The sequence below is a fragment of the Euprymna scolopes genome, chromosome 3 (assembly GCF_053919585.1).
Source record: "Euprymna scolopes isolate OS-2025 chromosome 3, ASM5391958v1, whole genome shotgun sequence".
Classification (NCBI taxonomy): Eukaryota; Metazoa; Mollusca; class Cephalopoda; order Sepiida; family Sepiolidae; genus Euprymna; species Euprymna scolopes.
In genome coordinates this window covers 118,031,576-118,103,664 of record NC_136484.1, presented here as the reverse complement: position 1 = coordinate 118,103,664, position 72,089 = coordinate 118,031,576, and positions in this window count along the sequence as shown.

Sequence of the window (72,089 nt, the reverse complement as noted above, 5' to 3'; positions counted from 1 at the left end):
GTATGTGTGTGCGTGTGTGTGTGTGTATGTGTGGTCACGAATAGGCTCCTATATGGTTGACGATTTTAAAAACTGATTACATAAAATGATAGAAGATGTATCGAGGATCAGGAATGGGTATGTTTCATCTGTCAGAACGGTGGTTCATAAAAATTGTGGGGTCTGCGTTCGCGCCTGGCTCCCAAAGTATGGAAATAAAAATGAAAAAATAAAAAGGTTTACAAGGGATTTTGATATAGATGTACATAAGAATACTTTGATAAGTATATTTCAACTTAATTAGGGATGGTATAATAAAATTGTGGTGTCTGCGTTCGCGCCTGTACTCCATGGAAATGTGTCGAATAAATTCACCTAATAAATTCACGTTCTTATTAAAGGGAGAGCCAAAAAAGTCGGAACTTTAGACAATTCTCGACACAAATTTTACATAACTCTGTTTTTCCTTCTCCACTTGCACGTGAGACTCTTTCGAAAATAGATAAATAGATAAATAATAAAAAATAAGAACGTTACTTGTTATCGTGTCAAAAGAAGGACACATCCTGCTCACGTGATTACGTGTCTTTTTAAAAACAGTTACATAACCTTTTTATTTGTATTTATATATCGGTTTAAGCTTTTTTTTTTTTGTCAGTGTACTAGAAGAAATTCAGTTGATTACAACCCTTTCTGTGTGTTCTTTACATTACCATAGTACAACCCTGAATCCGACGGCGCAATACTGCACCGTTCAATACTGTAAAACTGAAACCAAGCTGTTCTGCTTAAAAAATGCGCCATTTTCTTCTTAATCATATTTATATCGATTCTTTGCTTTAAAAAACTAAAGCAATTACGTGTTTACTTTTTTAATATCCCATTTTGCTGTTTTGGATTATTTTAATAAAGTAAAGCTGCATTATTTTTCTAAACTGTTTTTGTTTCTATGTTTTTCGATATTTCGACGATATTATTTAGTAAGAGTGTTTAGCAGAAAAGCTAACAAACGACTATCCGAAAAAATAAATATACAAGAAATAAATGTTACCATAGTCAATAAAAGTTCAGTTCATGTTTTTTGTTGTTTTGAAATAGTTTTTAATTGTCTTTACTTGAAATAATTTCAGCGAACCGAAATTAAAACGAAATTTGAGGCGATAACTGCTTAAATGAATTTTTATATGAATTACACATGCCATAATCGAATATTCCTCAAGCACAAAATAACAGAAAACATTAAAATATGTGTATAAATATTCCTTACGTTGACGGAACTCTCTTAAACTGTTAACACAGAATGCTCAGGTGACCCTCCTTCATATTGAAAACGGGGCTCTCCATTTCAAAATGGCTGCCAATTTGATTTTTTTAAACCGCTTCGTGATTTAAAAAAAAAAATTTTACAAACTACTTAAAATACAAACCAATGAACTTTTCTACCATAAAAGTATCTTTTATTGACTATGGTAACATTTATTTCTTGTATATTTATATTATTATATGTATAACATTTTTTCTTTGTAAGGAAACATCATTTTGTTGGTCACTCTTGGCTACGAATGGAAACAAAGTTGATATAAAAAAAATATATTTTCGCGAAATACTTTCAATATATTTTGCTTAGGGTAATATATTTGAGTAACAAAACCTATCTCTTTACAACCCCTACTTTTCATAACCTATCATACTTTCATCAATCACAGTCCATTTTCTGTAGGCTGTTTTGGAACCCAGTCAACGACGGGTACTTCTGCTAGTATACATATATATATATATATATATGTGTGTGTGTGTGTGTGTGTGTGTGTGTGTGTGTGTGTGTGTGTGTGTGTGTGTACTGTGGCATTTTTCCAAGTTTAAAACAAGAATTTTTATTGTACATTGTTCTTCTAAATTGCCTTCACGTCAAGATTGCATTTTTGAAATTCACCAGTGTGACAATCAGGCGTTTGTAGAGTGAAGGTTTTGTTTCCCTTTATTTTACTACTGATTATGTATAATGATGAACTTTTTATTAATTTTCTAACTATGTTCTAAAGTCTGTTTTTTTTTATCGATTGCGTTGTTCTACTCTTTTTCGCCGATTCCGTTACTGATGAGGTTGTCCGAGTATCGACATAGGTCGCATTCCATATTAGCGACTTTCCGTTTGCAAAGGGATACGCCCTTCTTTCTACTGAATGGGTGCTTGTTATTTTTTAGAACTGATATAAATTGCCATAAGATGATGCCCCCCACACACACACTAAATATAACCTTATGTCACATCTTTCTTTGGGGTGGATGAAGGGAAGTAAAATTGTGTACGAATGACAAAAACAAGTCTTTCCTGTCTAAAGTAATTTTTATTTTTATCCCCTCCAGGGTACTCTTTTAAGGGGTGCTCTGCATATGCACTCCCACACATAAAACAGCCACCATGTTTCTAATTTGGAGAGAAAAGTACAGATTTTTACAAACATTTATTTAAGAAAATCAGAATTCTATTGTTATGGATAGTCAAAATGTACTATAATTTCCCGGCATATCAACTCTAATAGCACAAAGCATGCAGTGGCAAGATAGGTGTAGGTGTAGGATATAACATTTGGATTTAAATACGACACACAAAATAAAAGAGTCCGTAAACGCTTAAGATATGCAGGGTGCAACAGAAATATCTCACAGTCGCGCTCGTGCAGTTTCTGAGCAATCATTAATTTGTATGGATGGAATTGCATATAAGTGTGTAGAATTCTTCTGGCTGTTCGATCAGACAATCCCAAGGTCAAAAGATGTTTGCGAGCTAAACGTGTAGGAGATTGTGCAACAGAAGGTCTCACAGCTCGAAGAGTCTGGCGTTCGATCGCTTCGAGGCTTTCCAGGTGGCTTTCTTTCAAGTGCTGAGCCTGTAGCTCTGAAATTTGCAACTCATTGCTGTATTGATTTTCTATCTGGAACAACATCATGCCTGCCTTACTTGTAATAAGCTCAGAAAACTTTCTGTGTTGCAGTTACAAATTCAGCATTCTTAAAAAAAAAACATGTCTATAGTAAAAGAACTATGTGAATCCGCCCAAACCATATTGTTTGAGGAGGAAAACTGAAACAAAAAGTGGCAAAACAGCTAAAAAAAACAAACCTTTGTTTGTACATATAATTTTTGTTTTTTGTTAAATCGTAAATAATTGTTTTTGCAGAATAAAGCCAACACATCCGCTGGGGAGACTTTAAGTAAATAAACTCCATGGTAAGAATGAGGTATTATGGTGATTATGTCTTAGTGTAGGGAAACTTAATAAAGTCTTTCAAAGACCTAGCTAGTAATTAATAATGACCCTCGAATCCCCACTTCCCCCTACTGGCCTTGTGCCTAAGTACTTTGGACCCCAAATGAGGCTATGGCAGTAGATAATGCCAGGGCCGGGGCCAAACACTAAACAAAAAAATAAAATATAAAAAAATAATTAAAAAATAAACATCATTGGTATTCGCATAAGTTCACTAGCAACATTTGTTTAAAATGTATGTGGTGGGGTACTTCTGTTGCACTCTCTATAAACAGAAATAAACAGTGAGTGCCGAGAAGGCAGAAAAGATGAAGAGAAAATAGTCGGAAAATAGTACTTTATGAATATATATATTCTCTTATTTTGTTCTTTTAGTTCCCAAATTCCATGAGCGATGTTTCTGACAAAGGTGAGAGAATTGCTGTTTTCTGAGTCGAAATCTATTCATCTAAAGCTTATCATTACCTTTTTTTTACCTTAGTAATCTTTTTAGCCCCTTATATCAAGTGGCTTCATGCCATGTCTGGATCTATTTCCATAAATTTTGTTACATTAAAGTAATATTTTTTAACTCCTTACATCAAGAGGCCATGAAATATTATATCAGTCAGAGTCTTCCGTACTTGTCTCAATATCTTGCCATACTTGTAGCTATTTTATTAAGTGTTTAATTGGATACCGAATTGTAATATAAAAGTTACGTTTTGGGAACATTTTATATTCTTTAAGTTATATGTAAGTAAATTGTTTATGAATTTGGTAGCTTAGATCTTTAATTTATTAATAATCATCGAAATAGTTCCAGAAAACTAATATTTATCATTCAAGAAATCTTAAATTTTAAAGTTCACTGAATGTTTGTTTCTATTTCAAAATGGGTAAAATCAAAAGTGTTTACATATGCGACATCAGATTACTCACGAAACATTGCTGGTGGAAGATCTCATTTTTAATACGTGTTAACGCTGATAAGCACGGACAAATTAGCTTAGTGCCTTATTAAATAGATAATATAATAATAAATTTAGGTGTTTTTAATGGGAAAAGACGGGTTTTTTACCTTAGCAAAACTATTTAATTTTCCATTAATCTATCTGTTCTTAATTGGACGATCTAATTTTTATAGGCGATCACCTAGTACAAACGGGAATAGGCGTATTGCTATACACATATCATACTAATTATACATATTTTAAGAATTAATCTTTGAGAATTTTATGTGGTTTCATTTACAGACAAATCTGGCATCAACGTCTAGTATAATTAGATTTGATATTGATAAAAAGTGATTAATTCAATCTGTCTTATTTTAGAACTAGCATTAAAAAACAACATATTGTGTATGCATGTGTGTGAATGTATAATGCAAACGCATATACAGTTGCGTGATGCATCGTCTTTTCATTGATATTGTGGTTAGGTATTCTTGCCATCTGTACACGCTGCACCTGTAGAAGTATCAAAACTTCCTTAAGTCCAACCCTTTCTTCGATGTGTTAGAAACGTTGGCACAAGTGGTAGTATCAGAGATACCAGCTAACAGGGCTTTGGTGAAAATTCATGAGTTGGCATCAGAAGTAAAACAAAAGAAGATGCAACCTAGAAAACGAAAACCACAAAATTGCACGTCGGCTACCTTTTCCCCCTCGTATCCACTTCAAAAGTGAATAGTGTCGCCATTGACTGCAATTACACAAAATAGTCCAAAAGCATCACAGATGATGGATAAGAAACATGAGCTCCACTGGATGGCGGCGAAGGAAACTAGGACCTATAAGAGATTTATCGCCACCCAAATTCCAGCGAAGACCAATAGCCATTGCCAGCGAGAAGTTAACAGCAAACGACTGTTGCGATAATGCAAATTGATTTGCAAAAGTTATCGAAAGATGTGAAGTGTACTTGGAATCTGAGGGGCTCCTTGCTACCCAGATACCAAGGAACAGCATCCGTTGTTATCAGTGCGTAATATTTTATGATGACATGTGTGAGAACTTCTAATAAAATAAAAATTATAGTAAGATAAAAAAAAAACTCATAAAAGAACATAGCATGGATCAGGAAAACATACAATACAATACCTCTAACATAGCGATTTGAGTGCTCAAATATATTTTAATATTATACAAAATTATCAACTTTATAGTAAAAGCAGTTATTTACTTTAAAATCAAACCTAATATATATATATATATATATATATATATATATATATATATATATATATTGAGTAAGATAATTTATAATTAAAATTAAAAATTAAAAATCTGTTTCTCAAGGAAGAACAAACAAAATCAATAAATTGTACGATCGTTTCGGAAACGATGTTTGTATTGTGATAGACAATGAGTCTTGGACAATAATTTTATGATATAGTTTTTTGAAACAAAAGGCAGATGTATCTTTTAATGGTTCATCTCTTAAAAGTCGTACGAATCATTTACCAAATGAATGCATCGGCGATGATTCGTACGACTTTTAGGAGATGAACCATTAAAAGATACATCTGCCTTACTTAAAAAATGCTAGGTTTATTTTTGGTGTCTTTAAAAATACCCACCCAATATTTTTGCTGATGAGGAGACTTTGTTTCAAAAAACTATATCATAAAATTATTGTCCAAGACTCACTGTCTATCACAATGAAAACATCGTTTCCGAAACGATCGTACAATTTATTGATTTTGTTTGTTCTTCCTTATGAAACAGATTTTTAATTTTTAATTTTAATTATAAATTATCAATCATCTCACTCAATATTAAAATAGCAGTAGGACATATATGCCTATCGAGCTTATTATATATCTACATTATAACAAGCACTGTTTTTTTTTTATTTTATTTTAATTGTATTAATGAATTTACTAATACATTAAAATATACTCTGCTCTTTAGACTCTCTCTTTCTCTCTCTCTCTCTCTCTCTCTCTATATATATATATATATATATATATATATATATATATATATGAAATGAAAATTACAATTGAATTTACAAAAATGATCCAAGATGGTAAAATTAAAGTAAATTATAAATATTAAAGAATTAATATTTATAAAATTATCTCAGCCAGATATAAAAGCTCGATAATACCAAATAGGAAATAGAGCTTATAATATGAGCAAACAGTTAATGAAATATGTTAAAAACACTTTGAAATGAGTTAAAAACATATTTAATCTGAAAAGGAAACACTAGATAAATGGATGCAAAATCCGATCCCGCATTTTGCTAATTCCTACCCTCTGATGAGAAGGAGAGTATTTCTTCGAAACTCCGCGAATTAAGGACTATCCATTTATCTAGTGTTTCCTTTTCAGATTAAATATGTTTTAACTCATTTAAAAGTGTTTTTTAACATATTTCATTAACTGTTTGCTCATATATATATATATATATATATATATATATATATATATATATATATATATTACATAGTAGAACGCCAGCATGAAAAGTAATATGGTTAAGATTAAGCTTCGAAAAGTAAAAGGACTGGTTGTTAAACCTGGAACAAAAACGACAAGGTATTCTAGTAAAAAATATATAATAACTTTACAACTTAAACTCTTGCAGCATTAAGCATTTTTTTTTAATTCAATTTTACATTATATATAAATTCATAATGCTGGAATATTTGAAGTTATAAATTCATTATATTTTTTATAGAACATCTTTTCCTCTTCTATTTCAGTTTAAACTAATAGTCCTTTTACTTTTTTAAGTTTAATCTAAACGATATTACATTTCATGCTCACATGTTTTTTTATATAATCCATGATTTTTCCAGGCTTCGCTTTGTAATAATATTTTCTTTTTTGTGTTTAATATCATACGCTTCTCAATAATGCAAAAAATATTATTACCAACTTCTTAAATTGACTAAATAAATTAAAGACGTAATTACGTAAATATAAAAAGGTACAAAAAAGAGAAACAGAATTAACAGGCGACGTCGTGGGCGAAATATTAATCGCCCTAGCACAGTAAAGAGCATACATTTGTTAACTCTCTCTCTATAACCAAAATAGATGGCATGCGAGCGACATCCCCGCTATGAATAATGAAGGTGTCGACGACAAAAAGTTGCTATAGTAACTAACAGCCAATCAGAAGCAATCGTTTCTAAAACGCCAATATTGAAAAAGCTGCTATGGTAATCACCAGCTAATCAGTAGAAACCGTCTCTTACGTGCCGTACTAATTCTAAGGACTTTTGAACACCGATTATCGATACTTATCGGATGAATCCTGTACGAAACAAGTTGTCCGAAAGACACATAAATGAATTGTTTATAGATATGAAAGCTCGTGTAGAAATATGCACACTTTTAAAAATTACTGCTAATCGTAGTCGGTACAAATGATTGCCACAGACAGTAGACTTCAGGTTTTACATTATAGTTTTTCTTCTCTTAGATGCATGTCTTAACGAGTATTGAGGGTGCAAGTCTCCCAGTAGTTTTTAAACGCGCCTCTAGATGTAACATGAATCGGTGTGTTAATGCCATTAAGCCTTATATATATATATATATATATATATATATATATATATATATATATATATATATATATATATTTATTTTCAAATAGTAATCTACGGACATGCATGTTTCAAGGTTGCTACCTCTCAGCTGCGATCTCAACTGTGTGTCTCCAGAGAATCGAATCCCAGACCATGTCTATTATAGGTCAGTGCATTTACCCGTTACGCCACGAAATCCAAGAAAATTTTACCGTTTATTTTTATCATTTATAAACTTACGTAAATTTCTTTAAACGATAAATACGGTTAAGTATCGTCTTCGCTTCGATACTCGTTTTACTTAGATAATCGCCCATTTTATTATTATTATCATTATATATATATATATATATATATATATATATATATATATATATATATATATATATATATAATTATCTTTTTTTACTATAATAATTAAATACCTACGGAAAGACGGGGGGGGGGAATAGATAGGTATTGAAGCAAAGGAGAGATTGACACCATCATACAATGTATGATAATGACTGAAATAGCTAACGCAAATGATGGACAGATTTCGGAGATGACGCGAAGGTGGCTCAAGGCATCCAAAATAGGGGTCATACGATTATATTCAAATTACCTCCCCTTTTCTCGTATGTTTTACTCAATATAAAGGCTTATACTTAAATCTTTGAAGTACACAATGAAAGAGTTGATCCCGGTTATCGATTGGGAACCACTAGAATTCTATACACGACTGGCTGACACATTAAGAATAATCTAAACAAATATACACGTTAACGTAACTCTGACTTTAAGTTGAAATTAAATAGCCGCAAAAAACAACTAAAATAAAGAATGTTATATTAATTGCTATTTTATGGAGAACAAAATAACAGGCAAAAAGACAGACAGACAGATAGACAGACAGACAAGCGATTAAAATATTTATTATTTCCTTTTTTATATGTCCTTTATCTGTAGACACCAAACGGATAAGACGTATAATCAGATAGACTACTTATTCATTTAAATGTTATTTTATCATAAATGATTTATAAATTATTGATTTAAATAATTGTCTGGATATCCGTCCACCTGTAAGTTGATTGTAGATTAATAGAAAACATAAAAAGGAAATAATAAATAATTTAATCACGTTTCTGTCCGTCTGTGTGGTCGCCTGTCACATTTTTCCCCATAAAACATTTTTTCTTTGGTCAAAAGAGTTTTCAGTCTTATTTACAATTGTTTCTAATAAATCTACATGAAATAAAAATGATCAACGCGGGTGAACTTTCGTTCTTTTTCAACGAGTTAATCAACTGCGTTCGCCTATATATTTTTTCTATCTAATTATGATTGCATTTTTTGTTATTTTTTTTTTTTGTTGTTGTTTTTGGTGTTTTTTTGGGTTTTTTTTTTTTTTTTTTACAATTGCACTTAATGACCGATATTGTCGCCTCTGGCGTTGTCCAAGATGAACAGTTTGGGTTAAGATGACACTAAGCTTGTCTCGTCTTTCTAGTTGTTGATTAATGTTTTTATCTGAAACTAAAAAGAACTGGTATTTAAAAGAATACAACTGGTTTTGCTTCTCAATATGCGCATCAAGGGTCACTTCTCTTGTTTGCACAGACCTATTGCACTTGTAAACACAAAAATGTGCAGGTGTTTCTTTTATAAAAGAAGACATTCAAATTTGCCACTTAAAAAAATACCAATATTTTACGTTTGAAAAAAAATTTCAAAATATCGTGTTTATCTTTTTTTCTTTTGAAGTGTATGCAACACTTTACATGCTCCTCTCACTCCTAACCAATTTGGTTGTATTATATAGTTCGTTTGTAGCTAAGAATTTCGGAATTTATGGATAAACATTGATTATTTGGGTTATTTGGATTATACGGAGCTACTTCCTTTTAAAAACTTTCAGCCGCATATTACACTGGATTTTTATAGTAAGTTGATAGGAAAAACATGCTCTGGACGCAGTATGAAACAGAGTCGTGAGATACTTTTATTTGCCAGCTGAATAACATATAAGATGATGAAAGATGGCAAACTGGTTGTTCGCTTAGCTTTAAGAAATTTTTGTTATATTCTTGTCTCCATCGACAATCGTATTCGGTCTGAAACTAGTTATAGCAAATACAGGGTGTCCAACAGAGCACTAAAAAGGTTTTGAAATTAAATAGATTCGTTATTTTTGATGATATCTTTCTGTAATTTTAACATAATCTGATTAACACATTGCGAATTCTTTTAAAAAATGCAAAATTCAAAGAATCTTTATTTATGAAAAATAATCTCTTCTAAATGTTGCCAATTTTCAGCTTCGCATATTTGTGCTCTTCTCAAAAAATTATTCATGACAGATTGTAGAATCTCTAGATTGCGATTTAACTCCCTTATTTTGTTCCTGATGCTTTTATTTAATTCTTTCATGGTTTCGGGTTTGTTAACATAGCCTTTTTCTTAAAGATATCCACACAAGAAAAAGTCTGGGCTAGTCAAGTCTAGGGAACGTTGTGGCCATTTGACATTGTCATAGCAAGAGATAATGTTGTCGTCAAAGCATTGCTTGAAAAGCTCCATGGTGTCTCACGCCATATGTGCTGTTGCTTCATCTTGTTAGAACTATAATCCGAGGCTATTTTGAATTTGTAGACGCAGGCAATCTGTAATCATAGTTCGGTATCTCTCTCCAGTAACAGTGACAGTATTTTCGTCTTGATCTTCAAAAACAAAAAAATAAGGTCACTTTATGAGAAAAGACTTTTAAACTGTGCAGAATATTGTGTAGTGAGCTTCAACATACCCCAAGTTATATGAAACGTCGTTGAATCGATGTTTTAGGATGCTACTCCAGGCTCTCTCGCACTCTGTCCTTACCTATTTTTATTTGTGATGACGTTTCGAGGTCTGTCACCTCGCTGAAGATCAAGTACAGCTCCTTGGTCTTCAAATCTGCGCACAATGTTTCGAATGGTGTTGTGACTTGGGCTATCTCTTACATGAAAATGTCGTCGATAAGCTCTTTGATTCAAAACAATTGACCCCTGATTTTGGCAAAACAATTTCACAACTTGCGTACGTTGTTCAATGCTATACTTATCTTTAATTTATTTACAAAATATTACGTGTAAAATATCTGAAATAAAGAAGTATATAATCATTAATAATCAAATGACAAAGATTTCCAACCGTTCAGTGACATGTTGGACATCCAATATTAATCACAACTGCATTTTGTCTCATATTATGCTTTTCTTATGCTTGCAGTATGTCTTGGTTATTGACATTTTTGCCTGATCCCGCGCATCGACCCTCCATAACCTTCTACTTCCCATGGCTATGTATTAGGTTTGAATGCGTTTAATTTCTTACTAATTTACTAAAAGTTAAAACTTAGTATGGATATAAATACATCCGGGTTCCTTGCCATAAGAATACGATTGACAGGTGTAAGATATTAATGCGGATAGGTATTCAGCCTGGGAAAGATGCTGAAAAATACACTGAAAGACTTAAGCTTTTTTTTTTCCTTTGAATATTGTAACGCTGGGTATAAGGCAGCCAAACCAGCTGCCAACATTGCCCTGCTTTTTATTGAAACCAACCGAGAGCTCTCTTTAGTATCCTCGTTGTTCCCTTAAGTGAAATTGTCTGGATCTCTTTTGCACTTGGTTCACCAGGAATATTAGTTAGGTATGATTTCAGGTTCTTCTTCATAAGTCCTGTGGCACCTATAACAATTAGTATGATTTATATCTCTCTAAGATTCCAGTTTATTTTCATATCATACATTGGACCTTGATATTTGGTCTGTTTCTCCCTTTTAGCTCTGTTCAGATTTCATCATAAGGAACACTCACTTCAACGAAGGTTGAAACTCTCTCTGACTTATTCAATCGGTATATAACCAGCTGTGTTTATGACCAATCGTTCATTAAGACGACCTGTTAAATTGTATTACTCGATATTTTGTAGGCAACAACAGTCAGTCAGTTCAAACCAATACATTTTTTCTGAGACATATCAAAAACCAAAAACATCAAAAATCAGTCAGCATATCCGACATCAATTATATTGCGATTAGTCGATCTTGAAAAATATGTCGATAATACTCTTTGTAAACAAAAATATATCGCATTTTTTTTATAGATTTCGTGAGGCAGTTGTCACGCGATATAAACCCTTGCTCACGCGATATAAAACCTAGCTCCCAAATATACTTTTACGCTTAATTTTGGGAAAATAATACATCTAATGCATTGTCAGTCCGACGGCAAATAACAGCAGGTGGGGGGTTACTTTAGACGATTATGTATTACTGTAGAACCTCGGGATACGGCATTAATCCGTTCCGGGGGTGGGATAGTTAGGTGAAATCGCCGTATAGCGGTGCATTAGCAAAATTTTATAGAGTACTAGCATGGGTACCCGGCGTTGCCCGGGGCGACATAAAGTTCCGTTTTGAACACACCTACTATACTAAGGATATTAACCATTTCCATCGTGGGTAATGTCGATACCCCCCACACACATAAACAACAATTTCAAAAATAAAAGAACAGATAAAAACATGTAAATGTAATCGCCCAAGAAAAGAAGTACGTGATACCCTCTTCACCAGGTGAGATTCTTACAATAGTAAAAATGCATGTACTTATGGGCGTCAGAAATGGCTTCCGTTAAAAATATGCGAAGGGAATGCGGTATTATATCGGAGCACACTTACACATTTCCTTTACCCTATCTCCTCCCTCTTTGCCGTCGATGGCCGTTAAACAGTCGATCAAAGTAAAAGATTCCTAGGGAAATATGCTTATCTCGAGAAGGTTCTTCCACCGGCAATGAATAGCCGTAAAAAAATAAAATAAAGATATTAAGTTTTCTTGAAAAAAAAACAGAATTTTTTCATGTACTTTCATCTAGCTGTATATACGCTTTTCGTAAACATGTTTTTACGTATTTTCTCCCCCCCCCAAAAAAAAAGAACTTGACTGAACAAAATGTCTTTAAAAAAAAATTGTACTTACACCTAAGAATTTACGGTGAAAACTAGTAAACCTTTTATCTTTTCTTGAAGGAAAAAAAACCCCAAATTTTAACACATACATATATATATATATATTTATACATATATATATGTTTATAGATATTTATGCATATATATATTTATACATAAATATATATTTATACATACATATATATATATTTATACATATAGATATATATTTATACATATATGTATATTTATACAATTTCTATATCAATATACTTTCTATATCAATTAAAGAATTTCAGTAAATTATCGATACCAGTAAAATGAATTTGACCATCCTAGCAAACCAGCTGAAATGAAAAGTTGCATGCAAGGAAAATGTGATATAATTAATTATTTCAACAAAAGGAAAGAATTTCAGACAATATTAAACAATAATAAAAAAAAAAGTTATTGCACGCTAGATTTATGCTTTGTGTGCATTTAAAAAAAGTATTTATTTCTTCGATTACTAAAGCTGTGTAACCGAATAAAAAATAAATTAATCGAACGAAAAGTAACAATTGGTATTATTTTACTTTAAGGCCCGTTTCACGTCCGTATATAACAAAATATTTTTTTGTAGATTTCGGTGTGCTAAAAACGAATCTGAAAACTGTTTCCGTCGCAAAAAAGAAAAATAGTTTTCATGATATGAAGAAATTACTTTTACGGAACATGGGCGATCACTTTTCCATGTAAATTTAACTTAAAATGAGTACCCACTTTCTGGCCATCTGAGAGAGAGAGAGGGCATATTTTTTTTGTGTTTATTGTTTAAAAAAGTTGTTTTTTTTTTGTTTGATTTCTTTTGCATTGTATTAACCCCTGAGCTCTGGGACTATTTTCCATTTCACAACCTAGCCTGCGTTTACTCTACGCGAGAGCATAGCGAAGACTGTTAAATGTGCACTCGCGTACCAAAATGCCTTGTCACAGTGTAGTATTGGCGTAAAATTTAAATTAGACGAAAAACACGTAGTTTTCCAAATATTAAACCATGTAATTCTGTATGTTATCACGGGTGGCCATTATTGTTGTCTTTCATTTGATGCTGAAATTAAGACGGCTGGCATCATCGTTTATGAGGAGTGTTGCTTATTAGATTAGCCAATCAAAACTGTTCCTAGTGTCCATACACATTTTTGCTTTTATAGATATATAGATAGATATATTAAAAATTAGTAACAAAATACAGGAGTGTTTATAATGCACAATTTAATATATAAAATTATATAATCAGATAACATTTTAAATAACACCGTAATGCGGAGCAAAAAAAGAACATAACCAGCGTCCGGAAAAAACATCGTAACCTAAAAACAACGTATCCTAGGGCCACCGTATAACTAGGTTCTCCTGTATTTGGATTATTTGGAATACGTTTTTAATCTTAATTGTTATTTTCTCAACGTTTCGGCCGATAGAACCTTTGACCTTCTTCAAGTGTATCTTATCGAACCCAAGGAACTTTCTTTCGAACATGCAACTATGCACAGAATTTCGAACTGAACTCTTTATTAAATCCACAGAAGGTAGTATGTTCTCGTTCTATCAGCCATGATGGAGTAGAAGATTGAACCTTCAACTTCCAGATTAACCATAGCACCTTTATCCGTTGCGGTACTTCTCTAAGATTTCTCGTGTTCAACTAGCATGTTCTTCTTCTTCACATAATTGAGTAAACATTCTTAGTATCACCCACATTGAGGATTGAACCTTCAACCACCAGAAGAGTATCAGAAAGAATTGAATTTTATTTAGTACTTTATCTGTTACGCTAGGAGTCTTTGCGAATTATTATAATGCTAGCGAGACCTGTGGAAATTTTACAGTGGACTCTTTTATGTGTAATATATTTATGTTGGCATTTTGTTGATGTTCATTGTAAATGGAGACGCCCTGATATTATTGTAGTCTTTTATTAAAACTACAAAATATTTATCTAAGATAGCAGGAACACCCGTCGTAGCCCGGTCGTAAAATACGTTTAAATATGATATTTTAATTCATGCAGATTTTGTATATATTATTATAAAGTCAATTTTCTATCGATTCTTTTACATTATTTCAAAAATAAAAAATATATATCCATATGATCTGGTGCATCAGCTTCAATCGAAACCGAAACCAAAACTTTATATATATATATATATATATATATATATATATATATATATATATATATATATATATAACTTGGGTTCCTTCAGCTATAATCGAAACCAAAACAAAAACTTATGAAAAATTCTTGGTAAAATTATATATTACAAGAAATGGAAGGTCATAACAATTAAATGATAGTCACTCGGAAGAAAAAAGATGTACAAAAGGATGTAAGCGTGACACACAAAATAACACACACATATAACATATATGGATAACAATAGAAAAATTAATTATATAATGTTATAAATTGATTTTTTCAATTTTTGATGCTACAATATTTTAAGTTATGAAGTTATTATATTTTTTACTAGAATATCTTGTCCTTTTTTTCTAGTTTTAACAACTAGTCCTTTACTTTTCCATGTTTAAGTTTAACCATATTACTTTTCATGTTCGCATTTTTCTGTTATAATCCGCGATTTTTCCAGGTTTCCAATAAATTCACTTGTTCTTTGTTTAATTTTAGTCTTATATTTTTGCCCCCATAAACACATATGCAATAACAATGTACGGCACTCGTCTGCTTTCAATAAAATCCCCCAATTTTCTCCCTTTCATGATTTCATTCCCTCTGTTTCACTTCTTATTTATGTTTTCGCGACAGCATCGAATTAGTAGCAACAGCAGTCGCTGAAGCGACGTGGTTGCTATGAAAACCAGTCCTAAAAAGTGTCGCTCACCTCAATACATATTTTTACGATTTTCAACACTAGTAAATTCATCATAACTTTTGTTTTACTGAACGAAAATTGAAATTGTTTTTCACAATATTGGGAGAAGGTGATCTATAAACTGTAATAATATTTCATAACATTGGGAGGTGATCTATGAACTGTAATAATTGTTTGAAATTTATTCGAAAAATGAGTGAGCATTTAAAGTAGTTTTAAATGACTAAACGTGCCACTTAACCATATATTCAAACGCAGTGTTTGAATGATACGCGATTGTTTCTGTTTCTTGTTGGTAATATAGATGTAAATGAGTAGAGCAAATATTGGATTCTTGATCCGATTCTTGGAGATTTCAACTGTTTAAAAGTTATCAACAGTAATTCTATACAAGAACGATTGGCAAAAATATAGAATCTGAAGAATTTAAAGCGCGTAGATAAGTCAATTTGCATTGCAAACCCTGTAAGACATTCACGGTAAACACTCGATTAACTACAACCAATATCAGCAATTTCCCTTACTCTCTATCTGTGCCTAAAACGAAAAGAAAATTCAATGAGCAGAGCTTTTTTCCAAGAACTGCCTATTTATGGAACAATACACAATACTAAGCTAACTATAATACGGTCATTTTAAAGTCCAACGTAAACAAGTTCTTGATGAGCCTCTTCTCCTAAATTAACTCAGCCAATTTTCAACATCACTGATCATCACGCTACCTAATAACTTTTATCCTTCCGTGGCCCGGACCTTGATAAGCGGAGACTATAAGATTAAAAAATAAAAATCTGAGAGAATATACTCCGACGAAATTACTGCACTTACCGTAAATATAGCAGACGAATTCATTTAGCAGTAAAATCCCACCACTTCACTCTAAAAGTTACCAGATGCCGAGTAAGTTTCTGCACTAATAACTTCTTTCCTCGAACCGCTTGCTTTTGGAATTATCTACCTACTCCTTGTTTCTTTAATTGTAACAACAGGAAGAAATTATCACGTAACGTGAGCTAACATTTTGTTGCAAAACTTCCTACTTAAGGTGCCCCTTATGAAGCCAATTTTATCAAAATGTAAACGGATGTAAAACAAAAACAAACAAAAAACAGGATTCGACAAAAACAATTCTACTAGAGCAAGATATGGGGAAACCCACAATACTACAACAGGAATGCCGACTCGCGAAGAAAATGAAAGAAGTGTTTCAGTAAATTGGAAAAGGGACAGAAAAGGAAATTAAAGAAGAACGTTCAATACAACCGTAAGAAAAATGTCAAACTGGGAACACCAGGTCACGGTGGAATACACGCATATTAGTTTTTAAAAATTCACGATATTATATGAAACACTAATTTAAAATTCCAGAAACTGTATCTTCGAAACGAAGTACCAGAATTGGATACCAAAGAGAGAATCACATTGATACAATAAAGATACCGAAAAGTGAACTACTCCCAATAACTATAGACCAATCTCGATCGTTATCTCGTCTCACCGGGATCGTTCTCTTTCTCTTTTTTATCGCCCCCCGCCCCACATGCCGCTGACGTCACTTTGCGTGCATTTACACACGCGTATCCGCGCTACGTAACACAGTTATGTAACAGTTTATGCATTTTCGAATAATCTCAAAGGAGAATAAATACAGTTGTATTTTTTTAGTATTATTATTTATTGTGTGGTCACAAGATTTTGTAGGTAACGCTAAACATAGCGAGTTTTATCACCACCACCGAGAGAGTAGGCCACTGAACATAACAGCGTAACGTCACTTCCTGATAAACTTGTAGGTACAGATAATTTCCGGCATTCAACCACGCGGTCACACTAACAGGCATAAAAAATATGGCTGTGTTAACGATTGCCTATGTATGAACAAAAGAGAAAGAACAATTCTCCATTTGGATAATAATTATTATAACCGCACATTAGGATAATTTTAATCTAACAAAATATAGTAAGTGAACTCGTTTTTGAACTTTAATTTTTATCGGAGAAAGTCGAATATTTCATTTTATTTATTTATTTTTTATTGCAAAACAAACAATTTTTATATAATATTTTCCAGTCCGTTCTTTTAATAATAAATAAAACTTTTCACTGAGCATTTCCAAATATGTTAAAGTTAGCATTTTTCACGATCGGTGAATTTTCAATACTTTAGCACCGGGGTGATTTCTATTTCTATGAAATATATTTAAAGGTTCAAGTTTTTGTTTCAACTGTAAATAATTTACATGACGGGTTTGTTTTACTATATACATAGATTCGAAAAAGTTGTCAAAAAACAAATGTATAACAAATAAATGTTATCAAAGGCAAGATAAGATATTTTTCTACCAAACTGGATAAATTTTTAGTATTTTTATTTAATGTAAAGTGTTTATTCGGCTCGAAAACCATACAGTGTTTACCGATGTATTTGAAAAATACAAATGGCGGCATACTTGTTTGGAAAAACGAGTTTAAACAAAAAAAGTATACAAAATACTGTTAGAAACTCGCGCAATATATGTTACTGTGACATAGGCGGACATATATTCGGTGGGTTTCTAACAGTAGTTTGCATAATTTGTTTGTTTGAACTCATTTTCCCAAACTTACCGAGTTCAATAACGAGCATACCGACATTTTTCTTTTTAAAATATATCGATAAACACTGTACGATTTTTGAAGTGATTACACGTTTTAAAGTGAGTAAAACAACTAAAAACCTTTCCAGATAGGTAGAAGAGTAACTTATCTTGCCTTTGATAACATTTATTTGGTATATATTTGTTTTTGAAAACTTTTTCGAATCTATGTATACAGTAATACAAACCTAAAGTTTAATTTAACTTGAACATACTATTTAAAATACACGTGCATACACTGCACAAGCACCCTTATTATTAGCATAATAATAATAGTAATAATAATAATAAAAAACTGGTGTAGATGACATCGACTGGTACCACACCAACTTGTTGTGAAAGGTCAGGGAGAATGGAAAGACTGAGGTGGGAGAGTACTAACCGAATCTCCACTGGAAGTGTGCAGTTCAAATCTGGTACCTTGGGAAGACATTCTGTCAACCAACCCCCAGGAAACGCCAATGGGCGATGCCAACGAGAAATCAGTGACAACATGCAATCAAGTGGTCAAGAAGTGGAGAACACTGGAAATCTGGGGAGACTTGTTGTCATTTGGTCTCCAGGGAACACCGCAGGTTACTGCCAGTGAGCGATGACTGATGATGGCCTGGGAGACAACTAATACGCTACACATTTTGATGAAAAAAATGGGGAAAAAATGGACATAGAAGAACAGAAAACAAAAACGTTAAATATAATGTATGTATTTAAAGTAATAGTTATTTAAATATTTCAACATATAATCTTGTGGGCAAAATCCAGCCTCCCAATAAGTGGCACTCTGGATAGGAACAAAAATAACCTCAGTCATGAAAGATTTCTCCTTCACCGACCGAGGACAGAAAAGGTAAAGGGTAGCATCAAAACAGATACAACACTGTGATCTTGTTCCAAAGGCCAAAAAATATTTGTGCTTAATGTTTCTTTAATTGTTTGTTCCCTAAATTCATAATTCAGTTTTATCAGTATTAAATTGTATATGGCTTTAAAATTATTTAATTTTACATAGATAATGTTTATATTTTATATTGAATAAAGTTCAGTTTAAATATTAATCGAACTGTATTACTTTTTTCTTTTTAAAAATGTTTTATTGTTCTTTTACAATTGGCCCTCATATAGTACTGACAGTCTGACAAATCTTACCTACATTGCTTGCAGACATTTTTTAGTTAACAGGCCTTCTTCTTACTCTCGGTGGCCGTGGTTTTATTCAGTGACAGCGAACAAAAGTACTTGATTCGTCCTCCAATGGCGTCGTGGTTAAGTTTTGCAACTTAAAAGAAAGGAGAAGAAATGTCGATAGACATCGCCAATTTTCTTGTTGCATTTTTGTCTTCTAATTGCGTTTTAGACTGGGATGTGTTGTGGGGAGGGAGGGAGGGAGGGAGGGAGCGGGGTCACCGATAATGCTAACATTTCCTTATTTTCGCAAATAAAAGAACACAATGTAAGCAACGCGGGATCCGATATGGATAATTATCTATTTAACTTCCAAAAATCCACCTCATTCCCCACTTCCGGTGTCACGCCGAACGGGAGTGAACTTTTAGCGGAATGCAACATTTTCGGTTTGACTTTCGTCTAAACGTTGTTATTGACGTCATGTGAAACTGAAAGGTGTAGGTGGAATAAAAAGGATAGAAAGGGATAGTAGGAAGACACCGTGGGAAGAGAGGATGGGAGGGGAGAGTGGAGAAAATAAATAACAACTGAAGGTCGGGAGGGGAAGAGGGATAAGGAAGGAATTGTTAGTAAGAGTTGAATATGAGAAAATAGATAATTGATATATTATAAAGCAAGAAAATAATTTTCTTTATGAGCAAGCATATTTCGAAAATAAATATTTTTCTACTCATGCAGAATACGTACTGCCCTGAAATAAACGTAATCACTTAGAAACTTATTCTGGACATGTGGAGGGGGACTAACATTGTACACTATTTTTTAAAACTGTGTCGTTACAGTTTAACCGATCCAATACGTTGCAGACTCCATCGCAAGGAAACAGAAATTTAAAAAAAAAAAACCTCGACTCACTTTCTTTTTTAACAAAAGCCTTTATATCTAGTATTTTCAACAACGCATTTTTTTTCTAAATATTAAACAGTTCATTTCTCCTTCTCCGGCCGCGTGTGAATTTTCGTTTCTTCAGTGACGTCATCTACGTCTCTCGAACACGTACTTTTTCAAACACCGGATTCATCTCGAACGTGTGCTTCTCTCATTGTGTCTCAAACGCAACTCCTTTGAACACCTGTTTTGGTGAACACCTCTTCTTTTTATCTCCGCTGTGAGGTCACTTCGTGCACCCGGCTTGGTCATTTGCATATATTTATATGGCTGCTGCTGCTCTCTGCGTTAGCGGCTCTCTTTCAGGGAGGACGTTTTGTAATTATTCTGTGCTGTCACCTAACAAGTTTTTAAATAAAGATGATCGGTGCGCCTAAATTTATGAATGGTTTTAAATTCATATCCAACGTTAATAACCGTATCCCGAATGTTAACTACAAAACTGCCTAAAACCTTCACCGCCATCTTTTTATAGCAAACAAGCTAATTAAATATTTTAGAATGTTTTAGATGAAGATTGATAATTTAGATAATTTGGATTATTCGAAGTTATTCTTACCCTAATTTTTTTCTCCCAACGTTTTTGCCGATGTAACCTCCGATCCTCTTCAAGTGCATCTTGTCGAATCATCAATTTATCTTCCACAAAGGAATGCGTATGGATTTACGAACTGAACCTTTTATTTAAGCCATGGAAGTTCCTTGTTTTCGTTTCATCGGCCATTATCGGGTGGAAAATTGAAACTTCAAGCATTAGAAGATCACTTAATACCGTTACCCGTTGTGCTAAAGATTTCCAAAGTTCGAGTAGATACACATAGAAGTTATTCTTGCAGAATTTGACCTGTATCCTCGGGATTTTCCTTCAATTATGGTTTGGTCTCGACCGGAAGTCATCGGATTAAGCCGAGCAAATAAATAGATGCAGACGAATTTCAAAACAAACAAAGCAGAAAAAATAGAAATACAATAATAATAATAATAATAATAATAATAATAATAATAATAATAAAACCTACTTCAAATTTACTATTTTTTCAAGAAAAGTTGCATTTTGTGTTGTTTATTTTCCTTTATAATTTTTTTGCAATTTTTATCAACAAAAGAAAAGTGCATGTTTTTCAACGGTAAATTGTTAGATGAAAGTACAGTTTTTTTTTCAAAAGATCTTTTACTTTTGCTGTTTTTTTATAGAAAATAGGCAGTAAAGTTTTTTTTTGTAAACAGAAGTTGTTTTTTTATAAGAAAAGATTAATTTTTATGAAAACCGTAAATTGTTAGGTGAAAGTATAGAACAGTTTTTTCAAGAAAATTTACAAAATATTTTGTCAACAAATATTAAAAATATAAACAGAAAAAATTCCCCCATAATCTAATAAACAATTAAAAAATTACATTTTATATACAAAAAAAATGTCGATTTAGAGTTTCAACATTTAAACAACACTCGGCTTAATTCGGATATTGTTGGTCGAGCCCGAGTCATAATTGATGGAAAATTCCGAGGATCTAATAAAATTCTGCAAGACTACCGAAGTTTATTAGCCGAAACATTGGGAGAATAACATCCAAGATGGAAATAAAGGCCAAATAATCCAAATTGGATTTCATAATTTCATAATTTCATTTATATTTGCATTTGTTTAACTGCTTAAGCGAGAAATACGTGTTGTCTGCTTAATTCGGACTTGAACCCAATAAAAGCTGTGTGCCTTCTGTGTGAGCGGGAATTAACTGCAAACTATGTTGGACTTAATTTCGTGGAGAAAACAGACGCTTTAATTATCAAAATGGCAAAGAAAAAGTTCAAGTTAATTATATTTTAAATATCATTGAAACAAAAAACACAGACGAAAATGTCATTTCAATGTTTTAAAAAACGCAGGAACTGGTTACCGCATCCGTTCAGTCAGCATGCAGAGACAACATGAAAAGGAACATTCGACTTGTGTCTTCATTTTATTGCGGACTGTTATCCTCATCTTCATAGTTGTTGTTGTTTCACCACATTTCGGCCAACTCTTCCTCTGGCCTTCTTCAGGTGGTTAACCGCGACGGGGTACGAATACTGAGCCTTGTAACTGTATCCGTAGACATTACCGCCTTCCATAGTTGTAATTGTCTAAACACAACAACAATCCAACGTATCCGTAGTAATTACTGCCTTCCATAGTTGTAATTGTCTAACCACAACAACAATCCAACGTATCCGTAGTAATTACTGCCTTCCATAGTTGTAATTGTCTAACCACAACAACTATCTAACGTATCCGTAGTAATTACTGCCTTCCATAGTTGTAATTGTCTAACCACAACAACTATCCAACGTATCCGTAGAAATTACTGCCTTCCATAGTTGTAATCGTCTAACCACAACAACCATCCAACGTATCCGCAGTAATTACTGCCTTCCATAGTTGTAATTATCTAACCACAACAACTATCCACCGTATCCGTAGTAATTACTGCCTTCCATAGTTGTAATTGTCTAACCATAACAACTATCCAACGTATCCGTAGTAATTACTGCCTTCCATAGTTGTAATTGTCTAACCACAACAACTATCCATCGTATCCGTAGAAATTACTGCCTTCCATAGTTGTAATTGTCTAACCACAACAACTATCCAACGTATCCGTAGAAATTACTGCCTTCCATAGTTGTAATTATCTAACCACAACAACTATCCAACGTATCCGTAGTAATCACTGCCTTCCGTAGTAGTTATTGTCTAACCACAACAACTCAACAACTATCCAACGTATCCGTAGAAATCACTGCCTTCCATAGTTGTAATTGTCTAACTGCAACAACTATCCAACGTATCCATAGAAATTACCGCCTTCCATAGTTGTTATTGTCTAACCACTACTATCCAACGTATCCGTAGTAATCACTGCCTTCCATAGTTGTTATTTTCTAACCACAACAACTATCCAACGTATCTGTAGAAATTACTGCCTTTCATAGTCGTTGCTGTCCCACCACAACAACTCTGGAAGGCAGTAATTACTGTGGATACATTGAAAAGTTGTTGTGGTTAGACAATAACAACTATGGAAGGCAGTAATTACTACGGATACAGTTACAAGACTCAACATTCCTATCCTTTCACGGTTAACCACCCGAAGAAGACAAGATGGTGCGTTTGTCGAAACGTGGTGAAACAACAAAACTATAACATGAGGATAATAGTTTGCAATAAAGTTAATACACAAATTATGAAGCCTCATCTCAAATGATTAAAAATAATGATAATAATATACAATATTCGGCATGTTCATTATTATTCATCCCTGCACCAGAAAAACAAAAACATCTACGGGGACAACACAAGAACCTATTCCATTATAATTTTCGTTTGAATCAGAGAAGAGCCGCATCCTCAATCAGGATCCCTGAATCTTGGAATAGAATTTCAAGATAGGAATAAATTCGACAAAAGCACAGAAATTAAAAGGGAAATTAGACAAATGCCAAACTACCGCATTCTCTGCTATGTAACTTTCTATTGCCCTTTCCTTGCGTGATGACTGAAGCATACTTGTTTATTTTTTGTGTCACATGAATTCAATTGACTTTAATTGTTGAATAAATGAACGATAGTTTTTCTTACATGAGTGAGATGTTAATACCTTTTTTTAGGTCATACGGACTCCTGCATGAAGCTCGGGAGGTCTGTGCTTCGGAAGTGCTTGATTTGCATGAAATCCTCCTCGTTGTTCGTAATTTTTACCTGCGACACCGAGAACAGCAACGCTCAGTTGTTGCATACGAAATCGGGGGAGGTCTGTCCCAGAACACAGAAATGGGTGGTACAGAAGCAACGTTGCCACGTATACTCAATTGATTTTCAGTTATACACGTGGTACGTCTTTGTTTGCAAAAGTTTGGTTGTTTTATTCCACGGCATATCAACCCTTTTCTGGTTATGTAATGCTGAATCCACTTATTGTGAAAATAAAAGTGATTTTATGTTTCAAGTTCTTTATATCTTCAAATATTTATGTTCTTTTGTTTTGTTTAACTGTTTTGTAGTGGAAAATTATTTTTTGTTTTGAACTTTGCAAAATATGATTGAGTTTTGAAAAGGAAGCGGAAGAACACAAGAACATCAATATTGGGTGCATATAAATTAGGATGCCGATATCTTCAGATAGCCTGATCTTGGGAAAACCAGTTGCCACATGCAGAGGACAATAAATCTTGCCATAACATTTTTATGTTAAACGAACAATTTTTGTGAACGTAACTTACTTTAAATGCGGCCAATAGTCTCAATAAGATGGCATAGGAGCTACTCTTTGTGTCAAATAGGCTTAAAGTAGCTTTTGTCTTTCGTCTGTTAAACTTAAGGTTTCAATATCATGATTTTTGCGTAGGACTGTTTTCCTTGACTTTGACAGAGAATTGTCTTCATTAAATTGTTCTGACACAGTGATATAACACAAGAAAGAGAAAGAAGCAACCTTAGTAGAAGTTAGTGTCTCCAATGATACTGGGTTTAACAGAGTTGAGAGGGAAACGATAACGAATTATCAAGGTCTTATGTATGACATGAAAAGAAACTGGAATCTTTGGAAGATCGCCATCACTCCAACAATTATTGGAGCAACCGGGCTCATAAAAAAATTTAAAAAAACTACCTGACAATTGTACTCGGTGAAACCAGCGCAATAGAGATTCAAACAATTGCACTTAAAACGACCGTAAGAATTTAAAAAAGATCTTTTGCTGGGAATGTATTAGATAGTGGGTGAATGTTTGCGATTCCCCAGCTCGAACCAAATGGTAAAAATATCAAAAAATAAAATCAGAATAAATGGCCGCATCTTAAAAAAAAAACTTTCAATTATTTTTAGCAGGAATTTTATGTCACCTTTTTATTGCGCTTAGTCAAAACTATTCCCTCGTTCACACATGTCGCTATTTCTATGACAAGTGTTCGACTGATCTCCAATCTATGGTCGGCCCCTCGCCAATCTTTCGCAAAAACACTCGTCTAGCTAAAATCACTATCAATAAATTCCCCGACTCTCTATCGTTGCCTCAAACTAAATGTAAATTCCAAGAACAAAGATTATTTCCTAGAACTGTCCGCCTTTGGAACTCTGTTCCGCTAGTTTGCTTTCCAACTGACAACAATCTGGCCTTTTAGCCAAGATCAAAGTGTAGTATCTTTTCTTCAGATGCTGTACTTCCATTTCTTGGTCTCTTTCAGTGGAGGATCAGTCCTTCACGACTGAGACAATTTTTTATTTTTGTACCTTTTCTCCACGTTAAAAAACGACCCTGGTGTCTAACTCTGTCCCGTGGGGAGGCATAGTAAATAGGTACAATCTTCAAGTCCAACGTAAACAGGTTTTTATTTAACTGTCTTCGTAAATAATCTAATCATACCAAATTACTTCTACAAACGATTACTACGCAACTGTCCCAATGACTATAATACGCATATTAACCTTTATCCTTGAGAGGCGTCTGGAATTTTATATGTGGTAACCCCTTTCTAAAAAGTAAGTCATTATTAGTAATTGTTCACTAACAATAGCCAGTGGTGTCCTCTGACGTCTGAATGACATTAGATCTACTCAGATTTTGAGCACTCTCTACAGCTTTCTGATGACCAATGCAAATCCCTTTGCATTGATCATAGCTGTTTAGCAGTTATTTCTCACTTACAAAGAATGGAATTTGAGTGGCACTAGGTTTTCTCAAAGTTCCAGAATTCTCTGCACCTTTCCAATGGTTAGTACTCTCCCTCTTCTGCCTATTCACTCGTCTTAATCTTTCTTTTTGTGTAGTACTCAAATTTAATGTCATCACATGCATGTGTGTTTGGCTATTTTTTTTTCATGTTGAGGGAGAGGAGCTTTCATTATACTACGTTAATAATACAGGGTGGGTCGCTAGGAAAGCGGGAAATTTGAAGTTGGCAATATTATTATTACATTTCCGGAAGTTTTCCTTTCGGCTATTCTGATGACCTTCTGATGTTTGTTTTTCCCATTGAAAATTGTTGTGTTCGTTTGTTATGCTGGTGGCAGGTTCGATGTATGGGCCATATATACTGCATGTCAGATTCAAAACTCTCCAAACAGCTTCTTTATAGCGAGGCAAAAGAACCGTATGGGGACAGCGCAGACGGTTCAACGACAGTTTGAAGGCGTTTCTTAAACACTTAAGCTTGTATTCCGAATTTGAATTAGCTCAAAACAGATGTTGTTGGTGTACTGCAAGCCACAAAGGCCTTGATTGCTGGAGCTGCACGCATTGAGGAACGCTAGAGGATATACGTTATGAGAAAAGATAGCGTCCGCCTCTCTGCTACAGAATCTTTCCACAAGTGCCTCACATGTGGGAAGTACTTGTAGTTGCACTAGTAACAGTAATCAAAACATTGGCAAGCAACTAGGAGAAATTGGTTTTAAAAAAAAGGAAGATTAAGACTATGTAACGAATGGCAATAGTGAAAACCGCAAAATTCTTAAGGAAAATCCTTGAATGCGGAAACGAATCGGCATTAATCAACGAAGACATTATGTACAAACATAATTAATTTCAATTAAAGTTGTTTTATTTTTGCCTTTTCTTGATAGAAAAGAAAAAAAATGTATTACAAGAAGAGAGGGTCATCGCTTTCATAATTAATCCTTAATGCGTGCTCCTTGAATATCCACTTTTTTATATGAAGATAATAGTTGACTACATGTTGGATAGTAACAAAGCGAGAAATTGGTTAAACCTTAATTTTAAAAAAAAAAGGGCAAAGTTTACTGGTAAAAAAAAAAACAACAGAAGTCCATCGCAGTGTTTTCTGACTAAAACACTTACTTTTTCGAAAGTCCTAAATATCATACAAAACAACAACTTCCGCAAAACTACAATTTCTATTGAAAACATTATTAAGATTTAGTTTTGACTTTACTGCGTTAAAAATACAGGGTGGTCAATAGAAAAGCGGGAAATCTGGGGGGTTTATTTGTATTATTTAAATTTTATTTTGTTTACATTTTATTTTCTTAAAATTTGATCGCGTCTGAATATTCTCTACTTCGATTTGGATATCTACATAAGGGAACAGAAAACAATTTTCAGACTGGCAGGTGATTCTTTTTCAAAAGTGAAAGTCCGGCTTGGAGACTGACCAAACGTCTAGCTGAGTAACCAATTATTTTTCTGACTACAAAGCATCAGTTTTCTCATGCTGTTACATCTTTAAACTGAGAAGACCCTAAAACGGCTGCTACTCGCCAAAAAAGGAACAGGTTTAAAAAAAATGAAATTCCATATGACTTTTTTTTTATTTTATTTATTTATTTATTTATTTATTTTTGTAAAAAGTAAATACAGCTTCCAATTTCCCGCTTTTCTAGCAAGCAACCTGTGCATAGCTATTAACTTCATATAAAACGTGTATAGTCAAGAAGCACGCATTAAGGTCAATAAAAATGCAATTTGAAACTAAAAAGAATTGCCTTTTTCTATGAAAAAATCTTGTAATCTTTCAATTCAATTCAACCTTAACTGCAAACAATTGCTTAGGACATTATCACAATAAAAACACCAATATTCACAAGCTTGTCCGTGTACTTCACACACACACACACACACACACACACACACACACACACACACACACACACACACACACACATATATATATATATATATATATATATAGAGAGAGAGAGAGAGAGAGAGACAGACAGACAGACAGAGAGTGAGAGAGAGATTAAATTTCTTGTGAAGCAGAAAAACATCTTTAACTCAAATATTATCTGAAATAAAATCTAGCTGTAGCCTTCATGTGTCGCATATTACTCTGCGCTTAAAAATATTTACATTCTATGGACACCCGGCACGAACACAGACCCCACAATATTATTGTATTTCCTTTGTACAGACTGAACTCTCGTTAATGTAGGTTAAGTGTGTATTTTGTTATATTGGTCTATCGCCAAAGTCATTGTAGGAATTTGTGGCAGAATATACCCATCTTATGGACGTCTGACACGAATACAAACCTAACAAAATCGTTGTACTGTCTTTGGACAGACCAGTTATTACACTTTAATCCTAATCTGAATGCCAATAGCGTGTATTTTAATTGGCGTTTAACGTTCGAGCACAAAAACGCTATCAGATGAAAGTTTAAAAAATACTTTTTGGCATTGCATCTTCAGCAATCGGACGATCCCATCTTTAAAAAGGGTTGATAACGTACATACGAGCAGGAAGTTGGCTTAGCGTATTATTATTAAAGCAACGTTTTACATTTGGAATTTAAAGAGATGGTGTGGCTAAAAATGGACTCGAATTGTATGTGCTGTATTTTTTTTTAATAGCACTTGATCTTATTTAGGACAAGGCCCTTGTGATTTTAGTACTAAGTTTATTTTTATTTTTTTAGCAAGTAACCGGTATGTTAAGATTATACCGACCGACAAACAGGCTGAACACATTATAAACAAAGGAATAATTATACAGAGCAGAAAAAGGGGATATAATTACCAGTGTGAGCTCTCGTAAGTTAAAAATAATACAGAAACGATCGTCAGATTCACAATAATTTCATAAATAAACTTCCGCGTTCTCTCTTCCTCTCTCTCTCTCTCTCTCTCTCTCTCTCTCTCTCTATCTCTCTCTCTCTCTCTCACTTAATTTTCTTTTCAGCTTGTTTTAGCAGGAGATGAGGCTTTTTACCAAATGCCAGACATAGACCCGCTATTTAAAATACTCTTACCTTTTTTTTGTTTTGTTTTTTTTTTTACAAATGGGTCACTACATATCAAAGCTTGAAAGCCACTCGGGGATTAGGATTGTGTGTATTGTAGTCATTCCGTCTGTTGCGTAATAATTGTTTATAGAAGTAATTTGGTATAATTAGATCATTTACGAGGATGGCTGAACAAGAACTTGTTTACATTCGACTTGAAGATAATGATATTGTAGTCAGCTGGAAATCAGACCAGCGGAACAGAATTCCACAGATGGCCAGTTCTAAGGAAGAAGCTTTGTTCATGGAATCCATGTTTAGGTTCAGGCAACGATAAGGGGTGGGTGAATTTATTGATAGTGATTGACTAATAATCTAACAGTATCACGGTGATTATTTTATATGTACTATCAATTTATTATTTTTAATCACTAGGAGTTCTCACACAGGTCATCATCAGTGATTACTCACTGACAACAATCCATGGTGTTCCCTGGAGTCTGGGTGACAACAGGTCTCTCCAAATCTTTTTCGATAAGCTTTGCAAATGAATTTGCATTGTTGCAACAGATGTTTGCCATTAACTCCTCGCTGGCAATGACCATTAGTCTTCACTGAAATTTTGGTGGCAGTAAGCGTCCCTCAAGTTCTAATCGCACTCTTCCGGTGGAGGTTTGATTGGTTCGTTTTCTCCTCAGTCTTTAAATCCTTCTGGACACTTCACAGCTATTTCGTGTGGCGCCAGTCGATGCGGACACTACAGTCTTTTTATTATTATTATTATTATTATTAGTAGTAGTAGTAGTAGTAGTAGTAGTAGTCGCTTTAGGGTCTAACACCAGTACTTTCCAGTGAATTCCTCCTCATAAAAACCGGTGGATTTCCTTGGAGTCTGAGCGATAGCAATATACCTAGATTCTTTCTACTCTATTTAATTCCATCAGTATTGTGAATCACTTGGTGTTTTCCTATGGACCGTGATCCGTGATCTCCCCGTTGATAACGACGGATAGTTTTCCTGGAATATAAGTGACAATAAGCCTCGGTAATATTAAAGGCCTCTCTGTTTCAGTCTAATAGAAGACTAGACAGTGCTATCTTCCTACGAGTTTTTTTTTTTATTCACAGTCAATTGCTATTGACCATAAAACAATGATAAATTTAATGCAATCTTTATAATGTTCAAAAAAGATTAAGAAAAAAAAATTCTTTTTAAACAGTAGAAAAGTTGGCGATCAGTAAATAGTTACATGCACGCTGAAGTCTGTACTGATGACTCGTTAAAACTATTGTATTATTTTATTTGTGTTATTTTATTGGTCAGTTTCTATTGAAAAGTTTCAGATGTGATTTTGATTTTCTATCGACAACCTGGCCAAACTGAATTTGTTTCCCATTAGAATATGTTTCTAAAATTGCAGGAAGTTCATCAAATTTCGAAATTTTATTCAAGTTCAATCTGTCTATATACCATTAAACAGCAGCGGTACGTAATACTTTACGACCAAAAATGAGTTTGAAAAATATTTCACAATAAATAACTGTTACCAAACGCAAGAAAATTTAGTCTTTTATCGACTTGCATAGATTTCAGTCTTGATATTTTTAAACGTTTTTTTTTTTTTACTTTTTATCGTTCTTCCGAAAGCTTATAAAAATGTAAATTCAATATGGCGCCGTATGTTACGTGATGTGAAGGTACACGTGGTCGCACCATTTTGAATCAATTTTAACAAGCCTCTAAGCAACGATACAAAATGTGTAAAAAAAAATACACTAAAAAGCTCAACAAGATATGATAAGATTTTCTTGTGTTTAGTAAAAGTTATTGGGTGTAAAAGTGTTTTGACTGGGGTTTATTTTTTACCCCTTTTTAGTTCTGACTAAAATACATACAGTGTATCCTCGGGATACGACATTAAAAATTAGTAACAGAATACAGTATAGTAGGTAACATTATAAATAATACCGTAAGGCAAGAAAAGTACCGAGGCTGGAAAAACATTGTATCTCACACTGTAACCTGAAAAAAAACGCATCCTAGGGCTACCGTATCCCGGAGTTCTACTGTAATGACCTAATAAACCTCTTATAATCTTGCTTTCTTTTTTGCACATTCAATGTATTAGCGGTGGCAGGATAGGTGAAAGAGACTACAAGTTGTGGGAGGAGAGTAGTAGTAGTAGTAGTAATAGTAGTCTCTCCATGGCGTCAATTGCTTAAAGACTCTGGACTTCTAAACACTTCGGTGGCCTTTTATTTGTCGAACTGTGGTGTTGATCCCGGTTAGTTATAGAAATCCACTTTCCTCAGGCCTTGCCCTTCCTCTTGTGGGTTGAGTAAGTTTATTGCTTACTACCTGAGATACTCCGACTGGGGAATATCAACGAAGTTGCTCACGTAATTTTTGATAGACCAGAGTGCTCATCTTTTAGAGGCACTGGTTTGCTCTCCTCATCTTTCGGTCTTGTGCCGCATCTTCATGCTGTGATAGGGAAGTAAATATTAGCCATCGTAATATAAGAAATGGAGAGTAAGAGGATAGCGTAAATAATGAATTAGCATAAATAAAAAGAAAAAGGAAAAGAAGTAGTAGTAGTAGTAGTAGTAGCAGCAGCAGCAGCAGCAGAAGTAGTAGTAGTATTAAAAGTAACGTGAGAAGAGAAGATGACGTAAAGAAAGAAGTAGTTTAAGAAAATATGAAAGCTCCATCTTACATCGTTTAATAACATCTGATTGCCGCTTCAACAACAGGAAACAAAGACATTTCTAATTACGAAAGGAAAATAAAAGTTAAACTTTAAACAAATTTTTAACTCTTTCTCTGATGATGTATATTTTACTATCCGAAATGCCTAGCTGATTACAACATGGTCGTCTTCGCGTCCAATGTGAACAAGTTCTTGTTATCCCTTCCCCTTAAATAGTTAAATTTTACCCAATTCCCGCCAAAAAACGCTCATTGAACTGTTGTCTCTCTGACCACTTTGCACTCATTGACCATTATCCTCGAGTAACCTCCGGGGGTTCATAAGTGGTGACTCCCTTGTAAAAAAAAATAACAAAGAAAAAGTCAAAGTAAAAAAATATCTACTGATTTTTAATAAGAATCTTTGCATTTCAATTTATTTTCAAATGCATTCATTTATTAAAACTTTTTAAACTTATATCAAATTTTCTCAATTTTATATAATGCATTTTGTTTTTCTTTGATTTTTTATGAACACCATAGGAAAATGTTCTACATTTACATGTAGAATTTAAATTACATCCAATTGTAATGTTACCCATCTGATACGTGTTTCTTGAAAAATATTTCAATCAGGGGAGACAATTTACTAACTTGAACCGCTATCTTATTTCTGTTTTCAAAATAATTTCATTTTGCTTGCATAATAAAGGCGTCAAAACTTATCAAGGCCAGATGCTACTCAAGGATAAAGGTTAATGAGACATAATTACTACCAAAATCAAGTCCGACTGTCTATAGGTACTATTATGGATATTGTTGACATTGGCTTTGAGGTTAACCGGGTCGAAATCTGCTGGAGAGCAGTCCCGCGACAATGTGTAGATACTTTATTCGTGGAAATTAAGCTGAATAATAGACACACTGAGATAAACAGGAAAATTTTTCTTCGTTATGATAGATAGACATTGTCATCTCCCTGACGAGGATACACGTGCAACTGGGGGGGGGGCTTGTGAATTTGATATTCCCACGAAACTTCCTCCTTGGGAGGAAGCCGATTCGACTCGCCTAGGGTGAGTGCCGCATTGACTTCGGCGTCTCTGCATATGGTGAGGTAGAGGCGCGTTTGTCACGCTTAACAGAATTATAGGGAAGGTAACTCTTTCAGCTATTAACACATCTTCTTTAACGTTGAACATTTTTTTCTACTTTTGATTTTTTTTTTCTTCTTCGCGTGATGTTTTTTTTTTTTTTGAAATGGGTAAACATATTCAGTGCGCAGTCAATCTGGCGTTTATTATGCCCTGGAGTGAGGATAAAACAATTTGCAGACTCTGTCGCTTAACACATTTTCTTTTTAAAGTTTAACGCTTGGGTGCATGGCTTTGTGACGTAGGCTGCTTAACTAAGCAATGTTCAACTTTATAATGTGGAACAGAACACGCCTTTTCACCGGACGTACGAACATTCATTGGCGATCGTTTGATTTGAGTCCAGCATCACAAATGACATCAGAAATACTTTTCTAGTAAGCGATGAATGTCATTTTTCAAATATACACCCATCGCCTCCGTTTTGTTTTGAGAGATACTACATACATTGTATAAGGGTAGCTGCGCGTGTAATTGTGAAGCAAGAGTTCAGTAATCCCAACCACATCTCTCCTAAATTGGCATTGCGTGATTACGGTTGCAGGGAGAAGTTCAGAAAATAATGCCGAGATAAATGCAGGTGCAAAGTACTGGGGCTAGTGCATTGCCATTTGATGAATGGATTCTCGACTATGCAGCAGCTTCTGGTTGGGGCCTCTCGATGCCATATTAGTGGGTAATTGTTATAGCTTTACGTTATCATGTGCTACAAAAAATTTCTTCGTTTCCTTTTCTCTTACTCTCCCTCTCTGCCCTGCTCTAAGCAAGTCTGTCGACCTATTCCACAAATCCCAAATCCCAATCATGAAAGGTTTCCAGAAAAAATATTCGATCAAACCCAGATCTCCAACTTCCAGCGTAGAACTCCTCTACCATGTCTCCTTCTCCAACATCATGAGTCTACGTTCCAACCTTCCAGAGGTTCAAAATCTATTACAGGAAACTAAACCTGACCTATTATTCCTAAGCGAGACCGGCATTGGACCGACTACTTCTGTAGATCAGTTCGTAATTAAAGGATACTCCAACATAACCTCTATACCCGACCCCCAAAATCGCATAGGCATGGACTATGTGCCTATATGAAAGACGACTTTTGATGTGGCAGGGACATCTCCAGAGAAGATCCTATTTTATCCTATATGTGCTTCAGGGTAGCACTTGCTCACACTATCGCGTTCACATTTGCACTCTATCGCCCCCACAATAGGAGAGTTACTATCTTTAAAAGCATATCTGAGAAAATTGGCCAGGTCCTCTCTGCGTACCCTTCAGCAAACATTCACGTCTGTGGAGACTTCAATGTTCACAATGTGGAATGGTTAACTCCCTCGACCACGACCGATGACATGGGGAGGTTCTGTTACGATTTCTCCATTGCTTATGACCTCACTCAGATTGTTCATGAACCCAACCGTGTCCCCAACACTGACAATCAGTATGCAAGTCTCCTAGATCTTTTTCTCACAACTTGCTATGTTCTATCTTCCGTTCTGTCTCCACTGGGATCTTCCTACCACTCTGTTGTCTCAGTTGACATAAAAACGAAATGTAATAGGGCCTTAGACGTACTTCTCCATCGCACAGTATATCGATACTCCATGGCTGACTGGGATAGCTTCCGCACACTTATATCAGATCTACTTCTACGTTCCATGTTTAAAAAGTATGTGTCCTCTATAGTATCAGACCTGACGGAATGGTTAATTGTAGGTATAGACCGTTTCATACCATAGAAAAAGTTCCAGGAAAAACCTCACAGCCAGCAGTAGTTCTCTCCAGAATGTGCTGCACACAGAAATCATTTTTCCATTACCTCCAATGTAATAGATGTACTGAATCTAAGGCTGCCTTCAGGTCCACCAGCAACCTCTAGAAAAGTAATAATAAAGGCCATTGATAAGGATTGGCATAATGGTTTACTTCACAAGATCTCCGGCTATATTCTAGCTGGAAATGTCTTCTCAATTCTTAAATCATTTCTCTCTAATAGGTCCAGAAGAGTAGTGGTTGATAGGCAGAAATCGGAAGCGCTCAGTAATGCTGGAGTCTCTCAGGGGTCCATCCTGGGCCAAACTGTCTTCCTAATCTACATTAATGATCTTCCAAGTAACATCCTTACATCATTCGTAGAAATTTATGCTGAAGACACTACAATCTATGGTAGCACATAAAAAACCGTAAACAACCAAGTTCTCTCTGATTCTCTCTCCTCTGATCTTAAGCATGTGGTAAATGGGGAAAGAGGTGGCTGGTTACTTTTACTGCATATAAAACCAAGCTTCTATCTCTACACCATCTACGCTCTGATGCCAATCTGGCATCGGTTAAAATGAATGGCTCTCGTCTTGGGGGGGTTATGTTTTGACAAGCTTTTGGGCTTGACCCTTACTCCTGACCTGAAATGGAACACATATCAAATCCATTGCCAAGGTCGCTGGAAAAATGGTAGAATCCTTCTACCGCTCCAGTAGGTACCTCATTGCTGATGCAATTCTCTACCTATATAAAAGTCAGGTACGGCCAACGATGGAGTACTGTTGCCACATCTGGGCAGGAGCTGCTAGAAGCAGAATTCAAAATAGACTTCGTAGCTTAATAGGGGATGCCTTTTTCTCTTCCCTGCAACCTCTTTCCCACAGAAGAGACACTGCGAGCCCGTCTCTGCATTATCGTTATTTTCATGGCAAGTGCCCATATGAGCTTCAATCTATGGTTCCCCCTTCGCAAAACTTTCACGAAAAACACTCGTCTAGCCAAAACCACTATCAATAATTTCCCACACTCTTTATCTGTGACTAAACCTAAATGTAGATTTCATGAACAAAGCTTCTTTCTTAGAACTGCACGCCTGTGGAACTCTATTCCGAGTGCCTGCTTTCCAGCTGACTACAATCTGTTTGTCTTCAAGTCCAACATAAACAAGTTCTTGATGAACCGTCCCCCTAAGTAATCCAATTTACAAAATTTCCACTACTTATGTTTACTATGCTATAACCACATTGGCTAATGTATACTCATTAACCATTATCACCGACTGGCCTCCGGGCCTTGATAATTGTAAAAAAAAACGGAGAGCATATGCAGCCTCTGATATTTCTAAATGGTCACTGGCAAAACTTTCACGAAAAACACTCGTCTAGCCAAAACCACTATCAATAATTTCCCACACTCTTTATCTGTGACTAAACCTAAATGTAGATTTCATGAACAAAGCTTCTTTCTTAGAACTGCACGCCTGTGGAACTCTATTCCGAGTGCCTGCTTTCCAGCTGACTACAATCTGTTTGTCTTCAAGTCCAACATAAACAAGTTCTTGATGAACCGTCCCCCTAAGTAATCCAATTTACAAAATTTCCACTACTTATGTTTACTATGCTATAACCACATTGGCTAATGTATACTCATTAACCATTATCACCGACTGGCCTCCGGGCCTTGATAATTGTAAAAAAAAACGGAGAGCATATGCAGCCTCTGATATTTCTAAATGGTCACTAACCAGGCTCAAAGGCGCTTAACTTCAGTAATCTAGCGGGAACCGACGTGTCAACTTGATTAATAGGGCTGTGACAACAGGATACAGTACGTCCAAGGATAGAATACTGTTGCTATATCTGGGCAGGAGCTGCTAAAAGCAGCCTATCCTCCCTTGACAGAGTACAAAATAGACTTCGTGGCTTAGTGGGGGGTGCCCTTTTCTCTACCCTGCAACCTCTCTCCCACAGAAGAGACGTTGCGAGCCTATCCTTGTTTTATCGTTATTTCCATGGCAGGTGCTCGTCTGAGCTCCAATCTCTGGTTCCCCTTCGCCAATCTTTCACGAAAAACACCCGTCTAGCTGAATCCACTGTGAAAAATTTCCCCCACTCTTTATCTGTGCCTAAATCAAAACGTGGATTCCATGAACAAAGCTTCTTTCTTAGAACTGCACGCCTGTAGAACTCTGTTCCGTCTGCCTGCTTCCCACCTGACTACAACTTGGATGTCTTCAAGTCCAACGTTAACAAATTCCTAATGAACCGCCCCCTTAAGTAAATACTTCATCAAATCTCCACACTAACGTAATGTACTTGCAATAACCCTTATCCCTGAGTGGCTTCCGGGCCTTGATAAGTGGTGATCACTGTGTGAAAAAAAAAAATAAATAAAGGATATTCTTTTTATTCTTTTGACTCTCAAGTAAAACACAGTCAATCAACCGAAACTATATCGGTCTATATAAAAACATATAAGATATTAACGGATATATATACTCAAGAGTAAAAACAATGAAAATAATATGCTGCTGTCACAGCTCTAGTGATTAGGTAGTACACACACATAGATATATGCATAATCTAATTACTTAAATATTTATAGAAATTGATCGAATTACGTCAGTATATATATATATGTATGTATATATATATATATATATATATATATATATATATATATATAAAGAAAACTGTTGGTATTGCGGTTTTTTATTCGGTTGGGATTAAATTATCTATATCTAAAAAGTGGTATTTATATTTGATTGTAGCTTACCACTGCGTATATCAGGTAAACACTACATCCTTTTGATTTCATTACTTGTATATATATATATATATATATATATATATATATATATATATATATATATATATTGACGTAATTCGATTAATTTATATAAATACTTAAGCAATTAGATTATGCATATATCAATATGAGTGTTTCTAATCACTAGGGCTATGACAGCAGCATATTCTTTTCATTGTTTTGACTCTTATATATATATATATATATATATATATATATATATATATATATATATATATATATATATATATATATATATGTTTTTAGTCGTGAAAGGTTTTTGTTATTACTGCTAATCCCTATCGGTGCAGACGAGTGCCATGAGACGAAGCATACAGTACAACGCAGGATTTACATTAGAGTTACCTTATCCTAGATGCATGGCTTAATTAATTTATTAATATGCCGCCAGATACAAACTTACAAATTTTTACGACTCGGGCGGTATATACTAGCCTTCCTCATCGTTGCTTAACTTCGATGATCTGGCGACAACCGGTGTGTCAACGTGAGTGTGCCGTATAATATATATATAATCTTTTAATTTTATAAAATCTATTAATTTTAAGGTAATATGTATATATATATATATATATATATATATATATATATATATATATATATATATATATATAATATATATATATATATATTATATATATATATATAGTAATAAAGGTGATTAAAAGTGGTAGTGATAAAAACTAAAATATATATATATATATATATATATATAATATATATATATATATTATATATATATATAGTAATAAAGGTGATTAAAAGTGGTAGTGATAAAAACTAAAATCTTTAAACACTTGGATAAAGAATTTTCTTGTTATCCTGATGATTTTAAATCGTATAAAATTAAACAGAATATATTAATAAAGGAAATCAAAACCTATATTAATAATGTATAAAATGTATTATTAAAAAAATTGTGTGTATATATATATATATATATATATATATATATATATATATATATATATATATATATATACTAGCAGGGGTTAGCCGGCGTTGCCTGGGTGATCGGCCCCCTTCCCACTCCGAGGGGTAACAAAAAAAGTCACCCCTCTGGATTTACATGCTTGGTGCCGGCCTCCCCCCTTCAGGGAGAGATAATCCCCAACCCCACCTTCAGGGAGGAGGGTGCCTGGAGGCTTCTCCCCCCCCCCCACACACACACACAAAGAAAAAAGTCACCTCCTCCTGGCCTCTTCACCCCACCCCACCCTTCGGGGGGGGGACACCGGCTCCCTCCTTTGGGGGAAGAAACTGCCAAGCCCTCCCCCTTTCGGATGTGAAAATGCCAGGCTTCCCCTTTTGGTGGGGGGATGGTGGCGTGCCCTTCGTTATAAAGATGGCCGGCCAGCTGAAAAAATGACGTCATCGCCGAAGTCCCAACAAGCAAGATATGTGGAACTTTTAGACTTTCAATAATCAACAGTAATTTTTACAGACAGCGTTACAAAACTTCAAAATTGGATTGAAATAAAGAACACGATGATTTATACTGAAACTCATCTAATATTAATAATAAAAAAATAATTAAAAAGACACAAGTTGTTTGTTTAAGTATTATAAGCAATTGAATATTTCGTTGTATTATAGATTTTAAAGATTAGAATGCGTTCTTTAATTACTTATAAATTACATTTTAAAAAATTGAAGGAACACGATTTGATTTGTAGTAAACTTGAAGTTTATTTAATATAATTAAATGAAAATTATGCATGTAAGATTATGAATATTTTAAGCAGAACACAAGCAAAACATTTGATATGAGTTAAGACAATAAACAAATATTAAAATTAAACTATTTTTTTAATCAAAATGAATTTTTTTAAAATCAAAATGAATGTTTTTTAATCGAAATGAACAATATTTTTTTAAAATCAAAATGAATATTTTTTTTTTAATCAATTTTTAATGGGTTTGTATTACTGTACACATAGATTCGAAAAAGTTGTCAGAAAACAAATATATAACAAATAAATGTTATCAAAGGCAAGATAAGTTACTTTTCTACCAAACTGGATATATTTTTCGTATTTTTATTCAATGTAACATGTTTATTCAGCTCGAAAACCATACAGTGTTTACCGATGTATTGGAAAATTCAAGATGGCATCTGACTCCCTCTTTAACACGGTAAGTTTGGGAAAAGGTGTTATAAATAAAAAAACTGGATAAAATACTGTTAAAAACTCGCTCAATATATGTTACCGTGACATAGCTTGACATATATACGGCGGGTTTTTAATAGTATTTTTCTAATTTTTTATTTATAACGCCTTTTCCCATACTTACCGTGTTAAAGAGGGAGTGAGGCGCCATCTTGAATTTTCCAATACATCAGTAAACACTGTATGGTTTTCGAGCTGAATAAACATGTTACATTGAATAAAAACACGGAAAATATATCCAGTATGGTAGAAAAGTAACTTATCTTGCCTTTGATAACATTTATTTGTTATATATTTGTTTTTTGACAACTTTTTCGAATCTATGTGTACAGTAATACAAACCCGTTTTTCGAGCTGAATAAATATGTCACATTGAATAAAAACACGAAAAATATATCCAGTTTGGTAGAAAAGTAACTTATCTTGCCTTTGATAACATTTATTTGTTATATATTTGTTTTTTGACAACTTTTTCGAATCTATGTGTACAGTAATACAACCCGAAATGAATTTAAGACCACGAGTGAACGCGCGTTTTTTTTTTAGTTTAGTTTCATATATATATATATACATATATATATAAATAAGTATTTTTAAATTTTATCTTTCTAGCTTTAAAAAAAAGTTTTAAAATTTTATCAGCCGGCATAATTTATTTTTTAATATTGAAAAATTTCAGGAAAATTAATTTTTGCTAGATTTTCAAAACGTGTGTCAACAGCTTAAAAAAATCGTCTCTTCAAAAGAACATGTTTTAAAGAGGACGGTAGTAAACGTGTGTGTGTGCGTGTGTGTGCGTGTGCTGGGTAGGACAGCGTTTGTTTTCGTGTTGTGTGTACGTGTGTGCGGCTAGCGCCAGAATGGCAGACGTGGTGTCGGAGGTTGGATTGTGATGTCTGGTGTAAGTTTCGTAATTTTGTAATTCGTAAATGGCAAGTTAGGAAGAAAAAAACCCTTTCAAGATGGACAATAAATAAGGCCATAATATTTTATGGTAAATTTAAGAGCGTGGGAACAATCGTTTTTTAGGAGATGTGATTATTGGATTAACCAATCAGAAATCGTCTGTGGCACACACATCTCTGTTTTAATAGATATATAGATATATATTAGCTTTTATATATTTTTGATAAATAAATAATAATGTACGTATATAAAGTACTAATAATAGTAGGGGATGATAAGTAGTACAATGGATTAATCCTAATCTCATAAATACAAAACTGATGAATTAAAAAATATATCCATCTTGAATTTGGAGACGGGGAGGAATCTCACAGGTAAGGAAGACATTTTTTATAGCATTAATATGTTAGACAAATTAATCATGAGTAGATTACTAGATCCAATATCTGGAATATTTTTTGTTCTTGTGATTAAGGGAGGTGATTTTATCAACACTGCTGGGGAGCCATGATTTTTATACTGTTTTGTTTTTAAATCCCCGAAATAGTGTTTCTATGGTAAACAACCGATGATTCCTTAAATTAACATTAGTACTATTGTGAATTCGAGAGAGCAAGTTAATGCAGTGGTTGCAGGTGATTAAATGACTTACTAAATAGTTTTCCAACGAATATATATATATATATATATATATATAGAGAGAGAGAGAGAGAGAGAGAGAGAAAGATATATATATATATATATATATATATATATATACTGCTAATCATTATCGGTGCAGTATATATATATACTGCTAATCCCTATCGATGCAGTATATATATATATATATATATATAGAGAGAGAGAGAGAGATAGGTAGATAGATAGATAGATGGATAGATAGATAGATTAACGTCATTTTACAGAGGTAAATAGACACCACTACAATGTGCATTTTTAAAATATATGTTTTGCTTCAGATGAATATACTTTGTTTTAACGTTTTTCAAGTGTTTATATTTCATGTGGTTCATATAATTATTAGATCACGCAACGGACACAATAGAGCGTTAGACATTTCCGCATTTAAACGAGGTCGTGTTAGGAGTCAATTTAAAAGCGCACTTCGTCAATACAAAATATAAGTAAACCTTTCAATGTCACGTTTTACTATTAATAGAGTGGCTATAAGGTTTATTAGTGGCGATAATTAGTGCACAACATTTTGTTCATGTTTTCGACTAACGACCTAACATATATGCATAATAATGCATTTATTTTATAAACCAATGAAATAGGTCAATGTTTTAATCTGATCAGAGCATAATTGAAGTATATTACTTGACTCTTGCTTTTTAAACTTTAATTGAAGTCATAATATATATATATATATATATATATATATATATATATATATATATATATAATTTTTCAAAACAGTAATCTACAGACATGCAGACATGCATGTTCTGGGGCCCTACTCCACTTCAGCGTAGCTTGACTGTTACTAGGAATAGAATCGCGGACCTTATGTATTAGACTCTATGGCTTCGTAGCGTAAGACGCCGAACATAAGGTCCGGGGGTCGATTCCTAGTAACAGTCAAGCTACGCTGAAGAGGGGTAGAGCCCCGAACCATGCATGTCCGTGGATTACTGTTTTCAGAAAATAATAATTAAATAAAATAAAAATATTATTTGTTTACGTTCAAATAAAAAAAAAAACGATCTCCAAGGTGGTAACGTTTACCATATTATCGTTTAAGAACACCACAACAAAATCTACGCATATATATATATATATATATATATATATAAACGGCTGGAGTTTTTTTTTTAAATAAAATGTTTGTACACAAAAACTCACGTCTCGAAGGCAGACAATGATGACGAACTTCACGCATTACTTTACAACTAAATATACATAGAATCAGACGAAACATCCAAATGAGCAGAACAGCGTTTGAAACGGCTGGAGTTTTCTTGTTTTATTTCTTTGGATGAAACGCGGAATATTCTGTGTAGCCTAATTGCTATATATATTTTTATTTACTAACTACGTATTGAGTACTTTTGAAGTAAATACTTAAATTTTACACATAAATTTATACTTTCGTATATTAATTTTATGTGAGTAAATGAAGTAGTTTTATATATATATATATATATATATATATATATATATATAAAGGGTGACATAATCACATTGACATACTGTTTTTAGTCATATCACCGAAGTTAAGCCACGATAAGCCTGGCAAATACCAGATGGGCGACCATTTGTGAATACTAAGCGCGCTGTAGAGTGTGCTGGGACAGCACTGTTGTCAAAAGAAAAACTCCTTCTCTCCACTAGTTTGTGGGAGACTCCCAGGCAAGGTCGATAACCTACTTCAAACCACCGATCAGGGTAACATGGGGTCATGGAAAGAATGTGACTGATGTAATACGAATACAATCAGGAATAATTCTATTCATGGTTGCGTATCTCGTTGTGCTGGGCAGAAGATCCATCTGGGTATCATGAGCAACAATGAGTTCACGAATACCGAGAGAGAGAGAGACAGAGACAGAGAGAGACAGAGACAGAGAGAGAGAGTCATAGACGGCAATGCTTGTATCAAGCAGGATACCACTTGAATGAATGGTAAATGAATGAATGACTATAAAGGACAAATATCTAATTAGAATCACATATTCTTAAATAGCTACCATAGTAATCCTTTGTCAGCATCTCTCTCACCGTCTCTAAGTGCATTTTATTAGCATTTATTATTTACTTATACACCCTTATACATGTATGTGTGTATAATAATTTGTAGAATATAAATGTATATGTAAAGGATAAAACAGAATAATTTGAAGAATAATTTTAATGGATAAAGCAGTTTCTGTAGGAAATCTGAAAACGCACAATAAAATCTTAGTCCAATCTCAATATAAATTTATTTAAACCTGCTAGAGCTTTTTCAAATGAAGATAGCTTGTCAGGTTCGTGTCTGACTAAGAAAATGAGGGAAAATCACAACTGTTATTGTATTTACTAACAAAAGGGAGAAGAAGGGAGTAATAAAACAGAGAAAGTAGAATAAAGACAGAAGCAGTGATGGAAAAATTGAAGGTGTTGGCAGAGAGAGAGAGAAAAAGAAAGAATGAGAAGATGTATGGTGTGGGCTGAGTGGCCCAGAAAACTCATGCTGACATCTGGGTCTAATGTTGCTTGCTTAGATGTGTCAGTGCTAGAATGAAATTAATCCATGGCTTAACTCTAAACTGTTCGATTGGGGAACATTCATTTGAAAAGGACCAAGCCATCTGAAATAAATTTATTGGGGTAAGTTTTTCTTGTGTTTTTCCTTTATCTCTTGGCGGTGGCTAAGTGGTTAACAATACAGAATGACAACGTAGGGTGTCAAGTTCGAATCCAGTTTATCCCATAGAAACAATTTTACTTCGGGATGTTTGCAACCTTCATGTGGTCCCGTCCGTAAGTATTGGATGCCTTTCTATATAAAAAAAAAAGAAATCTGACAAGAAAGATATTGGGGAAACGAATTGCCAACAGTAATCATTTGATTCATTTGAAATAAATGAATGATGTTCAACTACAACATTAACAATGGCAGCTACAACGAACCTCCATAACGATTTGTAATCTATGCATGCTTTCTAAGCTTGGCGCTGATTGGTAAAAGCATTTAAATTCATTTGTAATTTGACTAATCAGGGCCTATCTCTCATGTGAGCTGGGCACGTGATGGAAGATTATAAAATGTATAACTCACTGTTTACATCATCTTGCTTGGCTACGAGAGGCACTGTCAACAACTCATCGCCCTTGTTCGGGCCGAGTACAAAATTTCTCTCTCAGGCTGTAACTATTCTTAACGAGTCCATGGACTCTAGCGTGAACAATACCTTGAATCCAACATGGCTACGACCGTACAGAACTTAATGGAACACAAAGACACATGCATACAAAGACGAATAGACACGACCTGACTTCAACACTTGTGCATGAATATACATTCTCATATATGAACTTGTTTCGTTTCCGTGCAAACAGGATGTTCACACTTCTTCATTATATGAATTCTTCTCTCTTCCGTTTATGTAACACCACGTGGACTTCAAAAAGTTCATCTTTGTTTATACTTATATGCATATTCATTTACAAACACCCTTCTTTTCCATTTCTTTTTTTATTTACCCGACAGTGAAAATAACTCAATAAAGTTGTTTTGTTTGTTTGTTTGTTTGTTTGTTTGTTTGTTTGTTTGTTTGTTTGTTTGTTTTGGGGGTTTTTTTTACTCCTTTTCTCCCAAAACAAGATGGATTGCTACTTGGACGTAAGGGGCTACATTTTGGGATCGTGTCTTTTTTACAAGGTAGGCACCAACTAACAGAACCCGAAGATCACTCCAGGATAAGGTTTTAATGGCTGCTCGGTAGTCATCGAGACAACAGCGAACTGGTCGTTAGTTGTGAGAATTTTGTATAATTTGATTATTTAAGGAGACGGCTCAGTAAAAACTTGTTTACACTGGACTTGAAGACGACCATATTGTAGTCAGCTAGAAAGCAAGCCAGTGGAACAGAGTTCCACGTATGGATAGTTCTAGAAGTTTTGTTCATGGAATCATCGTTTAGATTTAGGCACAGATAGTGAGTGGAGAAAATTGTTGTTAGTGGTTGTAACTAGACGAGTGTTTTATGAAAGTTTGGCAAGGGGGCATAAATTTAAGCTCAGATTAGCACTTGACATGAAAATAACGATGGAGTAACGTCTCTTTATGGGGGTGGGCGAGATTGCAATGAAGAGAATGGGCATCACCTACCAGGTTTCGAGACCGATTTTGAACTCTATCTCGATTTATCAAGGCAATATAGGATACTTCGAGCAGCTCCTGCCCAGATGTGGCAACAGTACTCCATCGTAGGACGTACTTGGCTCTCATACACATAGGGCATTGCATCGGCAGTGAGATATTTACTGAGCGGTAGAATGATGCAACCATTTTTCTGGCCACCTTGGCAACCGATTTGATGTATGTGCTCCATTTAACATCAGCAGTGAAAGTTAGAACTTAAAGCTTGTCAAAACATAGTGCTTCTCCTAAGACGAGAGCTATTAATTTCAATTGGAGTCAGATGGGGGTCAGAGCATCAATGATGGAAAGAAAAAAAGGTTAGTGTTAGATGTATTAAAAAATTTTCCTCACTGCACCACGTGCTCAAAATCAAAAGAGAGAGAATCAGAGAGACCGTGCTTATTTACAGCCTTTGAAATGTTGCCAAAGATAATGGTATGGTTTGCATAAATTTCTACGAATGATTTTAGGATGTGATTTGAGAGATCATGGATGAAGATCAGGAAGTGAGTTTGGCCCAGGATAGAACTTTCAGGGACACCAGCGATGGAGTTGAGTAACGAGATGTCTGCTTATATAACATCTAAACTTCTGCACATCAGTATAGTCAATTGAAGGAATTCCAGTCCAATAATACGAGGGAAGAAAATATCAGAGTAGAAAGCATTACGGCATCTAGAAATCTTAACAGTGAACGAGCGAATTTTTTCTGCTTGTCGAGTTGTTGAGATTACTTACTTCAAAGTACTACGTGTTCATCAAAGCACATTTTGTTAGAGTACTTGATAAAAAAGGAACAGGAATGTAACATTTTAGCGATAAGACAGGGGTCGGAGTTTGGGCGATAGTGAGGAGCTTATTAGATATGTGACTCATATCAATACATAAATAAAAAAAATTATAAATGTATATGTACTCCAATACATTTTTCTGTGTATTTATACGAATTTATAAGTATATATATATATATATATATATATATATATATATATATATATATATATATATATACTCCTATAAATTTGTTCTTTTTTGTGAATGGATATTCATATTACAATCCCTTTTTTTCATATTTATTTAAAAAGAAAATATAATATTGTTATCTATGAGTGGTAGAATTGCATTCATCTGCAAATAATCCAGCTAATTTGCATATTCTTTTAAACATTTATTTTAATCAATTCCCTATTAGTTTTTTTTTCGGTGTTCTTGCCGGATGATCATCTTTACTTAATTGTTACTTGTAATTATATTCATGCAGATATTCTACATGATTTATACTTGCGTAATATTTATGTAAAAAGGTTATAGTAAACACAAACCTCTTTTCACATATATTTATGTATGCGAATATATATATATATATATATATATATATATATATATATATATATATATATATATATATATATATATACTTGTTTTTTTTTTTAACTTGACTAGGCATTAACGTCAAAGAAAAAAGTAAATCGTAAGCTAAACGTTTTCGTTTCGATTCTAGGTGGTGGCGGATGGGTCATTGTTTGAAAACTTTTTTAAGTCCAATATAATATAATAATAAATATGAAATCTGCATTAATCAAAATATCATATTTAAGCGTATTTTACCACCGGGCAATGCAGAGCGGCATGCTAGTATATATATATATATATATATATATATATATATATATATATATATATATATATATATATATATATATATATATATATACTAACCCTAACATATTGCTTATCTGACACCCGTAACTTCATTCTTCCATTTGCCCCGCTACCTGGCAATGCTATTTCTAAACAGTCGAAAACAATGACAATTCTCTTTACATTGAAATGGGTGTAAGTGCGGGTGGGGAGTAGTTGGCGTCGAATGCTGTCTTTGAGACATCAGAAGGTCTGTTCGTTCGAAAAAAAATATCGCTGAAGAATTTCTGTGAAATTTTGTCGGAAGGATCTGCCAAAGTCGTTATATACAACAAAAAGAAAATCAAAAGGACTCGCCGTTAATTTAATGCACGCATACACATACGTACAAAACACGCACGCGCGTATAACTAGCGGGACCCGTGTACCGACGTTGCCCAGTGGAAGTATGACACAAAACCAGAAGAAACTCTGTAAAAGATTCTCGTCCTCCGAGAACAAATTAAACTACGGTTGTTAGTGGAAGCCATTGTCGGCCATAGAAAATAGTAGGCACTGACAGCCGTGACCAAAGTTAAATCATCAGGTTTTGAATGTCGGGCATTGTCTGGTAGTGACAGCCAGCAGAAGCTGGTTTGGGGTGATTATTTGCGGGTATTTGCGGATACTGGTGTTTACTGCTGAGCATTGGCTGCCTTTGTAACTGTAACTCACTGGCAGCCATGATCAGTGTCGGTCTTCATTAGAATGTTCTTAACTGAAATCGTCTGTCTTTATTTATGTATCACGCACTGGCATCCACTGGCTGTTAGTGGATGTCTGCGGTGGTAACTTATGGTCAATTTCAGTTAGTGCTGTATTTACTTGCGATTTCGGGCAATTGCTAGTGGCGTTTACTGGTAGATCTTGGCTTCTCTTGCAACTGTCACTCTCGATTTCCGGAGTACACTGTTGGTCACTGGCGTGCATAACCAGTATCTGCCTCTATTAGATTGCTCCCAAATGAAATTGTGACTGGCTACGTATGACAGACAACTTTTCCTGGGTCGTATCCTTGTGGCGGCAACCAATCGTGGCTGATTGGATCACACATACGTTCTTTCTTTCTCTCCCTCTCTCTCTTCCTTCTCGCTCTCTCCTTCTTCCCCCCTCTCTCTCTATCTCACTCCTTCTGCATTTATTAAAAGTCAAACTAACAATAAAACAGAAAGTTTGATCAGTCTATTATAAACAATAGGAAATAACATCACAAGTATTAATACTATTTACTATTTATTGTAGAAAAAGAAGGGAAAATCTAGTGAACAGAAAGACATTACTTTGGATTTTTTTTTTTTTTTCATTTTAAAATATTTAACTGAATCACCTTTAACTTTAATTCTTAGGATTCCTGCGATAAAAATTATATGATCTTCATAGATTCAGGCGAAAACCTGGTTGGTAATCATAAGATTGGTCAGTCAGTTTCTTTTGGTTTTCAAGGTTATAAAATCTGGGTTGTCTTTTGGGTGAGTGCGTGTGGACATTGTTTTTTATTTGTGTACACGTGTTAGAGCAGATTCTTTTCTGTACATAATTGCACAAAGTAGCTGAGGTGTCACAACAATATGGCAAAGCAAATCTCTTAAGCAGTATTTACGCGACGCCGTATTTGGTTGCATAATCCGTGCGAATTTTTTCGATCTTAAAATTGTTCGGTATGTGTAATACTGGAGTATTATCCTAGAAACTCATAAACCAGTTAACCCGGAGAATAGCGACCCGACTCTCTCTCTCTCTCTCTCTCTCTCTCTCTCTCTCTCTCTCTCTCTCTCTCTCTCTCTCTCTCTCTCTCGCTCTACTGCTTAAATTTAGATATAACAGCCATATGGCAACAATAAAGAAAGCATGTAGGTTAGATACAGATAAAATAATAATAGTATCCTATATAAAGGAACTTAAAGAAAAAAATAAAGAATACTCCACGGAATAGACCATCCTAGTGAAGGTTAATAAATACAGCTCTAGTAAAAGAAAAAATGTAAACTATGCATCATCGAGTCGATGGAGATATCAACGCATTATTAAAATCATTTTTCTGAAACTTTCAGTGTAAGCCCAACTTTCAAAAATAGTTCATGGTATTTAGGATATTTTCTCTTCATTTTTCTGGTGGTATTAAGAACTAACATAGGCTAATTTCTTGTTTAAGGTAGAATCTGTCTGGCTTGGGGAGTACTTGAGAGGAACTAAATGGCAAGTTAATACCATGGTTCACTTAATGGTTTCTATAGCTAAACGAACGATAAACGAGTTGAAACACGTTACTGTGCTGAGTGTTATTTACAGTTGATTCGGCTGCAGCGTATATGAGGGATATGCAATGATGGCGGACGAGCAACTACTAATTATCCGTCTACAAAGCCTAGCATCTTCGATGTTTCGGTGAACGCCAAATATGGGATAAGCAATGGGATAGATGCATGTTTCTGGTGAAGTGCATGGATGATTTTCAAATATTGTTTGTTTATTCACGTTAGATGAGTTCGCGTTGAATGAATCAAACTTATTCACAATTTGGTGGAATTAAAAAAATATCGTTCTTCTCTTACCAAAAACTGAGTGAAAAATATTCGCATTATTCTTAATTGAGTTTAGTAATGTTAAAGTTACATAAGAAAATCGAAACTTTTCCACAATCGCAACATGCGTTTCATTACTTGTCATAAACTATCAAATCACATCAATATTGCTGAGTTAAGACGATCCAGTGGCACCCATCAATATTATATATATTACATTTCGTTTTTATCTTAACTGATACACTATTGATCAAAAATTTAAGACAACTTAAAAATTTTTCAAAAGAAACCTTTTCTTAAGGATAGATTTTAAACTCTTCCGACTTAAGGTTACTAATACAACACTGTAAAAGGTTATGGAAACAAAAGGTACATTCCAGAAAATTTATTTAAAAATTTGCATTTTTATTAAATTAGGCTTTTTACACATGATCAAATGTTGCATAGGGTTATATTTAAGATGACGTATATTATATATTTGTTGAGTGTTCGTATTAGAGAGAGAGAGGGGGGGGCATGGTATATTTTAATACAGCTGAATGAGAGATATACATAGAAGAGAAGAGGACATCTATACACTTTACAGTCTGTGAATGTTTCTATAACATATATTTTAGAGATGAGAATCGGTTCTTTTAACCAAGGGACGAACATCCATTACTTATGATAGCTGAGGGAGACACATTTCTTAGATGATGGAGACACATTGCTTAGATGGATTTATACACAAAGTTCATTATACAAATACAATTTGACTTCACCTTCGTTTTGGTAGGATGACAAACACAAGACGGCAGTAACAAAATGATGACGTCCTTTATTTCTTGACCCGTCAATGATTTCACATCAAGGAATTCAAAGTCCTATATGATTTCAACTTCTAACTTTTCGCCTCCAAAGGTGGACTTCTTCTGACTAATGTCAGCTCTGTCTGTCCGACTCTGTCCGACCCTCTCTCGACTCTCCCCGTTTTCTCACTAAAACTACCAACTATATTGAGAACTCATCTCTTAGCCATGACGTCATTGCATGGTCAACAACATGTATCTCGATACCATGGCCTAGATATGCTTCACGTGTCTCTTTCGGGCATGTGCCCGACTCACATGTTCTTGAACTCACGTGTATTGTTCACATATGTCTGCAAACAAGAATTCTCTAACCTACTTTTGGTCTAACCTATTTTTCAATACGTTTAACATTTGCTATTGTTCGTTTTCAAATTCCTTATTTTAATTTCATTTTCATAAACAGACGTGAATCATTAAATTCCTTCTTTTTTTTTTTACAAAGGCATCACCACATTATCAAGGCCCAGAGGCCACTCAAGGATAAGGGTTAAAGAGTGTACAGTAGAAATTGGTCAATATAGTAATCATTAGTAATGAAAATTTGGTAAATTTAATAACTTATATGGAACGGCTCATCAAGAACTTATTTACTTTAGACTTGAACACAACCATATTGTAGTCAGCCAGAAAGCAGGAAAACGGAAGACAATTCCACAGGCGTGCAGTTCTAAGAAAGAAGCTTTGTTCATGGAATCTACGTTTAGGTTTAGGCACAGATAAAGAGTGGGGGGAATTATTGATAGTGTTTACAGCTAGACGAGTGTTTCTTGTGAAAGTTTGGCGAGGGGGGACCATAGATTGAAGCTCAGTTGAACACTTTCCATGAAAATAACGATACATCAGAGACAAACTCGCAACATCTCTTCTGTGAGATAGAGGTTGCAAGGAGGAGAAAAGGACATCTCCTACGAGGCTACGAAGTTTATTTTGAACTCTATCAAGGCAGGACAAGTCCTTTCTAGCAGCTCCTGCCCAGATGTGGCAACAGTATTCCATCCTTGGACGTACCTGGCTCTTATATAGATAGAGAATAGCATCAGCAGTGAGATATCTACTGGATCGATAGAAAGATCCCACCATTTATCCAGCGGCCTTGGCAACAGATTTGATATACGTGTTCCATTTAAGATCAGGAGTAATGGTCAAGCCCAGAAGCTTGTAAAACTTGAGGCCTCCTGAAGACGAGAGCCATTCATTTCAATTGATGACAAATGTGGATTAGAATGTTGATGATGTAAAGAGAGAAGCTTGGTTTTAGATGCATTAAAAGTAACCAGCCACTCCTTTCCCCATTGTACTACGTGCTCAAGATCAGAGGAGAGAGAATTGGAGAGAACTTGGTCGTTTACTGTCTTAGATGTGGTACCATAAATGGTAGTGTCGTCAGCATAAATGTCTACAAATGATGTAAGGATATGATTTGGAAGATCATTAATGTAGATCAGGAAATGAGTTGGGTCCAGGATGGATCCCTGAGGGACACCGGCATTAATACTGTGAGCTTCTGATTTTTGCCCCTCAACTACTACTCTTATGAACCTATCAGAAAGAAATGATTTAATAATTGAGAAGACTTTTCCAGCTATACCATAGCTAGCGATCTTATGAAGTAAACCTTTATGCCATACCCTATCAAAGGCTTTAGATATGTCAAGAGCAATTGCCCTAGAACACTCTAATTAAACTAAAAAAAATTAGAATTACCATAAATCTAACAATAACATTTCTAAACAACGAATTCCTTTTCAACAAACGTATCTACTGTGTATTTTAAATCTAATAATCGGAATTCTCCTGAATCTTAATTCCAAACCTAGCTTCCCAGGTTCGAATTCTCAGACTATCCTATCTCATTTTTACTCACCTACAAGAACAGGGGACTTGTTCTCGTAATACAAAATTATAAGATCAAATGTATAAATTGTTAGATTTATGGTAATTCTAATTTTTTTTAGTTTAGTTAGAGATTAGCAATCACTGTGTAAAGGTGTTACCATGCCTAAAACAAGAAAACTAAGCGAAGTCGAGCGCTCTCGAATTCTAGGATTCCATACGCTAGGTTTGTCACGATATTACGAGCGATAGCAGCTAAGGTAAATCGCAGTAAAACTGTTATTTGCATCTTTCTAGAGAACACTGAGAATAATGGAAAAGCAAAGTCCTTTGGAAGCCCCCCCCCAAATTACTCCTGCATTGAGTAGGAGAATTAGACGGGTTGTTATGAATGATAGAGGACTTTCTTCTAGTCAAATTAAGGCGGCTACAGATGTTGATTGCAGTCCAATAACAATGAGACGACACTTACAACAATAAGGCATGGTAAATAAAGAGCGTAAACCAATTCCTCGATTGCTTCTACGTCACAAATATATATATATATATATATATATATATATATATATATATATATATATATATAGAGAGAGAGAGAGAGAGAGAGAGAGAGAGAGAGAGAGAGAATAAATATAGTCATCCCCAGATTGTGATTTAGTCGTTTCATGATTTCTCAGCGAACACATCAACCAGGAGATTCGAAATTCTAAACAATTTTTTGTTGAAAATATTTCTTTCGGCTAATAAAATTGTCAGATTGCAAACATAATCTTTTCCTTATTAAAACAGATTTAAGGAGAGTTCGCGTGTGCGATAATACGGAGTTATCTTTCTTACATTCTTCCAAAATAAATGTATATATTAATTAAATTTTGCGACGCTTTTTTATCTCCGCATTAATTAATCATTGTTGCACGTTCTTTATTTTTAAACGATTACCGTAATGTACTAAAAAGATTTCATTTCACAAAATAATTTGTTTATGAAATTAATGTAACCATTTTTTCCCCGTTTCTTCGTCAATGTAACCAATTTTTTCCGTTTCTTCGTCAATGTAACCAATTTTTTTCGTTTCTTCGTCAATGTAACCAATTTTTCCGTTTCTTCGTCAACAACTTTATTTTAATAAATCAGAGATAATGAAGGAATAAGAAAGCATATTTGAAACTAAATCCGATGTTATTTCAATAAATGAATACATTATAAATTCAATATTTCGGCCAACTCAGGACTTCGTCAGTGGCGGTTGACATCCGAGTGGGATGAGTTCAGCTATATTCGACGGTCATTGTTTTAACTCTAGAAAATGACAGGAAAAGGAAAATACAATAGTTATAGCTCATTGACGAAGGCCTGGATTGGTTAAATATTTGTTCAGACTGTTTTTATTTATTGCAAATAACATCTAACAAGTAATTTTGTTTTAAATGTGATTTCTTATATTTTCAGTGTTATTTTATTTTTACTCCGTATGTACAGCGAGTCATCATTAATTTAAGTTCAAAAAATCTATTTGCAGTTTTTGTGGGATTTTTGTTTTTAATTTCCGGGCGGTAGAGGGTAAATAAAATTAGTACTATATTGGCTGTCCTTTTTCTTCTTTGTTAATTTCTTTTTTTTTTTCTTCCTTTACTGCAATATTATTCTTTATCCTCTTTGGGTTTTTTTTTTCTTTCTCTTCCCTCTTTTCTTTTTGTAACCAACCTCTTCTTTTTATCGCATTGACTTTCATTTTGAAGAACTTTATCCACCCTCCTCTATTTTCTCTGCGTGTGCGTCGAACGACCTTGATGTATTTTGACGCCTTTCACGTATTTATTTTCGTCATTTAAAAAATGAAACAAACAAACAAAAACATACAGGAAGTAACGCTGATCAAGCAGAAACCAATATTGAAATCCGACGGTTAATAGAAACCCTGTGACCCTTTTTTATCTCTATATGTCATGCCTTTGTAAACTGTGTCGCCTGATTCTTTCATACACAGGCGCGCATGCACCCAGGCTGGGGAGAAGTATCCTTCGTGCCCCCCGAGCCACCAATCTATACCATACTTGAGGTGGTTTATTCTCTGATAGCAGATGGCATGGTTCTGTGCAGTTCTAAGCGTCCACGTTCACAGGCTTTGTTTCCTCATCCTTTGCAGGGAGGTTTGTTTATTGCTAATCGCATGAGGCGGGAAATGTCGATGAGGATGCCCAGGCATTTTTCATATGTCAAAAGTGCTTTCCCTCTAGACAACTGGCTTTTCAGAGCTCACTTTTCTGACCTTGTGCCACATTTTCCCACCGTAGAAGAAAGATGAATATGATGCCTGTAGCATTTAATCTACAAGCGGGCGCTTTTGAGGTAAGGGCAAAGTGTAGTGTCTGTTCTGATACTATCTTTCATCCGATTAGAGCGAGGTAATTTTTATATTATCTAGAGTATCTCGTTTAGTAAGCTTTATTTTCCCGCATTCAAGACCGATCTTTAATCTAACTATGCTCTCGTACGGGAGGAAAGTAAATTGAGGAACTGTAAAAAGATTCGAGCTCGCTAAACAGGTACTAGGCACTTTTCGTCACGATCAAGAGTACAATTTCTTTTTTCTAAATAAAATTAGTATAAATCATTCGGGATATTTTAAGTAAATATGGTGTTTTGGTGATAAAGGAAAAGTGATAAAAAATGGTGTGAATGCAAATGAAAAGAAAAAAACGGTGTTTATAGGAAAGGGTCAAAATACTTCGAATTGAGAGTAAAAGTGAAAGAGTATAAGCACAGACAAACTCATACCAAAGGTACATTGTCTGTGAGAGAGGAGGGGAAAGAGAGAGTTCCCTATGGAGTCCAAAACAGCTGGTATAATTTCCATAAAATTTCACACAAATGTATTCTATATGTCTACGAACGTTCTTAGATAGGTTTTGTATCGGAATACCTCCGATAAATATCGAAAAATCCGTTTGACGTAGGAACAGTCCGATTTTGACCAAAGATAATATTTTTATACAACCTAACATGACAAGTGCATTTGAGAAGTTTTATCACCGCACAAGCAGAAGGGTCCAGTGTATAAAATTTGCAGTAGGTCATTTTATAATATGAAATAACCCACGCCGATGTAATGCGAAGTTAAAATTTTACTGAAAAATGAAGAAACGACTTACAAAAACGTTAATTTAAAGAAACACGAACAATAATTTGTCCGGTTGTAATTACAGAGTGTATTCTGGCGAGGGAAAAAGATTTTAAAGAATAATTTATCTTTTATCTTGCAATATACTTGTATAAGAAGTATAATCGAATGTGTTTATTAGTTTAACATTTAAAAAATATACTGACCACTAAAGCAACGAATATCCTAGGATGTACCCGATTGATAAAAATGTTTTTGTGCACGTAACTAATTCTAACAGTAAACTCACAATCTTTATTTCCATGACGGAAATAAAGATTGTGAGTTTACTGTTACGTCATTTCTCGGGACATACAAACTTTAATTATTATTAATATTATTATTAATTAATAATAATTAATTATTATCATCATTATTATTATTATTATTATTATTATTATTATTATTATTATTTGATAGTAAATATATGCCAGTGTAAATGCATAGTAAAAAAAAATCGCTAAAATAAAATCGCTAAGAAAAAGAAAATGACGAAAAAAAAAAACAATTTTTGTCGCGTTCAAAATGAAAAATGATTTCGAAAAAAGTATCTTTAATATTGTAATATCTTTTCATCTTAAATATATAAAATACGCTTGGATTAGATAAAAATGCCATAGAAAAATGTCGAGGCAATCGGTTCAGTAGTTTTTTAGATTATAGGTAAGTAAAAAACATACATTTCCATATATATATATATATATATATATATATATATATATATATATATATATATATATATAACAAAGTAAACTGATAAAAAAATGATAACGTGCATTTTTTATTAAAAGCTCGAAAACAAAGAATATAACAAAAACTTTACCGTATTCCATGGAGTTATAAAATTAAGCATCTTTCTTCCGAGGAAATAACTACCAAAATAAAAGTATAGATTTGCTACGAAATTTTTAGTTAGCATAAAATTTAAATCTCTGAAAATTGCAATGTTCGAAAAGTGATTTTAAATAGTATTAGTTACTTTTCTAGCAACCTGTCTAATTTTAGTTTTAAAGTATTTTAAGGCGTTTCTTTTTTTTTGTTTAAACTAAAGACTAAAAATCAAGAATGTCAGGCAGATGCTTTGCCGAAGAACTCCGAATTTTCTTTTTATTCTTTCTCCTTTCAATTAGGTAGAAAAGTTTTTGTATATTTGAGAGTTTATTTTTCACACAAAAACATAGTAAACTAATCTTCGGGAAGTCCGCCATGTACCGTTTCTGCTATGTTGAGAATGTAACTTCAACGCAATCGGATTTTAATTAAATAATAAAATGAATTAAAATGATTTAAATTAATTTAAAACACAAAAAATAATTATCTTTTATTGCCTTTGGTAACAGTTTTTTGTTGATTATATGTTTTGTTTTGATTTTCAGTCATTTTTTTATTTTTTTTTTATTTTTTTGACTATTCTGCAGGATTTCTCAAACGATTTATTATCTTGATATTTATGTAGAAAATGATTAGAACGAAAACCCAGTTTACCTTTGGAAATCTTTAAATCAACGTACTTTTAACGTCGCCATTTTTACACAACATATATTTCAAAAATATATCAAAGGCAATTATCAGATTAAAAAAAAATTCAGTACTTATTTACTTTTTTACAGAGACTGTGGATTCACCGCTTATCAAGGCCTAAAGGGCTACTCGAGGATAAAAGTTAATTACTTAATAATCCTGATAAACGGTAATGCTTGAAATTAGGTAGAAATTGATTATTTACGAGGATGTTCAACAAGAATTTGTTTACGTTGAACTTGAAAACGACCATGTTATAGTCAGCTGGGAAGCAGCCCCGTGGTACTGTGTTCCATAGACGGGCCTCTTTAAGAAAGAAGCTTTGCTTATCGAATTTTCGTTTAGTTTTAGGTGCGGATATAGAGTAAGCGACATTGCTGCCAGTGGTTGTAGCTAGGCGAGTGTTTTGTTTAATTTTATCACGGTTTGGAGATTTTTTATGTGCGTATATTGTAAATCTGATTCTAATTTGTAAAGCTTTTTACAGAGAAACATGCAACAATATACGCCAGCTTGAGAAGTCGGTTTATCATTGAAAACGTCAAACCGACAAAATCTGACCTTTATCTGAAATGCACCATTTTTAAATCGGCAATTGCTACTTGAATACGCATTATGTGTGCTCTTTTAATGCATGTGTACAAACTGTAGGGTTGGGACTGGTGTTTTGGGTTGGTGATGGTGTTGGTGTTGGGGTTGTGATTGACGTTCGGCTCGATGTCGGTCTTGGTGTTAATGTTTGATGTTTTTTTTCTATTGGAGTCATTTCCTGTCCTTTAAATTCTGCTGTACGCAGTTTTAAATTATTCATTCCACTGTAGACATACGAATGTGTCCGACAAGCGTTTCCAAATTGCGTATGAAATGTAATTATTTCGACTAGACTGACTACGACGGATATCGAATCGAATCTTACATCTTTAAATAATCTCTCACACACACACACACACACACACATTGTATTGGGTGATTTCTCACACACATATTTTATCGGATGGTTACACACACACACACATTTTATGGGATGATTTTTATATTTCTTTTTCACATTAGAATCTTGCATTTTGCTCTGATGGTAAACAATTTTTATGCAACAGTAGTTTTGCACTTCCGGTGACTAACGCTGGTTCAAAAAAAAATCGCTTCAATAGGTTTTCCATGTTGTTGGTTGTTGGTGCTGGGTTGTGTCAGGTTAGATGTCCCTGTGAACCAAACATTACTCATAATCCCTCATTTTATGTCTACTATCTTCGTTCCAAATTTCATCAAAATCTGTTTAGCATTTCTTTTAACCTTCTGAGCGCTGATGTTTTTTAGAAAAGCATTTTACGCCTATATTTAAAATAACTCTGTCAGCTTAACCTTTCGCTGTATACCTAAACAATGTAGATGACATTTGTCGCATATAAGTGGAACTATCCAAATAAATGGTAAAATTTATCTAATTTGCATATTGTGATGGCGGCCATTTTGAATTTATAATGCGGTAGGCCATCAGTTCATAAAAGATAGTCATTTGTTCATGCACACATTAGTCACTTGTTGAATTTATTGTTTATTTATATTGTCATGACTTGTATTGCAAATAAAACAATATATGCTATCGTCTGCTATTTGAAATGGTAAACTTAGTGTAATTTTGCGATATCCACGCTAAGAGGGTTAATCCATGCGCATATTTATATTTAGGAGGATTTGTGTCCCGTTTGACCTCTTTGCTTAAAATTAAAATGAATATAAATGAGGATGGAATTACTTACTAACTCTTATGCCTGAAAGCTATATTAAGAATATATAATGATCTGTTAATTTGTTTCGGAGTTTACCTCACCTAAACATATGCAAAATCTGAATCCATAGAAGTTTGCTTCCATGAGGCATTTTTCTTTGATAGGTAATAATGGTATGGCTCGTGTCTGTCTTGACAGAGTATAGATATCCAGTATAAGAGTGTATGCGCAAGACAAGAGTTGCGTCATCCTCAATTATTTCTCTGCCGAGTTGAGCCTGCTTAATTGTAGAGAAATGCAAGTCAAACTGGAAACAGCACTTGATATTCACAAATGATCACCCAATTAAGTACCAGCCCGGTTCAACGTTGCTTAATTTCAGTGAGTTAACGGGAGCCTGTGCGTCGACGTGTTTATGCCATATATATATATATATATATATATATATATATATATATATATATATATATATATATATATATATGTGTGTGTGTGTGTGTGTGTGTGTGTGTGTGTATGTATACACACACAAACACACACATATATATATATATATATATATATATATATATATATATATATATATATATATATATATATACGAGGGGTATTCAATAAGTAATGCCCCTTCTGACATTGATGAGGCATCTGTCCGTCAAGTTGAGGCTGCCATTTTGGAATATCGGCGCATTACTATTCGCCAAATAGCCCAAGATGTCAAGATTGGTACAGGGTATGTGCAAACTATCATTCATGACCATTTGCATATGCATAAGGTGTCTGCCAGATGGATTCCCAGGCTGCTCACACCATTCCAGAAGCGAGAACGCGTCGAGTGCTCGAGGATGAATTTGGAGATGTGCCAAGAAGATGAGTCAAAGTTTTTCAAACGACTGATTACACAGGATGAAACCTGGGTCCATCACTATGTTCAGTTAATGCAGTGGAAAACTTGGACTCACCACCTCCAAAGATTGCAAGGGTGCAGCCCTCTGCTGACAAGGTCATACTCACAGTCTTCTGGGGCCAGGACGGAGTAGTGATGACAGATTTCCTGGTAAAGGGTACCACAATTACAGGAGCCTATTATGCTTCACTTTTAGGAAAGTAAGGGAAGCTATCAAAATCAAGAGGCGGGGTAAGATCAGCAAAGGTACCCTCCTCCTGCGGGACAACGCTCCAGTCCACAATTCGCATGTCGCCAGATCAGAAGCACGGGCGTGTGGTTATGAAATCATACCCCATACTCCCTACTCACCTGACCTTGCACCCTCTAACTTTCACCTCTTCCCGGCCATAAAGTTGTTTTTGAAAAGAAAGCGTTTCCCAGATGCAGCCTTGATTTCTGAAGTCGCGTCGTGGTTGGAGGACCAACCTGGGGTGTTCTACAAAAACGGTCTCCAGAGCTGCATCAAACGATGGGAGAAATGCATAACTCTGGGTGGTTCCTATGTAGAGAAAGACTAATAACTGTGCCAAGTTTCGTTGCTCTACTGCTATGGAAAGTGGATCAGGGGTATTACTTATTGCACGCCCCTCGTATATATATATATATATATATATATATATACATATATATATATATATATATATATATATATATATATATATATATATATATATATATATATATATATATATATATATATATATTAGACGTTGTCCGGGATTGAATGATAATCACACTCCCATGTTTTATTGTTATCGAAATTGATGAAATCGCTTCATTTTTTCAATCAAATCGATTGATTGCCTACTCTAGTTGGGGATCCATCCCGGTGCACAAATAGAAGCTTCACATGCCTACCGCAGCTACTTAGTCCACAATATATTGTAATCTACAGTGCTACTGTTGATTTTATAAAATTATTTTTATTTATAACAACTTGAACTAAGATTTAAAATGAAAAAGTCCAGTACCATGCTTCAATTGTACTACAAACAGATATTCATTGCGAACGCACCACTGTCATATCAAAGAACTACTGTTTATGTTATATGCCTGGCCTCTCTGATTGTGCGGTGACTTGAATTTAAATTTAAAATGAAAAAGTCAAGTATTATGGTTCACTTGTTCTTTAAACAGAAACATTCATTTTGAACGCACCCGGTCATATTGAAAGACCTATAGTTGCTTTTTATATGCCTGCCCTTTCTGCTTATGTGGTAATAAAACTTTTTCAAATTAGCTAGGGACGTTAGGGTGAATAAGGTGTTGACTTTGGTAAAAATCTTCCGTTGCTTCTTTCATCGAATTTTGCTCATCGGTTAATGATACTTATCGAAGACATTCCGATACAACAAATACTTATCTAAGAACACTGCCAGATTAATAAAGTATATTTGTGTGAAATTTCATTAAGATCAGCTCAGCCATCTTTGAGTCTATCAAGAACGAATACACACACACATACAAGCACAGAGTTCATTTTATATAATAGTAAAGAAAGAGATAGCGATAACACACTAATCCATTTCATGTTTGTGTGTATGTTATCATTTTTAATGCATATTTACAAAGAAAGATGAGATCACCCGTTAAGCAACGATTGTAATTGTTGAATAATTTGATGAAAATATTTACACTTTACCTCTATTTTTAAATGAATCCTTCCAAAGTAAAATTATGTCGTCTTGTCAATAATATTTTAAACTAGCGGTGGTACCCAGTGTTTCCCGGGTGTTTGGATGTATTGTGTAAGGGAGGGGTAAACTAAAGAATAAGCGAAGTAATAACCATGTTTAAATATTTCAAAAAACGATGTTAAACTTCTTTTTAAAAAATCGGAAAAACCAAAACAAAAAAAAAAACGGCGAACAAACTTAAAACTCCTTTAAAAAAGAAATCGGAAGAACAAAAAGCAAAACTAAGAGAAAAAAATGATGAACGTGTTCGGAAAAATAAAAACAAACAAACAAACAGCGAAAAGCGAAAAAAATGGCATAAATAACCCTTCGATTCGGTTGTCTATGGTGCGTTTCACCCAGTAGAAAGCATAGAACGAAAAGGAACGTTAAAATTCCATTCCAGTTTTTTAAGCAACTACGAAGTAAAGAAAACCAAAACCAGTGCTCCTTTGTAACTGTCCCTTGTGAACGATCCGGAAACTGTGTAAGTAGTGGTGGGGGAAGTAGGAATTAATTAGAGAGAAAAGATTTTACTACTTCCATTGATTTTAACTGATTGTGGCAGTAACCTCTCAGCAGAAAATATATAGGAATCTACGATTATCAAGGAAGTGGAGAGGTAATATGCTTATAACACACCTCAGATATTGTGCTGCAGTTTTTGCATATTACATTCGCATGAAATGTCTTGATTTTTAATCCTAATAAGGTCAAAATTATAGGGGAAAAATGAGTTCATATATAGAGATAATTACATTTCCTTTAATTGACTGGAAGAAAATTTTGTTAACAATTATTTTTATCGTAAGAGAATATTTTTTGGTTTAAAAAAGAATTTAATTATTACTATCAGTGGAAACCTGACGTTGCCAGGGATTGAATGATGATCAACGAATGTCTCACACGTCCATATTTTTATTGTCATCGGAATCGATGAAATCGCTCATTTTCTAATCAAACCGATGGATTGCCTGCTTTGGGTGAGGACCCATCGGGGGGGGGGCATCGAGAGGAAACTTTACATGCTTCCACACAATTGCACTGTAGAAGGCCTACTGTTGATTTTATAACATTATTTTGAAATATAATAGCTCGGATTAAAGTTTAAAATGCAAAAGTATCATGGTTCAATTGTGCTCTAAACAGAAACATTTATTTCCAACGCGCCTCTATCATATAAAAGAACCTACTGTTGATTTTATGCTTAGCCTTACTTTTTGTGCAGTGACATAGGCTTGAATTTAAGTTAAAGATGAAAAAGTAAAGTATCAAGTTGTAATTGTGCTTTAAATAGGAACATTTATTTCGAGCGCGGCCCCTTCATATCAAAGAAACTACTGTTGATTTTATATGTTGGGAATTTCAGCTTATGTGGTAGTAAAACTCCTCACTTGTGGTGTTAGGCTGTGTATGGGGTTAACTTTGGTCAAATCAACTGTCTCTTTTTTCATCGGATTGTTTCGATTATCAGTACATATCTAAGACATTCAAATACAAAACCTATCTAAGAACATTGCCAGATATTTAAAGCACCTTCCTGTGTAATTTTATCAAAATCGGCCCTGCTGTTTGCAAGTCCAAATGAACTAATACACGCACACATTCTTAATTAAAGTGTAACCAATATATAGTAGTGGTGGATTCAAAAGTAAACAAAATTATATAAATGTGGTGCCATCAGCTAGATTCGAGACCAAAACATGTAGCTTCCAAGCCTTATTCGTTAGCATCAGCGCTAAGTTCACACACATGCAAACTTTAGAAAATAACTTTGTAGGAAGGATAAATGTATATTTGGACATACGTAGAAGTCACACTTTCAGTCGACTTACGCTTGCCAAGTTATTTTTTTCTCAATTCTGACTCCTTAGCAGCTATTATTATTACATCAAATTTGTACCACAGATTCAAATACCCTATATATCAAGTTTAAAATCTATAGACAAATAAATGACAGTACAGTTTGGTATAAATCGTTCCTTATATGTAGAAGTCACGCTTTCAGTCGACTTACGCTTGCCAAGTTATTTTTTTCTCAATTCTTACCCATTAGCAGCTATTATTATTACATCAAATTTGTACCACAGATTCAAATACCCTATATATCAAATTTAAAATCTATAGACAAATAAATGACAGAGTAGTTCGGTATAAATCGTTCCTTATACAGACATACATACAGACAGACAAGTCACTTATATATACGAAGCTCACTATTAATTAGTTTGTAAACAAGCTATCTTTCGCGATGGGCGGGTGTGGATTTAATACACTGATTCGTGAGAGCTGCCAACTGTTAATGCGACGGTTGTAGTTTCGATCCACGGCTGTGGGAAGCCGGACTGATGAGTTGCGATACAACGAAACAGTACTGTATGTGGATGACTATATATATATATATATATATATATATATATATATATATATATAGAGAGAGAGAGAGAGAGAGAGAGAGAGAGAGAGAGAGAGAGAGAGAGAGAAAGAGAAAGATTAAAAATAGAAGTGGTCAATTTTTTAAGAGTAAGTTATGAGTTAAAAGAACGAACACCTGGTGTTTTTGGTAAGACACCAAAACAAAACGTACCCGATAACGCCAGAATATGAGATTGTCCTGCTCATAAAAATGGGAATAAAACCATGCAATGAAAATCTCCAAGCGATATATAACATCTAAATCTACCTGTTGCGTAAACTCTCATCTTACCTTGTCGTGGCGACGCAGCTGCGTTTCCTGTATCTTATTATTATTATTACTATTAACATTTATTTTTCAATCATTTTAACTGCAGCAAAGCATGAGTGCATCGTATATGTTTAACAATTAAAGACTTTTAAAACCATTTAGTTTGGTTGCGTCGTACCTCAGTATTTAAACGACCGTTTACGTCAAAATCCTTAAAATAGAATGTCTGTTTTTTGTGAAGTTGTTTTATCTTTTTGTTCAGAATATTTTGAGGTCAAGTGAACATTCTGACGCAAGGAGCTGTCTTATGAAAATAACTATTAAGATATAATACTGCATTTGGATGTGAGTGCGTAAAAATAATGTTAAAAACAGTATTTTCCACACAAGGTTAGAGTAAACATATTAGTGGAAAATTCTATTAGAAGTTAAACAAAAAAATTAGGTACACGACTGTTAGGTTGTACACATTTACACACGTGGGTCCAACATGTAGCAGAGTATGTCGTAAGGAACAGAGGACAAGTAACAACTCGACTCCGTTTTTGTATTATTTTCTCATTCTACCGCCATGCGTGACTTCTCGTTACGGTTGGGACGTCGCCCATGTTTCTAACGTAATCCTCTTCTTTAAGTGCTCATTTTAGTTTTTATAGTCTTTTTCTTTCTTCTTAGCGTGACGTTATTTCGCTCACGGTTCGGTATTTGCATATAGCCGCCATACGTGTTTTGTTATACGAGGTGACACCTGGCGACGAGAGAAAAGTACTTTTCCTTCTTTAGTCTGTGAACTGACTGGGTTCGTGCGCCTTCTCTTCGAAGCTCTATCATGTCCCATTTTAGGAGTGTTTGTCCCTTCGATGAGTGGGTTTGTGGAAGCTCACATAATGAGTAAACGAATAAAACTTTAAAGCGTATGATACCATTAAAAAAAAACATATTAGAAAATCTTGTCGAACTAGAAGAACTGCTAAGCACTTTTCTTTCTTCATCTCGAGTATGTACATTTAAAAAATATTTTTTTAGATCTGTAATATAGCGCGCATGCGCGGATGTAAGTACATGCAAAATGAAGTCGTCGGGGGAGGGAGACTATAAAAAGAAAAAGAGAACGGAGATGAGGTAATGTTCAAGATCTCATGAGAGACGGGTTAACGTTCGAGATCTCGGATGAGACGTGGATTACATTTGCGATCACGTGCGAGGTGTGAAGGACGCTCGAGAAGACGATTACGCAAGTGACGTCAGAGTGGTAAAGATAGAATGAGGAAATAAATGTTATTGCTACAAATAACAAGCGAGTTGGAGTTATTTCCTATTCTTTGTCTTGGTCTCCTTTGCGACTGAAACTATATGCAACTTGTGTTGGTTCCTGGACAACGTTACAGATCATGATTTATTAAGGTCCAGGGTCTACTCAATGGACAAGGGTTAAAGAGACAGTCAGTTTGATGATAATGCCCACTATGAGAGGATTGAAAATAATGGATGGAATTGGCGGAAGATCACTTAAGAGGAATTGATTATCCAATAAGAAGGCCTAACAAGTATTTATTACTATTAGACTTAAAAACAAAAGGATGTAGTCTGTTGGAAAGCAGCCTCGTGGTATTTTGTTCCACAGATGTGATGTTCTAGGAAAAGGACATTTTTAACTTCAGTTTGGTTTTTGGTACAGAGGAAGAGAGAAAGAGAGAGGAAATTTCTTGCTGTGTTTATTGGTTGCTATGGCTGTGGTTACTGTAACGCTGTGTCCAAGATAAAGAATAGGAAATAACTCCAACTCGCTTGTTCTTTATAGCAGCATTTATTTCCTCATTAGTAGAGTCGTGTCATCACCCACATTATCTAGAACGTTTTACACGTCTCTCACAAGATCTTGAACGCTATCTCGTTTCCCCCGAGTATTCGAAAATCATTTCATCTGCCTTTTCTCTTTTTTTTTTTTTTTTTGTGTAGTCCTTTTTCCCCCATCGGTGACGTCATTTCCTATGCATTTACATATGCGCATCCGCGCTGTTACATTATAATTAGACGAGTTCTTGCTGTAAATATTCTACATTGTAAAGACCAGGTGTTGGGGCTCAGTGAAATTTCTTCCATGAAAATAGCGATGTAGTTAGAGAGAGGCTGGCAATACATCTTCTGTGTGAAAGTGCCTATACGAATAAGAAAAGATACCCCACTAGATTGCAAAGTTGATTTCTTTACTGTCAAAGCAAGGAGGAATGCTCTGAGTGACACCTCTCCAGATATGACAGCAGTACACCATCTTATGACATATCTGACTCTTGTACAATTAGCGGATTACTATACAACGCATATATAAGCCACACCACAACAACACTCTCCCGATTACTAACCTATCATTTAGAAGACAATAGGGACATAAAACAACATTTAACATTCCATGATAAAAAAAAACCTGCAAAACGTCCGACATTAGAAATATCTTAACTAACAATACTAAAATTCGATACCTTAGCAATTGCACATGACGACTAAAATTACTAGACGCCATATTAATTTTTTTAAAATTACAGCCCCCTTATTAACCGGATCTCATAACATCGGCACAAATATACTAAATGTATTGAATAACTAACAATAAATAAACTAAATATATGAAATATAAAATAAAAAAGTCAAAATTAAAACTAATTAGCCCTTATCCTACAACAACCTTTATAACCAATAAAAAATAGAACTAACTATAAATGCACCAAGCCTCAATAAAGAACATAACAACAACAATATCTCCTGACGACAGTCGGATGTACCGATTGAAAGCGCTTGAGAAGAATATGGCCGAACAACAACTACTGGACGCCATAATATACAGCATGCCAGCCCAAATAAAAAAAGTCCGCTTGGCGAATTGAAAAGTTATCCAACAAAATCGGGAAAAAAAAGAACTTAGTCGTGTTCAATACGTGCTTGGGGGGCTGGTTTTCCCCAGACCTCATGTCTTACTCTGTCCTCGTGGGGAGGTAAGTAAACAAAAAAATACAAACATGACATACTAATGTCGGATTCCTAAAAATTAATTATCTGAAAAGCTATTGACATCATCAGTGACGTCACATGGACACTGGTATCAGAATGATGTAGATGCTATTATGTTTTGTATAAGTCATCCCAGCTCGTTAAAAACGAAACGAGGAATTGTTTTTCGATCTCGATGCGTCTTAGCCAGACAATCTGGCGCCAACGAAAGTTTAAGAACCCATTAATAGCAGTATAATCTACGGAATGAGAAAATGAATTGAATGTGTGAAAGTAGAATTCGTCTGAAATTATAATTAATTAATTGATGCGTTTATAAACATACAAGTTTGCTTAACAGTTTTAACATGTACAACAGAGCGTTCTGCTAAATTAACTCACAATTTATACCCAATCATTCGTATTCGAGTCGCGTGTAATCAAAACAAATCTTTTAAATACAGTATTTCAATGACGTGGAAAGAAATGCAATGCCGCTTTTATGAAAAAGAAAATATAGCATCAGTTGCAAAGCAAAGAATAGAAAAGCTTCAACTCGCTTTTTGTTGTTGTTCAACGACATCGATTTCCTTAATCTCCCGCCATGCGTGACTTCTCGTTGCGGCTGTGACTTATCTCGCGTTGTTGTCTTCTCGAACGTTCCCTCTCTTTCTTTTAGTCTTTCTTTATCCTTACCGTGATTTCTTTTCACTCACGGCTCGGTATCTGTATATAATCCCTCGCAGGACGGGTAAAATTAATTCCACGAACAGAGGAGTTTTGAACTCATTTTCTGTCTCCTTACGAAACTTAAAACCAAGATATAATGACACTAATCCTTATTTCAATTTTGATCCGAGTTCATTACAGGATTTTTTTATTCAAGAAAATATCTCAAATTGAAAGTGTCAATTTAAGGAATCTTAAGAAGAAAATGATATTCGAGAAATCTTGCTTGATATTGGATCCATATCATTGAAAATTTGATATATTTGAATTTTCAAATGTGATGTTCTGCCATATTATGCACCCTAATAAAACCCTTTGAAATACGCTAAATAAACTGAAATTTGAGATACATGTACATTTCTAAAGAATCTAGAATATGAAACGTTGTATAAAAATTGTTATATCAAAATATACAGTATAAAAATCTACGTGTAATTGTGAAGAAGCGGTCATACAATGAAATGTGTTTTGCATGCATACAGCAAGAGAACATTTTAACCACTTGACGACATACTATATATGTCACAATGTTAAAGAGAAATAGTTTAAATAGACACGGTTGTCTACATAACACGTTGATTAATTCAGCTTTAGTATAGCAACAGATAGACAAGTAACGAATGGAAAAATGTTTATAAACATTTAAAATAAGATGTGTAAAATGTTAAAACACCAACGATGTTCTTATCTGCATTCAGCGTGTGTTTGAAATAACATATGTTAAAGTATACTAAGTTTTGTTGTTGTTGTTGTTGTTGTTGTTGTTGTTGTAGATTTAATAGTAAACTTTGAAATATTTTTAAAAAATCAAATCTCAATTTATTTTTAATATATAATGTTATTTTTGTAATATTTTTTATAGTATTTTATGCATACAAAATAATATAATTTTCTGTGTTTATATTAATCTGAAGAAACAATACAACATTTTAATTTTCGATTATAAAATACAGAAACAATACAATTATAAAATATAGAAACAATAAAATTATAAAAAATAGAAACAATACAATTATAAAATATAGAAGCAATACAACATTTTACTTTTCGATTATAAAATATAGAAACAATACAATTATAAAATATAGAAACAATACAATTATACAATATAGAAACAATACAACATTTTACTTTTCGATTATACAATATAGAAATAATACAATTATAAAATATAGAAACAATGCAACATTTTACATTTCGATTATAAAATATAGAACAATAAAATTATAAAATATAGAAACAATACAATTATAAAATATAGAAACAATACAATATTTTACTTTTCGATTATAAAATATAGAAACAATACAATTATAAAATAGAGAAAAAATACAATTATTAAATATAGAAACAATACAACATTTTACTTTTCGATTATAAAATATAGAAAAAAAAATTATAGAATAGAGAAACAATACAATTATTAAATATAAAAACAATACAATTATTAAATATAGAAACAATACAACATTTTACTTTTCGATTATAAAATATAGAAACAATACAATTAAACAATATAGAAACAATACAAATATAAAATATAGAAACAATACAACATTTTACTTTTCGATTATAAAATATAGAAACAATACAACTATAAAATATAGAAGCAATACAACATTTTACTTTTCGATTATAAAATATAGAAACAAACAATTATAAAATATAGAAACAATACAATTATAAAATATAGAAGCAATACAACATTTTACTTTTCGATTATAAAATATAGAAACAATACAATTATTAAATATAGAAACAATACAATTATTAAATATAGAAACAATACAACATTTTACTTTTCGATTAAAAAATATAGAAACAATACAATAAAAATTAAAGAAACAATACAATTATAAAATATAGAAACAATACAATAAAAATTAAAGAAACAATACAATTATAAAATATAGAAACAATACAATAAAAATTAAAGAAACAATACAATTATAAAATATAGAAACAATGCAATTATAAAATATAGAAACAATACAATCATAAAATATATAAACAATACAACAGTTTACTTTTCGATTATAAAATATAGAAACAATACAATTATAAAATATAGAAACAATACAATTATAAAATATAGAAACAATACAATTATAAAATATAGAAACAATACAATAAAAATTAAAGAAACAATACAATTATAAAATATAGAAACAATACAATAAAAATTAAAGAAACAATACAATTATAAAATATAGAAACAATGCAATTACAAAATATAGAAACAATACAATCATAAAATATATAAACAATACAACAGTTTACTTTTCGATTATAAAATATAGAAACAATACAATTATAAAATATAGAAACAATACAATTATAAAATATAGAAACAATACAATTATAAAATATAGAAACAATACATTTTACTTTTCGATTATAAAATATAGAAACAATGCCATTATAAAATAGAGAAGCAATACAATTATAAAATATAGAAACAATACAACATTTTACTTTTCGATTATAAAATATAGAAACAATACAATTATAAAATATAGAAACAATGCAATTATAAAATATGGAAACACTACAATTATAAAATATAGAAGCAATACGATTATAAAATATAGATACAATACAATTATAAAATATAGAAACAATACAATTATTAAATATAGAAGCAATACAACATTTTACTTTTCGATTATAAAATATAGAAACAATACAATAAAAATTAAAGAAACAATACAATTATAAAATATAGAAACAATACAATTATAAAATATAGAAACAATGCAATTATAAAATATAGAAACAATAAAATTATAAAATATAGAAACAATACAATTACAAAACATAGAAACAATACAATCATAAAATATAGAAACAATACAACAGTTTACTTTTCGATTATAAAATATAGAAACAATACAAATATAAAATATAGAAACAATAAAATTTTAAAATATAGAAACAATACAATTATTAAATATAAAAACAATACAACATTTTACTCTTCGATTATAAAATATAGAAACAATACAATTATAAAATATAGAAACAATAAAATTATAAAATATAGAAACAATACAATTATAAAATATAGAAACAATACAATTATAAAATATAGAAACAGTATAATTATAAAATATAGAAACAATACAAAATTTGACTTTTCGATTATAAAATATAGAAACAATAAAATTATAAAATATAGAAACAATACAATTATAAAATATAGAAACAATACAATTATAAAATATAGAAACAGTACAATTATAAAATATAGAAACAATACAACATTTTACTTTTCGATTATAAAATATAGAAACAATACAATTATAAAATATAGAAACAATACAATTATAAAATATAGAAACAATACAACATTTTACTTTTCGATTATAAAATATAGAAACTTTACAATTATAAAATATAGAAACAATACAATTATAAAATATAGAAACAATACAATTATAAAACAAAAATAAAAAAACATTGGAAATGCAAAAGGATATAGGGATGGTATGCCAAAAAGTATACAAACAAGATAGCTATGAATGGCTAGGCACATGGAAATAGAATTGCATCCAAAGTATAGCCCTATAGCTTTTCTCCAATCTTCATTCCGTACCATCATTACGGTTGTAAAAAGCTTTTGGGCTATACTTTGGATGCAATTCTATTTCCATGTGCCTAGCCATTCATAGCTATCTTGTTTGTATACTTTTTGGCATACCATCCCTATATCCTTTTGCATTTCCAATGCTTTTTTATTCTTGTTAATTAGTATTTTTACTTACAGTCTTATTTTTAAACTTACATTCATGATAGTATTATCTTTTTTAGGAGGCGGCTCATTGCCGCCTCCATTAGTAGCAGGTCGCTTCCTGCTGGGTTTTAGGTCTTTGGGTTTTGGGCCTTAGGAGTTGCCTCTTGGTCCTCCATCGGTTCTATATTACATAGAGAGTACTACCGCCTCTCTGATAAAACAGTTAGAGTATTATAAAGATCTAAAATGTTCATACCTTCACTATTAAATTTTTCCTGGTTCATTCTTTGGCGTTTTGGCAAAGATTTGGCAGTTTTTGATATTTATATTTATAATAGTTTGTGCATGAGGCAGCTTTTTTCCCCTCGGGATCCCTGTTATACCGTGCTTTTGAGTCAGCACGTGAGGCAGCCTTCTTTGCCTCAGGATTTGCATGATACTTAATTTTTATTATTTCAGCATTTTTCTGATAGTATTCTTTTTGCTCAGATAATACCTTGACTTTGTTTTTTTCATAGTCTATATTTCTCTGAGCTTTTTTACTACGTGCTGACTTTGGCATTTTTTATTAAGTGTAAACATATAACACTTATGTGTATCTTACTATAATATCACT